The sequence below is a fragment of the Silene latifolia genome, chromosome 8, assembly GCF_048544455.1.
Source record: "Silene latifolia isolate original U9 population chromosome 8, ASM4854445v1, whole genome shotgun sequence".
In the NCBI taxonomy this organism is placed as follows: domain Eukaryota; kingdom Viridiplantae; phylum Streptophyta; class Magnoliopsida; order Caryophyllales; family Caryophyllaceae; genus Silene; species Silene latifolia.
Window position 1 is genome coordinate 101,862,708 of NC_133533.1, and position 72,089 is coordinate 101,934,796.

At 37.5% G+C, this 72,089-nt stretch overlaps 2 protein-coding genes, 1 long non-coding RNA gene and 1 pseudogene across 3 annotated transcripts; 1 reads left to right on the forward strand and 3 right to left on the reverse strand.

Annotated features, from left to right (window-relative positions):
* Positions 1-10,845: 10,845 nt before the first annotated feature.
* Positions 10,846-13,038, forward strand: LOC141595794 (uncharacterized). The gene is made up of 2 exons (XR_012522294.1): positions 10,846-11,014; positions 12,812-13,038. It is a non-coding gene; the product is annotated as an uncharacterized LOC141595794 (long non-coding RNA).
* A 30,366-nt stretch (positions 13,039-43,404) lies between these two features.
* Positions 43,405-59,673, reverse strand: LOC141597146 (uncharacterized). The gene is made up of 16 exons (XM_074417500.1): positions 59,375-59,673; positions 59,231-59,275; positions 55,888-55,928; positions 50,220-50,301; positions 49,823-49,867; positions 48,967-49,023; positions 48,366-48,425; positions 48,133-48,260; positions 47,573-47,840; positions 47,375-47,441; positions 47,077-47,147; positions 46,899-46,988; positions 45,998-46,106; positions 45,194-45,285; positions 44,984-45,089; positions 43,405-43,680 (listed from the first exon to the last, which is right to left on the reverse strand). Exons 1-16 carry the CDS (start codon positions 59,492-59,494, stop codon positions 43,586-43,588), a joined length of 1,476 nt encoding a protein of 491 aa, XP_074273601.1. The 5' UTR covers positions 59,495-59,673; the 3' UTR covers positions 43,405-43,585.
* A 6,069-nt stretch (positions 59,674-65,742) lies between these two features.
* On the reverse strand, positions 65,743-66,644 carry LOC141597147 (uncharacterized). The gene has a single exon (XM_074417501.1). The coding sequence runs from the start codon at positions 66,583-66,585 to the stop codon at positions 65,950-65,952; it is 636 nt and encodes a 211-aa protein (XP_074273602.1). The 5' UTR covers positions 66,586-66,644; the 3' UTR covers positions 65,743-65,949.
* Positions 66,645-67,541: 897 nt separating this feature from the next.
* Positions 67,542-72,089, reverse strand: part of LOC141597148 (long chain base biosynthesis protein 1-like) — a 4,628-nt pseudogene continuing 80 nt past the window's right edge.

A 72,089-nucleotide genomic window follows, 5' to 3' on the forward strand; every position in this document is an offset into this window, starting at 1 on the left:
GAGTAAGTGTTCTCAATAATAGTGGGATCACATTAATAAATCTCATATAAGAATACGTAAGGGATGATTCAATTATATAGTCAACTGATCAACATTAATCGGTAATGATTGGCTAACTAGAGTTTGGCATTACTGTCGTTTGACGGTGGTGATCAGTTGATCTCTTAAGGTCACACCTATATGACAATTCCTTTATTAGATTAATTAATTAATTGTATAACGATACAGATTAATTAATTCCTTAAAATTGAACAATTTATGATAGTGAATGAGAATATATATATATATATATATATATATATATATATATATATATATATATATATATATATATATATAGAGAGAGAGAGAGAGAGAGAGAGAAGAGATCAACTAAGTCCATAAGTCCTAATGTGGGCAGTTGGATCAAGCAAATCAATGGCCAAGATTACGCAGTAAAACCCCACTCAACTAATATTTTTGATTTACCTCTCTCCTCTTACCCACTAACCCATGCATGATACACTGTTATGTCCATCAGTCCATCATCATTTCCCTCCTCATTTTCTAGACAATTCAAAATAACTTGCGGGTAATTTTCCCTCTATTTCCTGTCATTTCGTCTTCCTTTGCTTTCTTCACATTGCTGATAACTCCATTTTCATCACTACCAATTAATTCATCTCAACAGACGCCATTTTCATCACTACAAATTAATTCCAACTCGCCTGCAAACTCGCCTGTCTCCATTTTTTTATAAGGTATTTTTTCCATTCTTTATTTAGTGATTTGTAGTTTGTTTTTTGTTAATTATTGCCTTTGTTGAACTATCATAAAAAGAGGTCATTTGATTTTTCAATCTTCAATTATGGGTTTGCTGATGTTGATTTGTTCAATTTTTAATTATGGTTGTGCAGATCAAATTCGAGGTCATTTGATAATTAACAATGGTTTTTGCCAAGAAAAATGTCAAGAAATCTTCCAAGAAATCTGAATCGAAGGTAAAAAATCTCGTCTTGTTGGTATAACTCTTATAGAATGATGTATAACTTCAATTAAATATCTATATAACTCTAATCCCAATTGTTTGTCATCTACAGATGGATGTTGTAGAAAGTATTGACACGGGACTTGTTATCCAGGTTAAAAGTTTTGATTTTGATTTATACGTTACTAGATGTATAAATCTGGTTACTAGATGTATAACTTTAGTACTCAATATGTATAACTCTGGTTACTTAATGTAAAACTCTGGTTACTAGATGTATAACTTTAGTACGCAATATGTATAACTCTGGTTACTAGATGTATAACTCTGGGTTCTAGATGTATAGCTCTTCTGATTCTGTGACCAACTCCTTTTTCATAATGTCAAACTCTAATTGTTATATGTATAACTATACTTCTAATTAGTTTCCATGCATAGAGTTATACAATATATGCCTACAGTTATACATTTTATACCTGGATTTATACAATATATAGCTAGAGTTATACAATTTATACTTTGGAGTTATACATTAGATGCCTGGAGTTATACCTAGAGTTATACCTGGAGTTATTCCTAGAGTTATACATTATACTGTATATGCTTACAGTTATACATTTTATGGCCAGAGTTATACATTCTATGGCTAGAGTTATACATTATATGGCCAGAGTTATACTTTCTATTGCTAGAGTTATACATTATATGACTTTACTTTTCAGAATGTCTAACTTTTGTTATTATATGTATAATCGTATTGTTATTCGTATAACTAACTTTCCCGATTATCTCTTCTTTTGAATGGTTAAAAGTACCAAGAAATCGACAAGGGTGCTTATTCCAAGGTTAAAAGTTTGACTTTTGTTATAACTCATAGTCATTTGTTTTATAACTCGATTACATGTTGAATAACTTTTGTCATAATGTAAACCGGAGTTATACAATATTTGCCTAGAGTTGTACATTTTATTCCTGAAGTTATACAATATATGCCTAGAGTTATACAGTATATGCCTAGAGTTATACAGTATATACTTGAAGTTATACATTTTAATAATAGAGTTATACATTCATGGTTCGAGTTACACATTATATAACGTTAGTTTCAGATTGTCTCACTTTTGTTATTATATGTATAATCAGAATCGTTATTCTCGTATAACTCTCCGATTATCTCTTCTTTTGTTTGTCACTCTGATTATATGTATATGTATAAGCATCGTTAATCTGAATTCCTATTTATTTGTCAGCTACAGATGGATGATGCACCAAGTACCGAGAAGGAGCCGATTCCCGTGTTCAAAGTTTGACCTTTTTATAACTGTTGTAATTTGTTGTATAACTCTGATTACATTTTGAATAACTTTTGTTGTCAGAATGTATAACTCTTGACATTTTCTGATTAACTCTATTATCAGAATGTATAACTTTACTTATATTTTGTATAACTCTGACTATCTATTGTATAACTCTAATTGCAACTACAGCATGTCTAATTTTGTGTGTTGTCCTTGCTTTTCCCCAGATGGTCGAGGCCAAACCAAGGGTAAAGAGGGTGCATGAAATCACGGTTTCGTGTCGACCTCAAAGACTTGTCTCTCTCATTGAAAAGCTTAATGAGGATCAGGTGTCCGCTGTTAAGAAAATTGGGTTTGGTGGCATTTTGGAGCTTAAGATTAGCAGCTTCCCACTTGCACACGTTCACTTTGTTCTTGGAGTCCTTCTCGATGGGTCATATGTGTTCAGTGGCTTCTCGGAAGAAGGAGTTTATGATCAGTAAGCATGACGTGCATGACTGTTTCTTGATACCTCTTGGACCCAACCGTCTCCCGTTGGTACCTACTGGTTCGCAGAAGGGGTCCAACGATCCCAAAAATAAGGAGCTGAAGGACAAATGGTGGCAAGCTTACGGGGTGGGCAAAGCAAATAGTTCAATAAGTTTAGGGAAAGTTCATAAGCAACTTATGGAGTACGAGGAGGCGGACGATCATTTCTGCCGGCTATTTGTTTTGTTCTCTATGTCTTTATTCCTCGCACCCACCCCAAACAAGGGGATAGATTTGAAGCTGTTAAGGGCTGTAGAAGATCCTAAAGCCATTCCGCATTTTGACTGGTGCTCTTATATTTTGGAAATGATGGTGAAAGCGGGGACAGACTGTAAAAAGGGGGTAATGATGTTGGGTGGATGTATTCCCTTCCTCATGATAAGCTACTTTCAGCGATATGATTACAAGGGTAAGCCTTGCCTCCACGATCTACCTTTGATTAAGCATTGGGATGAAGCCTCGCTTGTAGATAGGGTAAAATTTGAGGTGGCTCAAGGGGGATTGGGTACTTTAACTTTGTCTAAGACCAGGTATCCGAGGTGCCTTCAAGATTCCTCTTATATTAAGAGTTTGGATAGTATCAGCCTCGGCGAGAACCCAAACTACTGTTGTTATCCCCCCCTCTCTCCGCTCAACTTCCGAGAAGAAGTTCATTCAGATTGAACTACCAAAGCAGTGTCGAGGATGACCAGGAATTGAAAGCTAGGGTTTGTCGATGTAAGTTCAAACTATTATATATTTTCCAGATTGATTCTGCTTTCAAATTAACGTGCCATCTATCTATTATAATATAACTAACTTACTGTACTTCTTCAATGCAGCGTACTCACGAGCTTTATCTACAGATGCAAAAGAACGCTATTGTGTTCTATTCATGGTACGCAGATGCAACCGCAAGGATCAAAGCTATAACTAGTGATCCGACGGGCCTAAATCCTAGTCAGGCCTCTCAAGAATTCTTTGAGGGTGAAAAGATTCAAAAGTACGTCGCAAGCGAAGCAGTTGCGAGTAAAGGTCAAGGTTTCTGTTGGTAACGCTCCTGCATTTGGAGAGGTAGTTAGTGAGCCCCCCAAAAACTATGACGGAATTGATGCATCTACGCGGCAAATAAGTGAAGTTCTGTCTAGTCTCTCCAATGATGGGGGTGGCAGGGGTGGTAACCCTCGTGTTGAGCCGCGTCGAGAGTCGGTCAAAGCCGACACGCCAACGAAATCAGTTGCAGTTTCATGGTCAAAGATTATGGAGGAAGTGGGAGGTGATACAATAGTTTCTAATCCGTTGTCGATGCTAGCCTGTGGTTAGAGGATCAAGGTGTGTGCACCCCCGTCCAAACTGTCAGAGAGCTATTGTTGGAGGCGAATTACACCGTGGAGGAAATTGAGCAAGCTTACGGCCGGTCAGAGGACGTTGAAACTCGGCTCGGGGCAGGTGATGAGGTGCATGAGCACGTTCACGGGGAGGGATTGAAAGAAAATGTTGAAAATGTTGAAAGATTGTCAGACATTAACCATGAAAGATTATCAGACATTGTAGACCAAGCTGACGGGCCGTCAGAGGATGCTGAAACTCTGCCCGGGGTAGGTGATGAGGTGCATGAGCAAGTTCATGGGGAGGGTGTGAAAGAAAATGTTGTAAGATTGTCAGACAATCAACCGTTAGATAAGGAGATGGAAAAATCTACGGTCCCATCATTGCCAATGGAGACACAAGAATTGATGGAGTGTATGTTTTCTACTGCTGAAATCAAGGAAGCTTTATGTGGACTTCCAGCATACGGGAGTGGTCCTGATGGCGAGGTAAGTTTGTTAATTTTCGCTAAATAATTTTTATACATTCGTTGTTTTTTTTAAATTGGTCGTGTATAACTCTAAGTTGATAAAGTATAACTTTGTTGGAACTTATGATGAGGCCTTGTAACTGTAGTGCCACTGCAACGGCCGTTTGGTACAACTCTTAACCAGTATATGACTATAGTTATACAGTATATGACTAGAGTTATACAATATATGCTTTGGAGTTATACATTAGATGGCTGAAGTTATACCTAGAGTTATACCTGGAGTTATTCCTGGAGTTATACATTATAGTGTATATGCTTACGTTATACATTTTATGGCCGAGTTATACACTCTATGCTTACAGTTATACATTTTTATGGCCGAGTTATACGTTTGGTACAACTCTTAACCATATGTGTATAACTCTTACTCAAATATGTATAACTCTGATAGCATATTTTTAACACTTCACACGTGTATAACTCTTGCCCTTCTATGTATAACTGTAATTCATTGGGTCTATAACTCTGTGACCCAAATGTCTCACTTTTAGAGTTATACCTATAATTTTTTTGATACAAAAGCATGGTGTTTAATTTTATTATTTTTCATTCGGCCACTGTTCAAAAGGATGTAATTGCGAATGTTGAACAACATTCTAACAATGGGGGTGTAAACGTAGATGTTGTCGAGGGTGCGGAGATCACCCCGGGGAATCTTTCAACGGAATGGAGTGGAAATCAAATCCCTCTGACTTTCATGAGCACGGCAGATGTGAATGAGGCATTTGCCGGAGTTGAGGAGCGAACAATTGGTGCTGCCAAAGAAGGTTTGGTAGTTGAAATCGCTGGTGCTAGGGTTGAGCCGGTTGCACCACTCCCACCCCCTATTTATGTGTCGCGATGTGACATGATCCACCATCCTTTCTTACTGCATTCAACTGCCCCCCTTCAGTGTATGGACATTGTACCTGAGAACCTAGGTTGTTCTCAAGATTGAGGGGCACCCAAACCCGACCAAAGACGTATGCTCACAAAATGTACATTGCGATTTAACAAGGAACGTTTCAGGACGGTGTTCAGGGTGAGGAAAGATGTAATGGATTATGTCTTTGATCAATTCCACGCCCATAATAAAGAGTAAGTAAAAGATAAGTTTTACCTATATTTCAATACGTCAGTCAAACAGGCCATGAATCTTTTCCCTTGCTGCGTGTCTCATTTTTGCTAATCCTTTGTAAGGAACAATTGGTCACATATCCCTGTCCAAACTGCATAACGCGTATTGATCTCCAGTCGTTGATGCCCGGGGCTCAGATTACGGCCAATGTCATCGACTGCTGGTCTGTACTACTCAATCAGCTTACGCACGCGAACACCGCACTGTTTCAAGTTCGCTACTGTTTCTTTGGCCTAGGTCACGCTGTAAGTGTGCTCGAACTCCGCAAGTTATTTTGTGACAAACTGTACGTAACTTGTGATACAAGTCGCCAACCCCGTCTATCATTTTTATAGGACCTAGCAATTGCAATTTGGCAAGGCAGGAAGAAAAACTTGGTTGTTGATAATTCTGAAGGCTTTTGTGCCTCGTGGGACATGTGGCAAGAGTCGTGTTCTAGTCCATTCCCACTGGACTCCAATATGGTGAGCTCAGATATCAATATAGAGACATTTACATACTGAAATTATACATTATTTGCCTAGAGTTTAACAGTATATGCTTAGAGTTGTACAATATATGCTTTGGAGTAATACATTAGAGGCCTGGAGTGGAGTTATACCTAGAGTAATACCTGGAGTTATACACTACATTGTATATGCTTACAGTTATAGATTTTATGGCTGAAGTTATACATTATTTGTCTAGAGTTATACAGTATATGCTTAGAGTTTTGATGAGTGGCTAACTTCACTCCATAACTCTAGGCATATAATGTATAACTTTAACCATAGAATGTATAACTCACTGCACATAAAGTACAACTGTAAGCATATACAAGATAATGTATAACCAGGGCATCTCGCATCGCACATAATGTACAACCGCAAGAATATACTTGTATAACTCTAGAAATTGAATGTACAACTCTAGACATATAATGTATAACTCTAACCATAGAATGTATAATTCCAATTACGCACAATATGTATGCCTCTAATCTGCTAATTATGTTTTATAACTCTTAGATTTTTGGTGCATGTTTGTAGGTTTTCGTCCCGGTAAGCACTGGCGATGAAGATCATTACTCTTGCATTTGCATAAATTTCCTCTCTGAGCAGATCGAGTACCTTGATAATCGTTCTTACGAGGACGATCTTCTGAAATTACCATACGGAGGGATTGCGCAGACATCGTAAGTCTTATAAACCTGGTGACTAGATTAATTATCGGCTCCATTTATTTTGTTAATTGGTCTTCCCCTTTTAAACGCCTTGCCTAACTTCCGCCAGGCCGATGCAATGGGAAAGTATATGGCCTACAAAGGGCTCGACAAAGGCAAGAAAGTTGAAGGGTTTCCTTTTGTCAACATTAAATTCAATGGCAGGGATCGGGACATATCCGTCAATGATCGTGGTCTTTACGTCATGGTTCATATGTTCTTTGCACCGTGGAGAGCCATTCGACCGTACCATAGGGACAAAGGAAAGCAATGACCTCATGCGAGCGGAAATTGCCGCAACCCTTGTCCTCGTGACATTAACTTGGACAGGGAAGCTGTGTTATCCAGGGTAACAGCTTTTAAGGAGCTTAAAGACCGTGAAATGGAGGAGGTGCGTGATAAACAGAGGCTAGTCGGCAACACAAGTGGAAGGAAGAGAGGTGTTGGAATTGCCGGAGAGAACAGTTTTGCTAAATGACCTTGCTCTAAAGTCAGTTCAACCTATCAGACTCCACCTTCCAAAGTAGCCCTGGGTCGGACGCCGTCTAGTCGGGCCCTCTCAGCTGTTAATAGCCGCTCCCGGGGTAAGGGTGATGGCCTTGGTTGCACCACATATTGCGGGGAACCAGACGCCGACCTTACAGTGGTCGCCAAGATGCTGAAGTTGAACAAGGCATTAATTAGGGATATCCCGGTGTATCGCAAACAAGTGGCTGATTACGTTTTCCTTGATGACTACAAATTTCCAAATGAGTAAGCTGTCTAAAATCCTAATGTTTTATCATATTAAGTTTTATCAATATAGAGACATTTCCATACTGGAATTCTACATTATTTTGCGTAGAGTTTTACAGTATATGCTCAGAGTTGTACAATATATACTTTGGAGTTATACATTAGAGGCCTGGAGTTATACCTAGAGTAATACATGGAGTTATATGTTTCATCACTGAAGTTATATATATCGTTAATGGAGTTATACGTTTCATCAGTGAAGTTATGCAGTCATTTTAATAGCAGTTACCTTCCCATTTAGTATACGTTATAGCCTGATTAACACATGCTGTCTGAACTACAGTGAACCACTTGTGAGTTATGGCCGGCACGGAACAATTAATAGGTTGCAAATGTTGTCTATGCTCCCTGAGATGCCAATGGATGAAAAAGTGATTGAGTGTTGGTCCTTGTTGCTTAATCGATTGGAGGCAGAGGAATGCGCGATTTTTCGTTCGTCTTTCTTCGGTATCCGTCATATGGTATGGTCCTAATCAATCCTTTAATATGCTATAAGAGTTTCACATACCCTCTTTAAAACTTTCACAGTGGAAAATAAGTCTAAAGTTATACATACCCTCCATGGACTTAAACATTTTGTTTTGAGAAGTTTTTAACAACCAGTATGAACCTAGGCATTCTTCATTATGCTATAAGAGTTACTGTGCAACTCCAATGCACAACCCCTATAACTCCTCTGGTATCCTCACACATATATTGCTACTTGAACAGGAAACAATCTTGAGCCTTGTACGAAACCCTGTCCATCAAACACCGGACACCGAAAGGTTGTACAATATGTGGGACGTCTTCCGAATCGACTGTGGCAAAGATTTCAGCTTGAAGGCTGATTTAATCTTCGTACCCATTAAGATTGAAGCCGATTATGCATGTGTGTGTATCAACTTTAATTCTAGGGCGATTGATCTTCTGGACAATAAGTACTATTCAAGTCCGGGCCAATCGGAGATATGCAAAGCGTGTCACGTTATTGTAAGTGGAATTAAATTGTAATTATGTTCAACTAAAAAGTGTTGTCGCCACTTTTACAATTTCACTTTTTGACGTTCTTGTCTGTGCCAGGCGAGCCTCATGAGCGACTACGTGGAGTCTAGGGACGACGAGAAGGACAGAGGGAAAGACATACCGGCGTTCCATTTCCGTCAGATCCAGTTTGCCTGGCATAACAAATGATAAACGACACCGAGTCTGGCTTGTTCGCCATGATACACATGTTAATGTACGAGGGTGATAGTTTTGGTCACGTTGATCTCGAGAGGAAGGTGAACCGTCGATATTTGGTGATCCAGTTGGCAGCAACGCTTGTCCTAGCTGACATGAACATCATCGGGGAAGGAGTTCTGTCCAAGGTCAATGGTTTCATTGGCGAGAAATTACAGATCCTGAAGTAAGTAGAAGCCATACGAAAAGCGCAAGTGGAGAGAGATAAAAAAACTGCGAAAAAATAGAATGTATTTCCTTTCATTCTGTATTCTCTTTTTTTGCAACTCTAGTATGTTGTCAAGAAACTCCTTAACAACTTAGACAACTTTTTGGAATAGATTGTTACTATATCATCTTGGTCAGTCATAATTAAAATCCAAGTTTTACAGATAAGTATTAGAGTTATACACTCTGTGAAGTAAAGTTATATAAATTTTGTACAGGAGTTATACAACACATGACTCAGCGATTATGAAAAAAAGGCAAAATTGATTAAACAGCTAAGAGTTATACAAAAAATATCAAGAGTTATACAAACTGTGTACAAGAGTTATACAACTTATGACTGCAGTTATGTAAAAGGCAAATTTTATTAGACAGTTATGAGTTTTACAAAAAATAACAAGAGTTATACAAATTGTGTACAAGAGTTATACACTCTGTGAAGTACATTTATCCATATATGGGTAAGAGTTTTACTTAAAGCCACTGAAATTATAATTCGTTCTTAAAGCCACTTTTAAATATTGGATATTTTGCCATGAACAGAAGTCATCAAAATTGTGTAAAAGAGTTATACAACATTAGTTTGAAATTTCACACACCATATTACTGAAGTTATACAATCTGAAAGGTGCAATCCCCCTTCAAAATAGACAAAAGCTAGCTATTAAATACCCCTTCCGTCTCACCATATTTTTTACCTTTTAAAGAAAAAAAATTGTAAATAATTTGTTGAGACGGAGGTATTTTTCTACTGCCTACTACTACAGCATGTTAAGTTTCTCTATTCTTCTTCGTCGTCGTCTTCTTCTTCTTCTTCTTCTTCTTCTTCTTCCTCTTCTTCTACTCCTTCAGATGCTGGTGAAGACGGTGGATGCTCAGAGAATGGGTTAGGGCAGTTCCGTTTATCGTGGTGTGCCATTTGTTTACAGTTATTACACATGCGCTTTGGCTTACAAGCCAAGGCAATGGCTTTAGCCTTAGCTGACACCATTCTTTTACCGCTGCCTTTGTTTTTCGATTGTTTTGGTGGATGTAACGCCCCGTAATTTCGGACCGTTAATATATTTCGGAAATAATTTATTAATCAAATAAAAGTTGATATTTAAGTATTTAAAGTAAAAATAATTCAAAGAAATATAATTTTATTATATTTTGAAGAAAAATATTTATTTTGATAGTTTCGAGATGTTTAAAAATAGTTTAAACCGTGTAAAACTTTTTATTTCGAAATAAGGGCGTATCGGGGGGAAAATGACAATTCTTATGAACGTTGGGTAAACGAATTTGGAAATGGGTCGTATGAATACTCAATTTTCTTGTAATCTCGTGTTTAAGAACTTTGGTCTTGTCGGAATTTGCATTTGACTTACGGTTTTAATTATTAACGAAACGAGTCAAAACCGACTCGAAAAATCCCGACTCAAACCCGACTCCCTCCTTTCCTTTCTTCCTTTCCCGCGGACCAGCCCCCTTCCCCTTCCATTTTCTGATTTTTCTTTCTTTCTTCTTCCTTAACATTCCAAAACACATTTCAACAAAAATCAAGCCAAAATCGACATAATTTCTTCGTTTCTACTCGGATTTTCGCTAACTTTACATTTCTGGAATCCTCTCGTCGCGATCTACAACTTGGTATAATTTAATTTTAGTTTTCTTGAAGTTGTTTTAAGATGAATTTTCGGTAATTTCGGTTTTATGTGCTTATTATTGTGTTTTAATTGTTTATTTAGGTGAAGAATTGGAGGACGAGTTTGGGGACTCGTATATTATCGAAGATAGCGGCTAGTTGCATATTAGGGTTGGGTTTTTAAGGTGCTAATTGCTCTTTTTCTAGCTTAAGGTAACATATTTCGAGTTACTCGACGAAAGATCGTCACATGCTTTGATTTTTGTATGTTTGGGTGATTTTTAATTGAGTAGAAATTTTCACATGTTTAAATTTGATGCATGCATGGTTAATTCATGTCTTTTGGTTAGTTTAAGTTAGGATATTAGTATGGGAACGATTAATTAATGTTCAGACGGTCTTATAATGAATAAAAATGAAAAAAAAGAGGAGTAATGGTGGCGGCAATGGCCCGGCAGCAACCCGGCAGCCACGGCCGGCTGGTCTGGTCGGTCCGTTGCTTGTTTCGCGATTTTTCGTACAATATTGGTCATTTCGGGTTAATTAGTGTTAAAGTTGTATAAGTCACATATGAGTACACTTTTAAATTGAATCATACTAGTAGTAGAAATTATTCTTATATTGGTAGTTAGCATATGTTAGTATAGGTTATAAAATGTAATGGTATTAAAAAGGCTTAAAATGAATAATGTTAGTAGTAAAGATAATGAGGTTGGTAAAATTTAGCTTATATTGATAATTATCACATGTTAGGATAATTTATAAGTTGAAATTGTAATGATTAGGCTCAAGGTAAATTTTATAGCAATAATTGCCATGTTTTGATGATTGTTAAAACCGAGCCTTAGTCCCTTTGTGATGCGATGTCGATTAATTGAGTGATTGGTCACGCAATTTAACCGTGCACTGTCGCAGGTGGGGTTGCGGGTAAAAATTCGGTTGAATGAATTAGATAATCGGCCTTTTTCTTGCTTTAGGCCATTTATTATATCTCTATTTCACATGTGTAGTTAGTTGAACTTAAGTAGCTTCTTATATTGTAGAAACGGCCCTAGATTCCCTGAAGCCTTTAATATAGTTAATATTGTTAGAATTGAAAATTGGTATTTAATACTTATTGAGGATACTGTTGGATTTGTATGCTGAATAGACATTTATATAGCCTTTCACATGATAGAATGTTAGAATTTATGTTGGTAAGTAGGACTCTTTGCCCTCTTATGGTTAAGTGGGTGTCTTACTTGACTTGTGTGTGAGTCTTGTGTGGTGTGGGCTAAAGTATTCAAGCTGGGACTAGGTCCTAGGTGAGTATTTCGGCCTTCATCATAGATAGGTCTTTATAGTCTTTGACGAGTATATGTTCACTGCTTGATAGCCTTTGTGTTCCTGACTAGTGGATTTATATCCAAGTTGGGGCATGACCTCAGTTACTTATTTTGATAGTAAGTGGTCAGCTTAAGTACTAGCCAACCCTTTGGTGGACTCCTTAGGGTACTCACTTTGTTTTAGAAAAATTGTGGGTCTTGGGTGCGGTGGTGTGTATCCGCATGTCTAGGTCTGCGCAGATTTTAGGCTAGGGTTGTGTTGTCTCTTGGCTATGTTTTATTAATATTAACCGCTGAGCCAAGATACCGGTTCGATTACCTTCCCTACCTCGTGGTATAGACTCGAGTTACAAAGTGACTATTGACCGTACTAAGAACTTATGCCTGTCTTTGATATATTGCCCTTTCTTGTATGGTGATTTTATGAACTGTAATAGGTGAGATGTGAGCCGGTTACAGTTGATAAAGTTTGGATTACTATTTGAATTATATGATTCACATGATAGTTTAGTTTGGTCAGTTTAGGGGTCATAGGTTAGATTTACATGACAATTACATTGTTTATCATATTGTTTACATGTATTACTACATGTTACATTAATTTTGACGATTCGTGGCTGGGAGGACTCGAAGTTACTCCCCACTGAATTGTGGCTTTCGTGTTTGTATAAAATGCGATTGACAGGTTGTTGATGCTTGTTGGGGTCACAGACGAGCTAGTGAGCAAGGAACCTTGGACCTAGTTTTGGCTATTCTAGTAGTAAACCTTTTACCTTTTGGTTTTGTATATAATTTGAAGGGACATATGTCTCCCTTTTCTATTTTTGGTTTGTATCATTCTATTTTCTTATTTAGCTATGGCATGTAAAGTAGTTCATTAGCATTGCAGGTTTTGGCACCCGCTTCTGGGAATGTTGGAAATGTTGTGATTGGTTTAGAAAATTTTTTGAAATTACAGGTTTTTGGCTAGTTGAACCAATTACAAACATATCCTACCAGTTTTTCTGTAGAATTTACGTTATTAGTTAAGGCTAGATTTAAGGGTGTCACAGTGGAAGTACCTCGTCACTGGCGGGGCAACCAAGGATTTGCTCAAATTCCTGCTGCTTTGTTAAATCCTTCTTGTACGGTAAAAGTTTCTCCTTGAACTCTCTAATTAACGAGCTTGAGTTCACAACTTCAGTCACACTCGTGCCATGAAGTAAAACAATGGTTGCATGAACTTCTGACCACAACTTCACCATCGCAACTTCTTTTGCATCAGCGCTACTATTTGTTTCCATTTGTTCACCATCACATTCTGATAATCTGAATTGCAATGCATCCTTTCTCCATCTTGTAGAAACGTAATCAACTGGAATTGTCTTCTTGCCGTTAGCCGACAAAATCCATACTATATGTCGGCACAAAAATCCCATCCTTTAAAACATCATACAGCTGCACCGTGTAGCCTGTGTCCCTGTAATCAAATTAAATTATGTCGTTAGTAGTCTTATACATATAATAATAAGAGTTAAACATTATCAACGTAGAGTTATACATATGGCAACAAGAGTTATACATTCTGAAAGCTAAAGTTATTCAAACTCTAATCGAGTTATACTACAAATAGTCATAGTTCGGTGAAAAATTGAATAAGTTCTAATGTTATTCTGAAAGTAGAGTTATACATATGCCAACAAGAGTTATACATTCTGAAAGCTAAAGTTATTCAAAACGTAATCAGAGTTATACTACAAATGACAACAGTTCAGTGAAAAATTGAATAACTTCTAATGTTATTCTGAAAGTATAGTTATACATATGGAAACAAGAGTTATACATTCTGCAAGTAGATTTATGCATATAATAAGAAGAGTTATACATTCAGAAAACTTAAGTTATTCAAAATGTTGTCAGATTTATACAGCAGATAACTGCAGTTCACTGAACAATTGTATTACTTCTATGCTCAGACAATGTAACTTTGGCACTATATCTAGCAACTCCAGTCAACTACCACATAAAGTTTATGCCAAAATGTTGTTACCTGGGTTGTACTCTACGTTGAAACTTTTCTGTCTGATTGAATCCTTTACGACAGTCACTTCAACTCCATCGACTTCAGCATAGCCCCCGGTCTTACATGTATCGATTGAGCAAATGACCTCTAGTTGGAATTCCTTGAAAACCTCACGGGTATAAACATTTGGCGTATATTCCTCTATGGGTAAATGCGTCCCCGTTGCTGGTGTTGAGTGTCAGTTTTCATGGTCAAGTCTCTTCTGCGTATGCCGTTGATGGTCCATAGCGCTTTTAAAACGCATCCAAAACTCCACTAACGTACCTGAGTTCTGCTCGAACTTCTTAAAAAAACTATTACTGCTCTCTGATCTCTGGGTTGTCCTCATTACACCACCCATGTTCAAGTCCCTGCAATGTACCATCACCCATTGGCTCCTTTTATCGTACGCTTCAGTAAACCACTCTTCGTTCACAAGACCATGCGCTTCCATTATTTTCGCCCACCTACGGTCAAAGGCGTCGCTTCTAGGTTGTCGTCCCATATAATGTTGTTCAATTTCTCAATGAATTCCTTATAATCCTCCCTTGTCACCCCGAACTTCGATGGCACCTTGTTCATTATATGCCACATGCAAAATCGGTGTCGTGCAGTCTTGAAGGCAAGGGGTACGGCCTTATAATGCCCGCATCCTGATCTGTGATAATGTACTTGGGTTCCTTTCCACCCATAGCATTCAAAAACCTGTTGAAAACCCACTGGAAGGATTCATGGTCTTCATGGGCAATCAATGCCCCTGTAATGTCACCGACCGCTTATGGTGATCTATGCCGTGAATGGCGTGAAAATCATATCGTACTTATTTGTTGAGTATGTTGGGTCATACGACACTGCATCTCCAAAAACGGAGTAGTTCCTTCTAGCGGTTACGATGACCCATATTGCCCTTCAAGGGTCGTTATCCTTGTTAAATTCATAATCAAAATAAAACCCCTGCCTATTTTGTGTCATATTCTTGAACCGGTCAATGAACAATTGACCGTCCCGTTTATGGATGAAGTACTTCACATCTCGGTGGAAGTTCTTAAAATAAGTTAAGGATGCACCAATGTTCTCGAACCCGTTTACGAACTCCTTACACATGTTGTACGTCCTAGTTGCTCCTATCCTCAACTGCAGTGGACAACAAATCCTGATCAATGCTGATTAATAACCAAGAATTCCTCAACTATAACTCTTTCAGGTTGTCTTATAACTTCATGAAACATATGCATAACTCCATTCATTGATTGTGCAACTTCTTATTATTTATAACTCTTAGGTTTACATAACTCTATCATCTCGGTGTATAACTTTAGAAGTTTGCCATTCAATTAGTGGAGATTTGATTAATAGTAAACTAACCCTTGAGTTGTACATTATCAAGTACTTGTGAAAATCTTGTATGTTCCGCGACATCTTTTGAAACTGACGATCCTCACTCGATACAAGCTCGTGATTATGCCCCATGTGGAATCGGTCAATTACTAGTACTCCATTCTTCATAAATAGCCTGACATGTGCTTTACACCCTACCCTCTTGACTGTATATTTCCTCTGGTTCGCAGTTCTTTTTCCCCATTGCATTTCTTCTTCCCTAATCCCGGTCTCATTTTTTTTAATTACTGCCTCTCCTTTTGGGACATATGTGAATCCCTCTCTGTTGCAAACCAGCAACTTCGACTTGATTTCACCGTCGTGCCATTTTTTCGTCGTGTACTTCCGAACATCAAACCCGGACGCCAATGCATAAATTTTATAGAATGTCACTGCCTCGTCGATTTCAAAAAATTGTTGCCCTACACAAGGTGTAAACTCCGCTGCCAAATGCTTACAATACTCAGTTTCCGCTGCCTTACGACCATCTGAGCATAATCAAACATCCATGAAATGATTAAGAAATATACTGTATAACTCTATGCACAGACTGTATAACTCTGGGCACAGACTGTATAACTTTAGGTATATAATGTATAACTCTTACCATATCATGTATAACTATAGTCACACTCTGTATAACTCTAGTACTTCGATGTATAACTCTAGGTAGATACTGTATAACTCTAGTCATACAATGTATAACTCTATGCACAAACTGTATAACTCTAGTCACAGTCTGTATAACTCTAGTCATACAATGTATAACTCTAGTCACAGTCTGTATAACTCTAGTCATATAATGTATAACTCTAGTGACAGTTTGTATAACTCTTAGCATATAATGTATAACTCTAGTCATACAATGTATAACTCTAGGCATATAATGTATAACTCTAGACACAGTCTGTATATGCTAAGAGTTATACATTATATGACTAGAGTTATACAGTGTAGACTGTATAACTTTAGTTTCAGAATGTATAACTCTAGTCATACAATGTATGACCCTTACCCATGTATGGATGACTGTACTTCACAGAGTGTACAACTCTTGTACACAATTTGTATAACTCTTGTTATTTTTTGTTAAACTCATAACTGTCTAATAAATTTTGCCTTTTTCATAACTGCAGTCATGTGTTGTATAACTCTTGTACACAATTTGTATAACTCTTGATATTGTTTGTATAACTCATAGCTGCTTACTAAATTTTGCCTCTTTTCATAATCGAGTCATGTGGTGTTTAACTTCTGTACAAAATTTGTATAACTCTGGTCAGACAACGTATAACTCTAGTCATATAATGTATAACTCTAGGCACAGACTGTATGACTCTAGGCATATAATGTGTAACCCTCCACATCCTATAACTTCACTTAATGAATGTATAACTTAAGCAATTACATGAATAACTATATCAAAATTGGTTGTTTAGTAAGAGTTTTTACGCAAAAAATCCGGTTAGAATTACTCTGTTACCTGAAGCAAAGCAAATTGTCAAAGAGTTTTACAAAAAATCAGTGGAGTTATAACACGATGAATATAAACACTGCATGAGTACACTGTATTATTGAAGTTATACATATACGTGTCACAGTTTTACATAAACCCACTGAAGTTTGCCATCATTTTTTACCATGAACAAAATGAAAAAACAAATCTAATGAACAATGATGAACACAAATGAAACAACTGCAAACTACAATAATGAACATCAATCCAAAATTACATATAGCGAACATCAAGTATTCTTGAACATCAAGCTACAATAATAACGTAGACACAAATACGAAAGCAAACAACTCACCATCCACGGCAACTTCAATCTGCATATGATCCATTTCACAAAGACTCACCGTCATTTTGATCGTCTTTTCTCGATGAACAATAACAATATTTTGATCTTCAACAAAGCGAATGAATTTTAACGGATGAACAATGAAGTACTTTATTTGATAACAATTTATTTATCTAATGATCAAAGAAGTAGTTTTACAGTTGGAATGAAATTTCTCTTCCTTTTTTAATGATTTATATTGGATTTTACAGGATTTAGGTGAATTTGTATGGTGATTTTTATGGGTTTTGCTTGTGTGAGAGGTTTTGAATGGTGAATGAAGAGGGAAAGCACGCAAACCGATATATTTGTGTTTGTTTAATCCTTTTGTACGTGGGATTTGTACCAAAACAAGGATGAAAAAAAGTGGGCAGTGGCCCCTCTTTCATACAACAACCATTTCCTTTTTTTTTTTTTGCTCTAAAAAATGCCCCCCTCTCTCCTTATCTCATCCCTTCAATCCCTTCATCCAAGGGTTTTTATAAGGACTTAGGGCCTTATATGGTATCAAGGACTTATAAGAACCCTTCTCTCTCTCTCTCTCTCTCTCTCTCTCTCTCTCTCTCTCTCTCTCTCTCTCTCTCTCTCTCTATCTATATATATATATATATATATATATATATATATATATATATATATATATATATATATATAAGAAGGGTTCTTATAAGGCCTTCATACCATATAAGGCCCTAAGTCCTTATAAGAGCCTTTGGATGAAGGAAATGGAGGGATGAGATTACATCTCAAACAAGGTTCATAAATCTCCCTCCCTAATCACCCTCTCTAATCTTGTATAACTCCATCTAATCTTGTATAACTCCTTCCCCATTCTAATCTCCCTACTCACTCACTCACTCATTATCCATTTCATTCATTCACCCTCTTCAATCATTCACTCCCCCTCTCTTCATTCATTCTCTCCCAACAAAAAAAAAACCAACAAAAAACCCAAAAAACAATAACACAATAAAAACCCAATAACAAAAAAACTACTACTTACTGGAAAAAAACAACAAGAACAACAAAGAAAAAAAAACCACCCAACCATTCCCACAACCACCCACACGCGGCCCACCACGAACTGTACAACATCACATTTCTTCTCCCTCTTATCTCGGATCTGCTCCGACGCCTCCACGACAACACGGCTACCACCCGACTTGGTCTACTCTGACGCTGCCACCACTCCACCAATAAACGTGATTGTTGTTGGTTGTTTCTGGCGGTGGACGGATCTCGGACCGTTGTTCCTCAACCACCAACATTATATAGATCCACCACCTACCCTTCCTCTGAACACAGTTGACAGCTGCCCTCCACTTCTCCCTCTTTTTTCGTCCTTTACAAGTTTAGATACAGCCTCCACCTATCCTTCCTCTTTTCTTTCTCTTTCGTCTTTTTACATGTGGTGTGGTGGTCCACAATTTTTTCACATCTCTTGTTTACTGGTGTTTGTTGTATTCTTTTTGTTTTTCCTGTCCATTTTTTCAGATTTTTCCTTCAAGCATTATTGATTAGTATAAAGTGCAAGTTTATTGGTTTTTGTTATTTTGCTTTTGTTATTTTGTTTTTTTTGTGTTTTTTGGTTTTTGTTTTTTTTGTGTTTTTCCTGTCCTCTTTTCTTTCTCTTTCGTCTTTTTTTTGTGTTTTTTGGTTTTTCTTTTTTTTTTTTTTTTTGTTTTTTTTTTGTTTTTTAGTTAAGGGTTGTTTTTTTTATTTTGGTTAATTTTTGACTTGTTTTTGTTTTGTTATTGTTATTATTGTTATTTGGTTTTTATTATTGTTATTCAAGTTTTTTTATTTGTTTGATTTTATGATTTGTGTTATGTTTTGATTTTATTTTTTTTATTGTTTGATTTTTTTACTATTTACGGCTAAAGTTATACATTTTATGACTAAAGTTATACATTTTATGACCAAAGTTATACAAAAAAAGACTAAAGTTATACAAAAATTGGACTAAAGTTATACAAAAAATTGGACTAAAATTATACAAAAATGAACCAAAGTTATACAAAAATGGACCAGAGTTATACAAAAATTGACAGAGTTATACAAAAAATTGGACTAAAGTTATACAAAAAATGAACCAAAGTTATACAAAAATGAACCAAAGTTATACAAAAATTAACCAAAGTTATTCAAAAATCGACCAGAGTTATACAAAAATGCACCAAAGTTATACAAAAATTGGACTAAAGTCATACAACAATGGACTAAAGTTATACAAAAATTGGACTAAAGTTATACAAAAATGAACCAAAGTTATACAAAAATGAACCAAAGTTATACAAAAATGGACGAGTTATACAAAAATGCACTGAGTTATACAAAAAATTGGACTAAAGTTATACAAAAAATGAACCAAAGTTATACAAAAATGAACCAAAGTTATACAAAAATGGACCAGAGTTATACAAAAATGCACCAGAGTTATACAAAAATGCACCAGAGTTATACAAAAGTTAGTCCATTTTTGTATAACTTTAGTCCATTTTTGTATAACTTTGGTTCATTTTTGTATAACTCTGGTTCATTTTTGTATAACTTTGGTTCATTTTTGTATAACTTTAGTCCATTTTTTGTATAACTTTGGTGCATTTTTGTATAACTCTGGTCGATTTTTGTATAACTTTTGTTCATTTTTTGTATAACTTTGGTTCATTTTTGTATAACTTTGGTTCATTTTTGTATAACTTTGGTTCATTTTTTGTATAACTTTAGTCCAATTTTTTGTATAACTTTAGTCTTTTTTTGTATAACTTTGGTCTATTTTTGTTTAACTTTGGTTCATTTTTGTATAACTCTGGTGCATTTTTGTATAACTTTGGTTCATTTTTGTATAACTTTGTTGCATTTTTGTATAACTCTGGTGCATTTTTGTATAACTCTGGTGCATTTTTGTATAACTCTGGTCCATTTTTGTATAACTTTGGTTCATTTTTGTATAACTTTGGTTCATTTTTTGTATAACTTTAGTCCAATTTTTTGTATAACTCTGGTGCATTTTTGTATAACTCTGGTCCATTTTTGTATAACTTTGGTTCATTTTTGTATAACTTTGGTTCATTTTTGTATAACTTTAGTCCATTATTGTCTTAGATGAAAAAAATATCTCACAAAAAAAAAACGAGATTTAAAACACGAAAAAAAAAAAAAAAAAAAAAAAAAAAGTGACGAAATAAACCGAGACGCAAAATCTGGAAAAAAAAAAAAAAAAAAAAAAACGAGTTTATATAATTACCGACGGCGGTGGTGGAGGTGGCGGTGGATGTGGGCGGTGGGTGGTGTCGGTTGGGATAGTGGTGGGTGGTGGTGAATGAGGAAGAGAGAAATGAATGATTTATTTGGTTTTTTGATTTATTTGGATTTTTTGATTTATTTGGATTTTTTGGGTTTTTTTATTTATTTGGATTTTTTGGGTTTTTTTATTTATTTGGATTTTTTGGGTTTTTTATTTATTTGGATTTTTTGGGTTTTTTTTTTTGAGGTTTTGAGAGAAGAGAAGAGTGAAATGTGTGAGATGAGAGAGAAATGGGTGGGTAGAAAACAAATATATCGTAAATTAGTGGTTAATTAGGGTGGATTAGTAAAGTGTGTTAATTTGCTTGTATAATGACTTTTGGTGGGTTCATCTCATCCCTCCATCTCCCTCCATCCAATGGCTCACAAAAGACCTTATGGACTCAATATATATCATGGCCTTATCATGGCCTTACATGATCTCTTCTCTCTCTCTCTCTCTCTCTCTCTCTATATATATATATATATATATATATATATATATATATATATAAATATATATATATATATATATATATATATCTTATTGTAATTTGATTAAATAAGACTCTTTTTAGTAATTAAAATATTTTTTTATTACTAAAATTGATTATTGTTTATGAAACAATTGAGATAAGAATGAATAGTTAATTATAATTACAAAATGTTGTGAATTATGTTAACTTGACCAATTTTATACACAAGTAATTATGAATTACTAGTAAATTTGTTATTTGTAATTTAATTAATTTGTATAATGATATTTAATTGTTAAATATGCATTAAATTGATTAATAACATGTTACATGGGCGCTACATGTGACATATTGTATGACAATATTACAATTGACAAACATAAATTGGATGTCTATTTTATGGGTGGACCGAAATTGGAGAGTTTTGGGTTAGTGGGTGTTTTTATTTTAATTGTTAAATAAAGACACAATCATAACCTAAAATTACTAATTTTACACACCTATTATTTTGAGAAGAGAAAAAGAAAAAGTGGAAGCCTTGCATTGGCTTTGGGACACCTCCTCATCCGGCTCCCCCTCTCTATAATGAGAAAAATGTTCTCATTTTTCCTCTTATGGAATATTAACATTCTTACATTATTCTCTCATCTCTCTAAAATTATTTTAGACAAAATTTGTTCTTTCTAATATTACATAAAAGATTACTAGTGTAGTAAAATAATAATATTAGGTATAATCTAGTTAATTATATTAGTAGTTTTAAGGGTTTGTTTTGGGTGCAACATTGAGGAGGATCTCTACACTTGAGATTTGTTGGAGGATCATCCACTTGCATTATAGCTTAAGAACAAGTTAAGGAAGGAGTCCTTGCTTGTGCCCAAAAATTTCGAACCATCACAATGTAAGGAACATTGTTTTTCTTTCTTTATTTCATTATTTGTTATGCATGCACTAGATCTTTTATGACTAAGTTAAAATGTTAATTAGATCACTATTAGAAATGTCTAATAATAGGTATATGAACCTAACACCTCTGACTCGCCTTTGACCACCATAGGGGCTGTCGTTGACCATCCATATGGGGTTTGACCGAGTAGGAAAAAAAGGGTTTTGCGGGGGGTTTTGTGTCGCGAGTTAAGGCTGCATTTTTTAGAGGGTTTTGGGTCACATTGGGTCTTGTTCTGGGCAGACCTAGGTTAAGGGAAGAGAGGGGAGTAGTGTGGTGGTTGTGGGTGGTCGTGAGGGTGGCCGGAGGTGGCGGTTTCAGAGGAATGAAGGAGGGATGTCAGGTTTGTTGTTATTGTTGTATGTTGTTGTTGTGTCGGCTCTTATTGGGCTGGATGTCGTGTTGTGGGATGGTGGTTGGGTCCACCGTGGTCAAGGGGAGACCATGGTGGTGGCTAGTGTCGGCCGTGGTGATTGGTGGTGGCAAAGGGGGAGGTTGTGCGTGGTGGTGTGTTGTTGCGGGTTGTTGTTATTGTTGTTGTTGTCGTTTGTTATTGCTATTGTTGCGGTTGTGGTGGCTGCCGGCCGTGGCCCGCCGTGGCTGGTGGTGGGGGTCACGGTGGCAGCAGTAGGTGGTGGTGGTGGTTGAGTTTGAGTTGGGTTTTGGGTAGTGTATAAGACGGGTATAATTAGCCGTATTTGTATAAATAGAATAGTATATTTATATGTATTTGTTATGTATTAGATCGGTATATTTATACGTATTTGTATTATTATCGTATTTTAGGAAATGGGTTTATTGAGGCAGTTTTACGAGATGGGCTTAGCTTGTGTGTGATTACTTATGCGGATTTCTTTGTGAGGTGGGTTTATCCTACTCATTTTCATTGTCGTATTTATTTATTTATTAAATGAGTCTTTTGGTCATTTAATTGCATCGAGTGAGTCGTATTGCATGTTGTTGGTTGATGCGGTCGTTCTACACCAAAAATAAATACCTAAGTTACTGCTAACAGAAGTCAGCGGCAAGTAGGGTCGATCTCCACAGGGAGGCTAAGTTGCTATCTATCTGTCTAATTCGGCCCTGTCAGGGTGTCACGAAATGGGGGTTTTGATTTGATTTAACTAACTAGAGACTAAAGCGAGGGAAATAAATAAGAGAAGTTAACAAAGAAGAGAGAAGGGAGTATGCTAGAGTCGGTCCACCGTGGCAGCTATCGATCTTATACTATCAGGAATACTAAGGCGATTAGACTATTGATAAGAAGAGCTATGGTCGTCACCTTTCGGTCCTTAAACCGCCCTAGAGCGTAAACAGATTAACTTTCGCCCTCACTGCAATACCCTATTGTAATTAAGCAAGCCTTCCCTTCCAATCTTTCGATCTAGGTCGGGGTTAACTAAATTTATTGGTCTCCTGCATGCATTCATTCGACCGGATAACAGTTAAATTGCCTAATACAATTCCTATCGCAAGACTAATCTATTTAATACAATTAAAGCATCGCTACCACGGCTTCCCTAATCCTAACATACTAAGGGGAATTAGCTATGCATAATTAAAGGGGAAGCAAGAAATAAAAGAAGAACAATAATAAACATTAAGTAATTAAAGAGAAGAGGGGAGAGAAATTACTGTAAATAAATGATCCGGAAATGAAAGAACAAAAGTAACAGTAGAAGGAGTAGCAGTGTATTCGAACCAGAGAGACAGGGAGAGTATAGAGTGTGAGAGAGAGTTTATAATAACATACTGACTCCCTATTTATAAGAAAATAGGATTAGCTAAACCTAATGACGGAATTAAACCTAAAAAGCCCAGCCCGTCAGCTAAATCCACTCGATCGAGTAAGGAAACCACTCGATCGAGCAACTCAGGCTCAAAACTGCTCGATCGAGGAAGGACACTGGTCGATCGAGTAAAGGCATACAAGGAACTGGTCGATCGACTTAGAATAGAGCTCGATCGACTGATTATTGACTCCTAAACCACTCGATCGACTAGAATAGCACTCGATCGAGTGGATCTTGACTTCAGCAGCTTGTAATTCTCGTTAGTTTGACATTGACTTGTCCTTTTAGCTCCCGAAACACCTTCACGCATCCCAAGACAGCAGTAAATCCGCTCCAAGTCTACTCTTCTCCAAATGCATGCTAAACGAGCGGTAAATGGCTTGATTTCACCACTTTTGGGTCCATACCTGCAAATAAGACATAATAACCCAAAGTAGCATATTCGGGGCATTTCGTAGCATAAAACCACGATAAAAGCATATAAATACGTGCATAAAATAGGCCAATAAGACTATATAAAATGCACGTATCAAATCTCCCCAAACCAAACCTTTACTCGTCCCCGAGTAAACTAAAATGCAACTAAAGGAACGGAAAAAGATAACTCAGAGCTAGCTACAAATGCCCACTTAAACCAATTTAATGCAAGCAAACTAAACACTTATAGCAAGACAGTCAAATGCAAACGAGTTATAGGATGTTTATAAATAAAGCTGAACCGTCGACCTTGCAAAACCTTTAAAAATGGACTCTCACGGGTCACTCTTTCTCTCATGAAGCAAAGGGTGAACATATATATGTAAGAGAGAAAGGAAAATAGTCGCTCACCTAAACTACGACCCACATAAGCATGCATGCAACTAATATGATAGACAATTCTAGCTACCGTACACACATTCCAACCAAACGAGGTCCGTCACAGCCGAGGGCTTACAAAAATATGGTAAAGTGAGGCAATGGGTAAGAAAAGGCAAAACATTTATGGGAATGTGGAGGTATAGGCGGCCAAGCTAGTACCTAAACAAAACCATATATCAACATCCGATTCTTAAGCAATTATGGGATTAAGCACATGCCCTTCAATTGGCATAAAATCTCACCAAACCGAACCAAACATACTCCTCAAATGATATAAGATAGAACATAGGAGCAGAAACCGTCAACCATTTTTCTCTTTTTTTTCTTTTCTTTTTCTATTTCTTTCGGTTTCTTTCTTTCTTTTTCGAATTTTTCTCCTTTTTTTTTTTTTTGAATTCTTTTTTTTCTTCTTTTTCACGTCTCTTTTCATCATCCTCCTCTCCTTCATAGATTACCAACTCCAATTCAATAGAATATGCGCCAATATTTGATACAATGAAATATATACCGCAAAACAACAATCTAAACTAGCTTGACAAGGCAGGCTAAATTTGGATGTAGCTAAAGGGTCAACTGGCAAATTTGGCTAATGTGGAGTTAAATGGGTAAAAATGAAAGAAAGGGAAAATGTAAGCACCTCCCTGCATGTGACACCAACAACTAACCCGAATGTATGACAGCAAAAAGCAATTGAATTTCATATATGTGCAAATTGATGAACATGTCATGCAAGGAGTATACTACTCACAATCCTACATGAAACTGGTCACAAATGACACCAGTTTATACGGCTCTAATTCCTTAGAATTTATAAGTAGGTTGCCAAAATCTCAGGTCAAGTCTATATGTTCAGCTAAATTAAACATTAACTCGTAGATTATGCAATAAGACAATGCTAAAAGATAACAGTTTAATGCAAGGCTTAAGCAAAAAGACAGATATAGTGCAATTTCATCACGGAAATCGACCGTTCCGACTCAACCTATATGCAAAAATAAACATGAATTTTTTTGAATTTTTAACAATTTTCTGATTTTTAGGGAATTTTTGAATTTTTTAACAAAAATAAACAACAATGCAAACAAAAATTAAACGTGATAGCTGAAATGCAATGAAAACAAAATGCAGACACAGATATGGATGCATAACCTCCCCAAACCAAACTGTACAATGCCCCCATTGTACCAAAACATGGAAAGGGAATGCAAACTGAAGGAGAAGGAGAGTAAAAGCGGAAAAACTCACAAGATAGCGCGAATAAGGGGACCTCCCCAAACCGACCATGAAATGGGAGGTTGCTAAAGGCCCGGAAAACCGTCTCAGGAAGCTAATCCAAATCAATAGCACTCGATCAAGAGGAATAGTAGCTGATCGAGTTAACTGGGCGTCTATAACTGCTCGATCGAGGAAGGTACCAGTCGATCGATTAGTTTTCTTTCTGCAGGTGGTCGATCGAGTGATTAATCACTCGATCGAGTGAATCCCTTAGCTACAGTGCTCGATTGAGTAGGCAAAACCACTCGATCGAGTGATGCTCGATGAATTCCTGCAAAATGAAATTAAAACAGCCCGCAAACCAACAAAAACAAGCTTAACTGAGACCGTCTATGGTATAAAACCATTTATTACAACTTAAATGAAATAAAATGCAGAATAAAATTGCCGGGTTGCCTCCCGGGTAGCGCTAGCTTCAGTCAGGTCCCAGCTCGACCTTCTTTTCTTCGAGGCTCTATAATTAATCACGATCAAAACAGCTCAAAGCGCGCAGCAACCTGTCAAATAGCTGCGCATGTGCTACACAACAGCATAAGTAGCACCAAAGTGGAATACAGAAATAGGAAATAAAAATGTTTAACTTTTTAAGCCGAACAAATTTCCTATGGGCGCTCCTAAATTTATCCACAAAATATAGGAGCGCGGGAGCAATTGTCAATATATGGGGGTATCTTTTCAGATTAACGAACTTGAAATGATAAGGACGGTGAAAATTCGTTAAATTATGCGTCCACATATGAGAGGGTGTAGCATTAAAAGAAGGAGCACAAATTAAACGAGGCAATATACTGTTAAAACAAACAATAATGAAATTATAAACACTACCTCGGGTTGGTCGCTCTCAACGACGGAATCACTGACAAAGGAATGGATTACCTCATCCGTGCTAGGAGCAATTACCGTCTCAGCTGCTTCTTCATCAACCTCCTCAGTGGAATCCATCCCGTAAATCGCAGCTTCAAGTGTATCCGACTAGAAATTTGTGAATAAGGGAGGTTCACCGTAACCTTCATCATCGTCAAACTCGTCATCCAAAATGAACCCAAGTGACGAATTAAAGCTCCCAATGGCCAAATCAGTCGATCGAGCAAAATACTCACTCGATCGACCAACTTCCTCCCGCATCTCACTCGATCGAGTAACAAAATCACTCGATCGAGCACTTCCCTCATGCATGTCACTCGATCGAGAAGAGATATTACTCGATCGAGGACTTTCTTCCTGTACAGCGCTGATATCCTTGCATACACTCTGGAAATACGATAGGAAGTCCTCATCCGAAATATAGAAATCATTTTCAGCATTGGGCAACGCGGGTTCTTCATGGGAAAAACCGCTCTTGGTCAAGTACACCTCTTCTGGTTGCCGATCATTCAACCCAGCTGTTAACCGAGCAATTTCAGACTGCAGCTCAGTGACTTGAGCATCCATATGTCTATCATATTCTAGAACTAAGGATCTCAGCTCCGCGATTTCTTTTTTCTGTATATCACGAGGATCTTGTTGCGGTGGCCATTGATGGGGTAGATGTGGCGGCACAACTACAGCTTCATTGTGCTCAGCAGCACCACATCCCCAAGATTTCTTCCTTTCCCAACTAGCAGGTTTCTCAGCTTGGGCTTCAAACTGAGCAATTAGTCGGGAGACAGATGTCATCTTGGCAAGAGGGATCGAAGGTACTCAAGCCTTCCCTTCGATAATCTCCCTCAGTAGCCTGTTTAACAAACCTGTAGGCCTATCAAAACAACACTAAAAGAGAAAGATAAGAACAGCCTCAAGGTACTTAGTCTTCCCTTGAGGTGAAAGGACAAACAAAATAAAACAGATAAAAAGCGTCGCCTCCCCGGCAACGGCGCCAAAATTTGATGCGGTCGTTCTACACCAAAAATAAATACCTAAGTTACTGCTAACAGAAGTCAGCGGCAAGTAGGGTCGATCTCCACAGGGAGGCTAAGTTGCTATCTATCTGTCTAATTCGGTCTGTCAGGGTGTCACAGAAATGGGGGTTTTGATTTGATTTAACTAACTAGAGACTAAAGCGAGGGAAATAAATAAGAGAAGTTAACAGCAAGAGAGAAGGGAGTATGCTAGGAGTCGGTCCACCGTGGCAGCTATCAGATCTTATACTATCAGGAATACTAAGGCGATTAGACTATTGATAAGAAGAGCTATGGTCGTCACCTTTCGGTCCTTAAACCGCCCTAGAGCGTAAACAGCTTAACTTTCGCCCTCACTGCAATACCCTATTGTAATTAAGCAAGCCTTCCCTTCCAATCTTTCGATCTAGGTCGGGGTTAACTAAATTTATTGGTCTCCTGCATGCATTCATTCGACCGGATAACAGTTAAATTGCCTAATACAATTCCTATCGCAAGACTAATCTATTTAATACAATTAAAGCATCGCTACCACGGCTTCCCTAATCCTAACATACTAAGGGGAATTAGCTATGCATAATTAAAGAGGAAGCAAGAAATAAAAGAAGAACAATAATAAACATTAAGTAATTAAAGAGAAGAGGGGAGAGAAATTACTGTAAATAAATGATCCGGAAATGAAAGAACAAAAGTAACAGTAGAAGGAGTAGCAGTGTATTCGAACCAGAGAGAAAGGGAGAGTATAGAGTGTGAGAGAGAGTTTATAATAACATACTGACTCCCTATTTATAAGAAAATAGGATTAGCTAAACCTAATGACGGAATTAAACCTAAAAAGCCCAGCCCGTCACCTAAATCCACTCGATCGAGTAAGGAAACCACTCGATCGAGCAACTAAGGCTCAAAACTGCTCGATCGAGGAAGGACACTGGTCGATCGAGTAAAGGCATACAAGGAACTGGTCGATCGACTTAGAATAGAGCTCGATCGACTGATTATTGACTCCTAAACCACTCGATCGACTAGAATAGCACTCGATCGAGTGGATCTTGACTTCAGCAGCTTGTAATTCTCGTTAGTTTGACATTGACTTGTCCTTTTAGCTCCCGAAACACCTTCACGCATCCCAAGACAGAAGTAAATCCCGCTCCAAGTCTACTCTTCTCTAAATGCATGCTAAACGAGCGGTAAATGGCTTGATTTCACCACTTTTGGGTCCATACCTGCAAATAAGACATAATAACCCAAAGTAGCATATTCGGGGCATTTCGTAGCATAAAACCACGATAAAAGCATATAAATACGTGCATAAAATAGGCCAATAAGACTATATAAAATACACGTATCATTGGTCATGACGACTCAACGAGTCGAGATTTGAGGAATTGGTATCTATAGCATGTTTGGCATCTCATGGTATATATATATATATATATATATATATATTTATATATATATATATATATATATATATATATATATATATATATATATATATATATATATATATATATATATTATTGTCTGTCATGCGTTTCATATTGTGACGGTTGTGATTGTATATGTTGGAGGATTTGTGTTGTTGTTTTGGAGACGTAAGACGGTTGGGAGACCGTCTTACGCTTAAGTCGCCTCTTGGAGCTTCCCACCCCAAGCGGTATGTGCACATTAATGGCTTGAGTTACAGAGGGACTCGTGTGGTTGAGAGACGACGTCCGCGGGGATCCGGTTGGCCTCGGATCCGACGTCGGGCGTGTCCGGCACCTTTTTTGGTCATCGGTATGTCTGGGCATGTCCTGGTACCAGTGTGGTTGTCGGTATGTCTGAGCGTGTCCCGGTAGTGTGGTGGTGGTTGTTGATGGTGGTTCATTCATATCATAGTCATGTTGTATGTTCACATACTCGAGTCGAGTCACACTTTATTTATTTAATGAAACTGACACTTTGTTGTGTCTGTGTAATTATCACCTATCTCTTTTGGGGTGGCATGTGTCGATCCATATGATATCCTTTGGTCATATGGGGAGCAGGTTAAGTACAGGTTGTTTGGATAACACATGGGAGACGGGACGAGCTTAATGAGTCACGAGACGAGACTAGTTGATTAGAAGAGTATAGTTGTCATGAGTTGTACTTTTATTCATTTGTTTATGTTGATGTAAATCATTAAACTTTACATTAATAAAATGTTCTTTGATTGAAGTTTTGAAACCCTACCTCGGGAAACCGAGATGGTAACGCTCCAATTATCTTGGCTGGATAGTTGGGGTGTTACAGTAACCACCACTGTTGTTGCTTTGGTCTCCTTGGTTATTCCATGTCCCACCCATACGATTACTTTCCACACTCTGAGTCGGAGCCTGGTAAGGATTTCCTTGGTATTGTCGCTAGTATCCTCCTCCATAGCTCCTACACTCGAACCACTTATGGCCAGACCTACCACAATTGTAGCACTGCAACCCGGTGTTATCACCCACACTCTGGCTGTCTCTCCCTCCATAGCACGATCCTCCTCCATAACTGTAATACTACGATTTTCTATGTCTATGGGTGCTGTATCGAGTAGAGCTTACTCTGTCGAGTAAGTATATTTTTACGCAAAACAGTAGGATACCTGATGGGTACTCGATCGAGTATGTGTGACACTCGATAGAGTAAGGGGCACTCGATCGAGTAAGTCACTTACTCGATCGAGTAAGTCGGCCTTACGGGTTATTTTAGCCGAGTTTTGTTAATAACGCGTGATTAGTATAAAAGGATTCCGTCATCTTTACTAATCAGTTTTTCTCCGTTCTAAAACCTTTCAAAATAAAAAGAAGTTACGTAGTTCTCTTTCATCGCGTTATTAGCAAATCCCAAGAGCTAGGATCCTCGGATTGTCTTGTTCTTTATGCCGTTGAGTTCGTCGTGTCAAGGGTAAACTTCTTGTATAATTTTTATAATGTTCCGTTAAGTTTGTTTAAAACCCTGATTGGATAGATTTGGGGGTTTTGGGTGTATGATGTTGATTAGGTGATAATTATATGAATATGTGTTATAGGAGGAGGATTCGTAGAGGAACATTACTGATTAGCTGCTGTGACGGCCTTGTGGTTGCTTATTCCAGGTAGGGTTTCCCTACTCGGTTATCGTTTACATACTATGGTTGATTATTGTTGTTGATTAATATCATGTTGGAATCGGTAATTGGTAGTTAATGTTGTATAATGTGGTTGGTTGTGATTGCTTGTCTGTGGTTTGCGAGGTGCGTAATCGGCTGAGTGGAGTCACTTGCGGGAGTGGCTTGAGTTATTGAGCAGGTATGAGATGATGCACATGGGATAGCTGGGTTGAGTTGCCACGAGATTTCTAGAAGTCTTCCGCTGTGTCATAAACATTCTTTTACACTATTTCAGTTGGTTTGACAGTTTTGAGAAACAGTTGTATTTACTTTATCAGTTTTGGGATTTGGACTTGTATCACTTTAAACTCATTTAATAAAGTATGTTTCTTTATTGTCTATTTGATATACATTGCCTCAGCCCTCGGATAACCGAGATGGTAGCATTCCCATGCCTTAAGTGGTCCTAGTAAGGCACTTGGAGTATGGGGGTGTTACAATAACTAGCTCCCCTGGAGTAAGATTTAGCTTTGTTGTAGTTATCTCACTTGTAATTCGAGTGACTACCACAATCACTATCAGCTTTACGCTTCTCACTCACTTTCTCCTTAGCCTCCTTAGCCATATTTGCTAATCGTTCGGTGTGCCCAACCCTCTCATAAACCTCATTTAGTTCGGTAAGCACCCCGCCTGGTAACCTCTCCATGATCCTTAATGTCAACCCGTTCTCGAACCAGAGAGCTAGGACCTGCTAACTCAGTTGCATATCTTTGACATAGCAAGCTAGCTCTTTGAACTTTATGTAGTACTCGGCGACTGGCATGCTATCAGTCATGATGAATGAATCAAACTCAGCCCTCAGCTGACTCCGGACATGCTCCGGACGAACTCATGCCTCAACTCAGCTCGAAAATCCTCCTAAGGAATTGTTGTTTCCCCTTAATTCTTGTATAACTCACGCATAGATACCCTCTCCCGGTACCACCACACCCCAGCTTGGATCCTCAAATAAAAAGCGGTCGGCCTGATTCACCTTCATGTCCTCTGGGCAGTTAACCATCTCGAATATATTTTCCATTTCGCGAATCCAGTTGTCGAGCAGATTCGGTGCACTTGGGCCCTCATATATCATAGGATGATGGCGAGAAATAGCGGTGCTTATGGCGGATGCATCAACTATTAGCTCATGTTCCTTTCCTACGTTCTTTAAGGCCTCAGTGAGCGCGTCGTTCTGCTCAATTAGCCTTGTTATCTCATCCATAGTCCTGTTAGCAGCCCTTGCGGCAACAGCAGATCTCTTTGGCAGCATTTTGATCTTCAATGACAAAATAAACATAAGCAGATAGCCTACTGCAAATTGAAACATCACCCGCCAAAAGAGGTAGTCGGTCGAGTACCAGAAGCCACTCGGCCGAGTAACTCCCACTCGGTCGAGTACTCACTCTAGTTGGTTGAGTGTCCACACTCCAGTAGCTGACCTCAAAATCACAAAAACCTCACTCGGTCGAGTGCCACAAGTAGCCCTTACTCGATCGAGTCCCCTCCCCCACTCGTCCGAGTCATGCAAAACAGGCCTCCCATCACATATCCCCACCCAATATACCATACCAATCCTATTTCGCATGTTCCTACACTTATGACTCGTAAATAAATCAACACTCCAACGCATGCTTCATATTATAAACACTCCACTCCCATTCCACATTCGCCAATTTCGCAAATAAATCATCCATTCATGCTATTACACATTACACAAATGTAAACAACGCATCATAATTCACACATTTCATCTCATATCCCACATACCCGTAGTTACCGACTCGAGATTGTAAGGGCCATAGTGCGATTTTGGGACGTCTCCCAAACCTTTGTGGTAGCTCCTAACAATATCTCCCCAAGTTCATTTTATTAGACATCGTATATTCATTTAGTTCATTGGTTTTAGGTTCCAAAATCCTCGCTCTGATACCACTTTGTAACACCCTCATTCACCAAAGTGCCTTACCAAGGTGTAACACCCCCATACTCCAAGTGCCTTACCAGGACCACCCAGGTATAAAGATGTTACCATCTCGGTTACCCAAGGTAATGATACTCATAGGACAATAACGAAACAATGTTTAAATAGAATAAAGTTAAGTGAAAGGTTACAATCCGGAAACCAAACTGAAAAAATATGAATACATGTTCTCCAAAACCAAATGTCTAAAAGCTAAACACAATGTCTGACAATAGCGGAAGACTCTTCTAACTGCAGCGATGACTCATCCCAGCTAGCCCATGTATCTCTACTCATACCTACTCAACAACTGCTCACCATCCCTGCATGGATCACCACAGTTTTTAAAACAATAAACGGGGTCAGTACTAATCACACAATTTATATAATCTAACAACACAACAAACAACACAACTTAATTGTCACGGATATAATCCGAACTCCATCACCAACTCCACAATACTGACTACACACTAAAGTGTGTAGCCCTGCCAGAGTGCCCATCGCAACAGGTCACTCCACGCCGCCAGTGGGGGACCGCAGCCGTTCCCACCTAATCCCCGCTCATCTCCGTCGAGCGATAAACCTAAATCCATTAATGTGCACATCCCTTCTGTGGCGGGTTCCACAGAAGGCGAATAATGGGCGTGAAGCCACTCCCACAAGTGACTCCACTCAGCCAGGGACGTGCCCCGAAGAACACAGACAGATACAAACATTCACAACTACTAAACAGCAATCAAAACCAACAACCGTCACAATACTCGTATGATAACAATCAACAATCACAAATCACCACCAACACATTATGGGACTAATACTGAGTAGGGAAAACCCTACCTGGAATGCAATACAGTCAGACGATCTCAACAGCTAATATCAAAAGGCATCTTCTACGAATCCTCCTCCTAACATATGATCATACAATTACTACCAATCAAGAAAAGCAACAAAACCCCCAGATCCCCAAATTAGGGTTTAACCAACTTAACCAAAATACTATAAAAACAGTACGTAGATCTTACCCTCGACGCAAGGATCACAAAGATGTAAAGAAAAGTGAAATCCGACCTTCCAAGCTCCGGGATTTGCCAATAATGCGATTGATGCGAAGAACGTAGATTGTTTTCTCTTTTGAAAGTGATTAGGTTTGTAAAAGTGTATTATGAAAGTGACGGAAGTGATTATATATTAAATCGCATTATTAACAAAACCCGACAAATCATCCCCCCGTAAACCGGCTACTCGATCGAGTAGCTGACATACTCGATCGAGTGCCGCCTACTCGATCGAGTACCAAGGCTACTCGATCGAGTACCCAACAGGTCAGAAACTATTTTAAATCGCAAAACACCCTTACTCGACAGAGTATGGCCCACTCGATAGAGTACCCAGAGACTCATAAAACCGTAGTATTACAGTCTTCCCTCCTTAAAAAGAACTTCGTCCCCGAAGTTCAAACCACGACAAACAAAGACATACTACTACACTCCCGACACGACAACCAAAACAAAACTCAACATAAAAACATGCTACTAACCAAACTCCACCCGACACAAACCATTACTAACCATACCGACACAACACCAAAAAGATATAAAAACTCTTAAAAACTCTTTGTGATCATCTTCTGCCCCCCTAAAAGAAACAAGGTTACGTCTCCGTAACCATACATACCTGATCAAAAAGGAAAGGGTAACGCTCTCTCATAGCCTCCTCTGCCTCCCATGTAGCTTCCTCAATCTCGTGGTTAGACCAAAGGATTTTGAGCAAAACTGTCTCACCACTCCTAGTCTTCCTAACCTTCCGGTCAAAAATCTGCTTAGGCACCTCAAGGTATGTCAAGGACTCATCTACCTCTAAGCTCTCTGCTTCTAACACATGTGATGGATCACTCACATACTTCCTCAGCTGAGATACATAAAACACATTATGCACCCTCTTTAACGCCACTGGTAAAGCCAAACGATAAGCAACCTCTCCAACCCGTTCTAAGATCTCATAAGGCCCTATAAACTTCTGACTCAGCTTGCCTTTCTTCCCAAATCTCATAACCCCACGCATAGGAGACACTTTCAGAAGAACCTTGTCCCCAACCTGAAACTCTATATCCCGGCGATGTAGATCTGCATAACTCTTTTGCCTATCCTGAGCCGCTCTCATCCTTTCCTTGATCATCTTAATCTGCTCAACCATCTCATGTACCATCTCTGGTCCGAGAACCACTGCCTCAGCACTGTCGTCCCAAAAAATCGGACTCCTAAATCTCCTCCCATATAAGGCCTCAAACGATGCCATGCCAATACTAGTGTGATAACTGTTGTTGTAGGAAAACTCTATCAAATCCAACCTCTGTTCCCAGCTACCACCAAAGTCCATCACACAAGCTCGTAACATATCCTCAAGAGTCTTGATCGTTCTCTCAGTCTGACCGTCTGTCGCAGGATGAAATGTTGTACTCATCTTTAAAGTCGTTCCCAAAGATTCCTGCAACTCTTTCCAAAACCTTGAGATAAATCTCGCATCTCTGTCAGATACTATGTCCTTAGGGAGTCCATGCAACTTCAGCACATTCTTCCGATAAGCCATAGCTAATTGTGCCTTAGTCCATGTATCTTTCATTGGCACAAAGTGAGCTAACTTGGTCAGTCGATCTACTATTACCCATATCATGTTGTTACCCTGTTGGCTCTTCGGCAAACCCACGATAAAATTCATAGAAATGGACTCCCACTAGTTCCACTCAGGTACCTCTAAAGACTGAATCTTACCCTATGGTTGTCGTTGTTCCCCCTTAACTCTCTGACATGTCAAACAGCGGGCCACAAACTCAGCTGTTTCTTTCTTCATCCCAGGCCACCAAAACGTGTTCTTTAAATCCTTGTATAGCTTGTCACCACCTGGATGTATTGAATATGGTGTACAATGTGCCTCTGTCATGATTGTCTTTTTCAGCTCCTCATCATTAGGGACACACCACCTACCATCAAACCTCAAACTACCATCTGTATGAATAGAGAATCGAGACACTGTCCCTTTCTCTACTCCAGCTCTCCACTCTACCATCCTAGGATCCAACACCTGTTTACCTCGAATATCATCATAAAGATCAGGCTGGACCGTCAAATCTCCCATGGCATCACCCCTCTGCATCATATGTATCCCAAACTTCCCCACCTCATCTCTCAACCTCATCAAAGACAAAGCTGTACACAACGAATGTACACTCTTCCTACTCAAAGCATCTGCAACAACATTAACTTTCCCTTCATGGTAGATAATATCCATGTCATAATCGCCAATCAGCTTCATCCACCTCCTCTGTCTCATGTTCAACTCCTTTTGAGTGAAGATGTACTTGAGACTCTTGTGATCAGAAAATACCTTAAAGGTCGCCCCATAAAGGTAATGTCTCCAAATCCTGAGAGCAAACACCACAACACCCAACTTTAGATCGTGTGTAGGATAGTTCTCCTCATAAGGCTTCAATTGCCTAGAAGCATAGGCAATTACTTTACCGTTCTGCATCAACATACATCCCAACCCATTCTTTGAGGCATCTGTATAAACCTCAAAGTTCTCAATCCCTTTAGGTAATGCTAAGATAGGAGCTGTGGTCAAACGCTCCTTTAATGTTTGGAACGCCGTCTTACAACTCTCATCCCAACGAAACCTGTTCTCTTTCCTCATCAAAGTTGTCATAGGTCTAGCAATCTTGGAGAAATCCTTCACGAACCGTCTGTAATATCCAGCTAAGCCCAAGAAACTCCTGATCTCAGCAACATTCTTAGGTGCTTCCCACCTTGTCACTACCTCAATCTTTGCCGGATCCACAGCTACTCCATCCTTAGAGATCACATGCCTCAGAAAAGCAACTCTCTCTAACCAGAACTCACACTTAGACAGCTTAGCATATAACTCATGCTCCCTTAAGGTCTGCAACACAATCCTCAGATGCTCCTCATACTCCTCCTTAGTCTTGGAGTAGACTAAGATGTCATCGATAAACACCACCACAAACTTGTCCAAAAACTGTCTGAAGATTCTGTTCATCAAATCCATAAACACAGCCGGTGCATTAGATAACCCAAAAGGCATCACCACATACTCATAATGGCCATACCTCAACGTGAAAGCTGTCTTTGGTATGTGCACCTCTCTAATCTTCACCTGATGGTACCCCGACCTCAAATCAATCTTGGAAAATACGGATGCACCACTCAACTGATAAAACATGTCATCTATCCTTGGCAAAGGATACTTTTTTTCATTGTCACTCGGTTGGCTCACCTCCCGTAATCTATACACAACCTCAAGCTCCCATCTTTCTTCTTCACAAAAAGAATTGGTGCTCCCAACGATGATACACTAGGTCTAATGTATCCCTTCTCTATCGATCATCTAACTGTTTCTCGAGCTCCTCCATCTCTTTAGGACCCATCCAGCACGGTGCCTTAGAGATTGGCCCCGTCCCCGATTTCAACTCAACCGTGAAATCTATCTCCCTCTTCGGTGGTAACCCCGGAATCTCCTCTACGAAAAGACATCTCGCAAACTCATCCACCACCAGATCGATCAATCGTCGGACTCTCTATCCGGTCATCTCTCACATGGCACAAGATCAAAGGGCATCCCTTCCTCGGATAGGACTTCAAGGTCATAGCTGCAATTAACTTAACTTTGGGTTTGACCATAAACCCACGATAAGACACACTAACGCCCTTAGGACCTCTCAAAGACACTTTCTTTTGATGACAGTCTATCTTAGCTTTGTACTTTCCCAACCAGTCCATCCCGACTATCATCTCAAAACCATCAAAAGGAAACTCTAGCAAATCTACTGGTAGGTCAACTTGACCAACTATCATAGATACATCCCTAAACAACCTCCCACATGATACAGACTCTCCCGAAGGTATAAAAACTTTCTCACTTACAGACTCATATACCCTCAAACCCAACCGTTTAACATGACTCAAAGATACAAACGACTGAGACGCCCCCGAATCAAACAAAACAAAGGTATGAATACCATTAACAAGAAAGGTACCAGTGATAACATGTGCATCGTCCTCAGCTGTTTTCGTGTCCATCATAAACAGCTTTTCACTGGTCTTCTGTCCACCTCCCTGGACAGTACTGGCTGAAGTGGTCGGTTTAGCACCCGACCCCTGATTGTTGTTGTTGTTCGTAGCTGGTTTCTGATAAGAATTACCGCCATTGCGGTTACCTCCACCCTGGTTGCTCTGACCTCCCCGGTTAGACCATGACCCAGCTGGTCTGTTACTCGCATAACTCTATACCGGTCCCTGAGAATAGCTCCCCTGAGCCGGTCTCTGAAAAGCTCCAGGTACACTCGTGCACTCATGTCTCTTGTGGCCCACACCACCACAGCCATAGCAGGTCATCCCCCAACTGCCACTACCACTCACACGGCCACGCCCAAAGGAATCCCCAGCACTGAACCCTGAACCAGAAGAAAACGCTCTAGCCTGACTGTGGTTGTCTTTCTTATAATTAGATTGGCCACCACCTTCACTCTCAGTTTTTATTTTCTCACTACCTCTCTCCCGAGCCATCTCCACCAACCTCTCAGCTCTCCCAGCCCTCTCATAAGCTTCCTTAACATCAGTAAGGACTCCCACGGGTAACTTGTCCATGATCCTGGGGGTCAACCCCCTCTCAAATCTCAGCGCTAGGTTCTCCTCACTCAAACCCATGTCCTCAGCATATCTAGACTTCTCATTAAACTGCTTGTAGTACTCAACAACTGACATATCAGATGTCATCCTAAACCCATCAAATAAACTCCTCCCTTAGCTTACTCCTCACATGCTCAGGTACAAACTCTTTCCTCATAGCCCTCCGGAACTCTACTCAAGGTATAGCAGGTAAGCCCTGCTTCTCATACATCTCTCTAGCACACTCACTTTCACTTTGTCCCACCACTCACCAGCCGCCTCCCTCAAGTAGAACGCAGCTTGTTCTACTTTCATCTCATCAGGACAGTGTACCAGGTCCAGTATGTTCTCCATCTCACGATGCCAATTGTCAAGAAGGATTGGCTCCCCGGTCCCCTTATACTCTTTCGGATTAAACCTCGCTATATAAAGACTGATCTTAAAGTGATCCACATCCTTATCCTTTCCCACTCTCTTTAGGGCCTCCGTAAGAGCATCTTGATGCTCCAACATCTTAACTATATCATCTATGTTCATGTTCTCAGCTCTCGCATACAAAGCGTTTTTCTTGGGCGGCATCTTGAAACTATATAAGAAAGGGTAGATATAAACATACGCACTATAACCCCAAAACACGAAAACAGACCGCCCAGAACACACTCGATCGAGTGCCTAAACCTACTCGATCGAGTAGAGGCTACTTGATCGAGTGCCCAACATACTCGATCGAGTGCCCCGACTTGCACTCCAAAAGCGGACCTTCGATCTCTAACATACTCGACCGAGTAGCGTAGCCACTCAATCGAGTGACCCCCTACTCGATCGAGTGCCCCGATGTACTCGATCGAGTACCCAAAAACACGCTTCTGATCATAAAAACGTCAAAATTCCCACTCAATCGAGCCAGACCCACTTGACCGAGTACCTTACCTACTCGATCGAGTCATGCTGACTCGTACATACTACCCACATGTTATTTCTCATAACCCAACTATGCAACTTTATAAACTCAACATTATAATATAACTAAGCATGCAATTCTACGCAACTCCTCATGTGATCAATAAATTACATTACTTCATGTTATCAAACGCCACATAGTAAACATCCATCATGCTTCTTTATGCAACTAACATACAAACGCCCCACCAAATTTTTCATTCATGTTTTCAATCTCTACTTCCAACATCCAACAAGTCTCAACATATATCGTTACATTCACATACAAGCTAACAAACACCACATACGACTTTGACATACACCCCCCCATGTGACCGGTTCAAAATTGTAGGGTGAGTTCGCGACTTTAGGACGTCTCCCAAGCCTTTGCATTAGCTCCTACAACCTTTACCCCGGGTTCATTTTAATTGACTCCCTAAATTCATTAAGTTCATTGGTTACAGGTTTTAGGATCGTCGCTCTGATACCATTTTGTAACACCCCCATACTCCAAGTGCCTTATACCAGTACCACTCAGGTATAAAGATGTTACCATCTCGGTTACCCGAGGTAATGATACTCATAAGACAATAACGAAACAACGTTTAAATAGAATAAAGTTAAGTGAAAGGTTACAATCCGGAAACCAAACTGATAAAATATGAATACATGTTCTCCAAAACCAAATGTCTAAAAGCTAAACACAATGTCCGACAACAATGGAAGACTCTTCTAATCGCTAGTGATGACTCATCCCGGCTAGCCCATGTATCTCTACTCATACTGCCAACAACCGCTCACCATCCCCGCATGGATCACCACGATTTTAAAACAATAAACGGAGTCGTACTAATCACACAATTTATATAATCCAACAACACAACAAACAACACAACTCAATCATCACGGATATACTCCGAACTCCATCACCAACTCCACAATACCGACTACACACTAAAGTGTGTAGCCCTGCCAGAGTGCCCATCGCAACAGGTCACTCCACGCCGCCAGTGGGGGACCGCAGTCGTTCCCACCTAATCCCCGCCCATCTCCGTCGAGCGATAAACCCAGATCCAATAATGTGCACATCCCTTCTGTGGCGGGTTCCACAGAAGGCGAATAATGGGTGTGAAGCTACTCCCGCAAGTGACTCCACTCAGCCAGGGACGCGCCCCGAAGAACACAGACAGATACAAATAATCACAACTACTAAACAGAAATCAAAACCAACAATCGTCACAATACTCGTATGATAACAATCAACAATCACAAATCACCACCAACACATTATGGGACTAATACTGAGTAGGGGAAACCCTACCTGGAATGCAATACAGTCAGACAATCTCAACAGCTGATATCAAAAGGCCTCTTCTACGAATCCTCCTCCTAATATATGATCATACAATTACTACCAATCAAGAAAGGCAACAAAACCCCCAGATCCCCAAATTAGGGTTTAACCAACTTAACCAAAATACTATAAAAACAGTACGTAGATCTTACCCTCGACGCAAGGATCACAAAGATGTAAAGAAAGGTGAAATCCGACCTTCCAAGCTCCGGGATTTGCCAATAATGCGATTGATGCGAAGAACGTAGATTGTTTTCTCTTTTGAAAGTGATTAGGTTTGTAAAAGTGTATTATGAAAGTGACGGAAGTGATTATATATTAAATCGCATTATTAACAAAACCCGACAAATCATCCCCCCGTAAACCGGCTACTCGATCGAGTAGCTGACATACTCGATCGAGTGTCGCCTACTCGATCGAGTACCAAGGCTACTCGATCGAGTACCCAATAGGTCAGAAACTATTTTAAATCGCAAAACACCCTTACTCGACAGAGTAAGGCCCACTCGATAGAGTACCCAGAGACTCATAAAACCGTAGTATTACACAAGGCCTACCTTAGAAAATAAGAGCATCACCGTCTCGGTTACCCGAGGTAGTACGCATCAAATAGACCATAAAGAAACTTTTATTAAGACTAGGCAGAGTTTAATCAATTACATGTTCTAAATACCAAAGTAAAGTACAACTCAAAACCAAAAGAATAATGTCTAATGACTTAGCGGAAGCTATGAAATGAAAATGAATCGCCGATGTCCCATCTAACCCCGCATGCAAGCTCAAACATCAAAACCTGCTAAACTCACCGCTCCCCATTTGCCGAAAATATCAAATGGTTCACCATAATTTTGAAAACATATGAAGGTCAGTACAATTATACAATTAATCACAAGAATAGCACAATGAAACATAACTCAATACTCAACCAACCACACCATCACCTCCGAACTCCAATGTAACATGTGTCTGAACCGCAACACAGACACCAATTTCCCATCGCAACAGGTAACCAACCCATGTCGATGCCAGACCGCAACACCGGTAATCAAAATCTCCGCTCATTGCAACGAGCGAACCTAGATCATTAATGTGCACATACCTCTAATGACGGGAGTTACAAGAGGCGTTACATAGGGGTGAAACCATCTCCCGACATGGCTCCACAATCTCAACCACAACTCTAATACCAACAATAACTCCCCAATAATCAGAGTAAAATAAATCATACAATTATAACCATGTTTATCTCACAATCAACCATATAATCATACTGAGTAGGAAAACCCTACCTTGCTAGCAATCCAGGATCAACAACAATCAACTAGAATTGCTCCTCAACGAAGTCGTCATCTATATGAACAATATACTACCATTACTACACTAATCCCATAAAAACGCTATCAAAATTCCCCAATCAATCAAAATTAGGGTTTAACAAAACATAAATTAAATAACGAACGAGGATCGAGACTTACTACGCAAATGAAACGAAATGTCAAATCCTTGCTTAGATGGTGATTAGGGTAATTAGAGTGTTTAGAAATGTAATTAGGTTTGTAAATGGCGCTTAGGAAACTGATAAATGATTTTATAACTTCTCTAATCATCGTAATCAAACTGCGCAAAAACATATCCTCGATCAGACACTCAGTCGAGTGCCACAACACACTCAACCAAGTAGCACCTACTGACCGAGTGCATCACCAACTCGACCGAGTACATCCTCTAGAAATCACATACTCTAGAAATCACATACTCAATCGAGTGACCCTAAAACAGAAACCTTACAAAACCATCAAAAGTACTCAGTCAACCTACTCGGCCGAGTATAGCCCACTCGGTCGAGTTCTTCCCCCTCCTCGACCAAGTAACAGAACCTAAAAATACGTAGTATTATAGTCTTCCCTCTTTAAAAATGAGCTTCGCCCTCGAAGTTCACACTCAAACCTGGACAACATAAACCATCTCCATCACGTCTCGTTCTGAGACGGAATATTCTGGAAATCGTCAAAATATTTTTTGTTAGTATTAGAGTTCAAGACCTATACCCGAACTCTTATCTAATAAGATAAACATTCATCCTTTCTCCTCGGAATCCGCAACTACGCACTTTCTTGGGTGGGAAGGAAGCCCCAAATAAAGTGACGCACCAATTTTTTGGTTAGCAAAGAGAAAACGTTCAAAAGCATTGATCTTGCGCATCTTGTCCAAGGGGAGCTTAGGACAGATACCAATTAGATTAAGAAATTATTGTAGAGCTGCAGAGTAAAATAGAAATCATGGCTTCTTATTTGAAGCGCTAGTAATTTCTAGGAATCAGTTGGACGGCATGGTTTTACTAGAACTTTGACATTCTTACCCAGTACTTGTTATGGGTGATATTCAATTTGCTTTGCTAGAACGCGTAAATGTATGTTCAAACCGGAAATCGTCTAGTTTGTTTAGGATTTGTAGACGAATTACGATGATTCTTCAGAGAAGGACAAGCAAAAATACAGCACGACCAGAAAAATATTTAACTGGCAATTGTAATCCATAATGATTTAAAGTTTACTAAAGCAAGATCTCAAAGATACAACATGATTAGACGAACTTTTGGTCACATTTAATTATACGGCTAATTTGCATTGTAAGCCGCATCTGCTGAAGAAGTGTCCATATCATTTAGGCCGAACTCTTCGTTTTGCTCCCAACTTCTCTCATATTCTTCGGCTGCACAAGGCAACCCAAGCGTAGTGGTATTAGGACAATAGTCAAATACATGAACTATGACGTATCGTGCAGATAATGCATGAATATGGTGAAGACGTCACCAATGATTCTAATACAAAGACCAGCAGAAAGTTATGTCCATAATTTCAAATATCAGGGGAAATAAAAGTTGATACTTATCTCTGATTTTCCAAAATTTCAAAGGGGGAAGGGGAAGCTTGGTCAGTAAACTCTCTTGAAAAGATAATAGACATTCAAGGAGGATACTTGTTCAGTTATTTGTATTCCTAAATTATTATGTGTGTTCCCAAAATTTGAAGGAATAAAAAGGGCCTAACAAGTAAAGTGGACTCTAGAAAAAATTCAGGGCTTCACAATCTTATAAACAAATGCTAAACCAAAAGCGGATACTCTTTAGCATAAGCCATATTCTTCTAGACAACAGCATCTCCTAACAAAACAATACTCAACTGGATTCTCTCGTCGTACAAATTTTTCAGTTTCTCCTAAGGGGTGACTGTTTCATCAAATATAGGTATGAGGTATGTGTTAGGAATGAGCCCCCAACCCACACCAAGAGTTTGTTCGACAAAAATGTGATTTTCATACCCGGTAACCTCAAACTTACTATGAGTCTATGAGATATGGGTTTCTCAATACCAAAGGATGGAAGTGGGTTTGAGATTGATACTAATGGGTATCAATTAAAAAAGCAAATAAGTAAAATAAAAAAAAACTTAATATGGATTACTGAAAATGAAACCTTTCATAAGCTGTCGTGTGACCGTGTTGCATGTCTGACATGACATGACACTTTGACACTTGATTTTAGACCAAAAAATTGAAGATCTCGCACAAGATAGCTGGTATAGGACACTCCGACACGTGTCAGACATGACACCGTGTCGAAGAGTTCTAACCTCATACAGTCATACTATCTAGACTTGAAACAAACGCATGGTATAAAAAAACCAAGTTCAAACCCCATATCAAGGGTGAAAAAAAACGCCCCCTCATAGAATTTAAAAGCTGGTAAGCAAATCAGAGAACAAAGGGAGTGAGGGACTATTGTTTCTCCGCTGAGCACCAGGTACAAACAGGAGCTGAAGTAGTGTTTGACAGATAGGGGTTCAATAAATAAGAGTCTATTAGTTTGCAACGCACAGTCGCACATTAATGACAGTACTTCAAACCTAGGACAAAAAAGAACTGATGGACGTTCGTAATTCTCAAATTACGATGTTAAATGCAATGCAAATCTTTGCAATGTGACTCAAAACATAGAAGGTGGAGGACAACTCACATGTTAGCTGGGTGTCATCCTTGATATCATCAGTAATTGGTGAAACAAAAGAATTGGCAAGTGCATCATCAATTATTAGTGTCCAGGGTTCTTCCACTTCCAGTAGCTGCAAATTTTCAATGTAAACTTCAATCAAATGAACACAAACAAAAATATAGAACTAGTATCAAACTTCCACTATGTGGGTGGATTCGAGTTCTAATGTTTTACCTTGTTCATTCTTCTACTAAAATCTTGCCATTTCCCTTTCCTGCCCTCTTCTAGGCCATCTCCAAAGGTAAATCCATGTATTCTCTCCAGAGCTGCCACAAAGTATTTTACAATCTTATTCATAGTTACGTGATGTTTAGCATGAGAATTACACATAACTAAATTACAATTACGACGTTGACTTGCAAGGGTTGCATGGCAGCAAGGCGACAACATTCACAATAACAGGAAATATTTAACCGCAAGAATCTAAATCAGTAGACAAAAAAGTTAAGAAGATCCAGCGGGAGAATTAAAAGACCAATGAAGCAGTCATATAAACAAGTCCAAATAATTGAAATTATTTGGCAGGTCACCAACTTTATGCAAAACAGATTCTATAATTGAAACTTAAGATGGTGAGACAATATGTTTAGATAACATCAGATGATTATACTCACTGCCAAATAAAATCAAAATTTATTCCCCGGTGTCGTGGCTATAAAATATGGTTAGAGCCTTCTCTAAATAACATAACACTGGAAATTGCTTTAACGCAGTAAACCAAGCATTCTGACAAACAGCACGACCAATATTTATCACTTTGTAGCTTTAGACAACAGAAATCAATCATAGAAAATCCCAGCGAAGATAGTTACTGCAAGAAAAGCCAGGTAATTTTGTTGTTCTATTAAGGTAACAAATAGAAACCACATCACCTTTCATAGAAGCACAATGTCTATTGAAAATCTCAGTAAGACAAGATATACTGCACATGAAATGAAGCTGAAATAGATACTAGAATACAAGTCCATAAACACTCACTTTCACGAATTTTAGTCACCAAACCCTCGATGGTCGTAACCATGCCTCCCAAAGTGCCACTTGCCAGCTCTAACTCAACTTCTGGAATATTGACACATGCACTATCTGACTGTAGGCATATCAGTCAGTGCATACAAGAAAAAGAAGTCAGCTTAAGAGTCACATAGAATGAGTAGTACTTAATTCACAAAGAGCCTATTGAAAAAGGTTAATCAGTAAATAATTCACAAAGAGCAAAGGAAGCAAGACTCATATACAGGTGCTCCCAATTTTTATGTCTCCGCGACGATCCTGTGGTATTCATGTTGCTTCCGTTCTTGAGTAACTTAGTTCTAAATAGCACTAGGGGAACTAAGGTGGTGAGGGGCCATATACAAAAGACATAACTCACATAAGGAGTGAGACAGATGCGCACATGCACGAGGAAGTAAAAGCTAAGGATAATAGAGCAAGGGAAGAGTAAAATAAAAGACATAGACGTAAAAAAATATTGAAATTGTATAGTAGTGCTCCTAGTTGGTTGAGTCTTATGTACAAGGCAAACCCAAGGCACTATAGCTTTTTAACAAACATTTTATTGAACACACCTATTGAGCCTTGCGCCTAGTCGTTCTTGAGGACAGCCTTTTAAAACTATGTTATTTACAAATAGATACCAAGATTCTTAAAGGGGCTATTAACCAATGCAAATAGTCAATAGCATTATTGGATATATAGGTGTCTCTTCAACTTGGCTAGTAATGGATCAAAGTGTTGGTTACTTACTCCTCCACGAAGAGCACATACCTTTCACATGTAATGACAGATGATTTTTACATACTTCCAACACAAAAGAAAAAAAACAAGGTAACTAAACAGAAGATAAAACTAGTATATCTAACAAACAGAAGCGGTAACATACCTTTATTACATCTCGGTTCAGATCTTCAACATTCTTCACATGAACTATGATGCGCTTTGCTTTATCAGAAGTACTGCCCCCTGGCTTCAGCTGCAATTACAATTTAATACTCAGAAACATAAAATCTCCTGTAATACCAACAAATGGATAAACAAAGAGAACTGAGCACAAGGGAAACCTCCGAATTACGGTAACCACAAGAGTCGCAACTTGATGCCATAACAATTACTTCTTTGAAGTATGGGATGTCTATCTTTCATTAAGGAAGGCCATCAATAGATAAAAAACTCTTATTAACAACTAAGAAATGCACAATCTGGCAGCTTCAAAACTTGCACCCAAACATCCTTCAACAAACAACACCAACAATCTCTGAACTCTGAACATGGGGAACAAGAAACAGTAGCTAAAGAAGTATATCAGCACATTTGTGCAGAAAACAGAAAAACAATAAACTATAACAGTCAATAGGATACTGGTGACGAACATTCTCGTCTCACATTTAGCTGCACAAGTTCCACATGTAGACGGGAAAGTCATGACCTGTTGAATAACCAGGACTAAGAGGTGAAAACAGAAAGAGACTTAAGCTTCCTCAAATTTATCTTCTTTTTCGTTTTTAAACTTTTGCAAGGGGAAAAGGGAAGGAAGGGGTGTGTGAAGGGAATGCTAACCTCCTCTGGAGAAGTATAACGACATAGAGCTTCAGCAATTTGATCAGTACTTCCCTGAGCAATAGCTCTGCGTCCCGCCGTTGCCCCAACTGATCCATGAGGTTCTACAGAAACCCCATCAGAAACTAAATTCACTGTTCCATTAGGAACCTCTTCCTGAAACTCACCCTCTTGAGACGAGCCAACAACATAGCCCAATGCTTCTTGCTGCTCTGGAGTCCGCTCATAGAATTTTAGAGACAGCCAAGGATCAGGAGATGGTGCATGCCTGTTTTATGAACCAACATTCCGGCATACAGCCATAATTCATATAAACAACAGGAATATTTATCAGAAGCTATACGGGTAGAAAGCGGGAAAAAAAATTATAAGTATCACACCCATTCATGGCGAAGGAAGGGAAAGAACGTGTAGGAGGTTTAGAAATAAGCATTTGTTTAAGATTGTCAAATTGAGTAATAGACAAATATGACAATAATCATCCCCATGAGATGAAGCACCATGGATTACAACTTTACAAGGGAAAAGGAAAATTGCATTAGGTATCAACAATTACTTACGGATTCTCAATAAAGCTATTGCCAGCCGGGTCATCCACAATAAAAGTAAAAGAGGAACTTCCAGTTGCACAAGCTCTCAACTTCTCGAGAAACTGGTCCAGAGCTTCAGCGGTTTTCGGGTCCACTTTCTACATGGACTATAGATGTCAGATAACAAATTGCGGAAAAATGAAGAAAGAAAGAAAGAAAAAGAAAAGAATACAAAGTTATGATATATAAAACGAGAAACACACCCTACGCTCATCTTGAAGTACCTCCAACCCATCAGCTGCTCTCGACAATATACCTTCTATCTGAAACACATCAAAACGCTCAACTAGAGGCAGAATGACTCAAAAATAAGTTGAAAAAGAACTTAAAAAACAAGCATGCAGCACTGACATAAAAACGATACAACATCCATGTAGTCAAGACTAATTTACAAGGCCTTGCACTAACACAAGTCATAGGAAGACCAGGTAATCAGACTTCTTCAATAGGATGCTAGTAGTTCATTGAAATTGCACTAAATGGTTGAAAGTAAAGTTTCTAAGCTAGTTTAACACTAGGGCTATAAAGAAGAGTTAACTGAAAGAAGAGCTAAGCATATGCAACACACCAATTCAATTTTGTCATGCTGAAAATAGCATTTTTGAAGAAGAAATTATGACACAAGAGAACACCTGGTAGGTGCATCAGAAATGGTAAAATAACTACCTCTTAGACCTTGTTCACAATATTTTAACCCAATGGATTCCTCAGAAAAAACTAAAAGAATCGAGGAAGATAGACCATACAAATAAGAAGTCGGTTCAATAGAGAAAATAGCAACGGATAAGTGAAAAAAAAACTTACAGTTGAAAGGCTACCACGTTGAGCCTCTGGGGGAATCTCAAAATCCAGTTCGGGAACCTACAAATAAAACATCATTCTATTAGGAAAGTTCTGACCAGCTGTAATGTTGCCTAGTCCATGGAAGGAAAAGCATAGCGAATCACGGTCATATACAGGAAGCAGAAAGAGGATAATCAATAAAGAATAAGCATAGCACCAAAAGCATCCACAGTACCCTGTTGTTGGACGATTGAGGCACACCAAAATAAGTCTTAATTAGAAAGGTAATTTTCTCAGTTCAGAGCAATGACAAGTTTATGAGTTAAGTAGTCTTCCATTTAGAAGCTTCTTAGCAACTTGACAACGGTTAGTTAGTTAAGTACTAAGGTACGAAGAAGCCTAGAAGTCCTACATAAGCACTTATGCAGCTGACATGCAAATTGACCAATCATTAGGAGACGAAAATACTCAAACTCTGTTCTGGATTATGATGGACTAAATCAAAATGACTCACTAAAGTGGCTACGCTTCTTGCTCTTGTGAAATAATGGTCTTCCGATGCAGTTTTCGACGCAATTTTCATATTGGGTCATTCGGAAACAACCTCTTTAGTCTTTATGTTGCCAACACAAGGGTAAGGCTGCGTACATCCCCCTCTCTCCCCCAAATTTGCGGGAGATATTGATGCACCGGGGTAATGTTAATTGGGAGAAGTAAATACAACAAATATGCTAATCAGTAAGACTGTCTACTCCTCACTTCATACACACTGAAGCTTAACAATGCCATGATGAAGAACTACCCCAGCACGAGTAGAGCAGCGATAATCAACACTAGGTCCAAGTGGACAAGTGGTATCAGTCTAGATAGGAAGTACCTTTATGGTTGCAGATTCAGATTTCACAACTTGACGGTTAAGCACCTGCAATTCGTAACTGTGAGTCAGACAGATAAGGGCATCTACCATAGAGAAAGAACAAGAGAGCCTTAATCCCAAACTGTTATAGGGTTTTGGCTAACATAGATCATCATTTTAAACCGTCAATAAAAACTAAGTAAATAAAGCTTAAACAAATTGTAAAAAGGAAAAAAAGTAGTCAATTTTTAAATAAAACTAAGTCAGTAATGAATGCATCTAAGGAAATTAATCTAAGCACCAAGATGAACAAGTCCCATCTCTGGTTACTATAATATGATTTCTCGACCAACTACAGCTAACCAATGATTTCAAAAAAAATGACCAGTATTATAAGAATATAAGTCAAGTGCAATACCTGTGGGTCACCAGCAGGGACCTTCAGTGTGTAACAACACCCGCGTGGCTGTAGCTCACCTGCAAATTGAACTTCGTTGTTCCTGAAGAAAAAATTGGGGTAAAAGGATTACTGAATTCCACACTTTCTGGTTCTTCAAGCACATGGTTTAAGCAACCAGAAACCTATTCCATACTGCTCCAAAACCTAAACTAACTTTTTTCAAGTAACGTAAGTCGTACGAGTATTCCGTATTTTACAACTTATCTAACAAATGAAACTCACATACTAATAAATTATTTCTTGCCAAACAGTGGCAAAACCAGTATTTGTAGTTAAGAGGGTGAAAATTATAATCGAACGATTTTAGCTGCAAATTTCAAAATTTTCATTGCTTGGGGGACAACTGGTCCGACTAGCCTCCTGTAATTCCACTACTATTGCCAAATTACACAGATACTAGTTGGAAACCCCGTGCGATGCACGAGCCTCCCATTAGGATTATTTTTAAAAATGTATTTTAAGTTAATAAAAAAAAAAAGTAATACTATATTGTCATTGATGAAAAAAAAAATCGTTATTGCTTTTAGCATAAAAGTTTTGTCATCGATTAGTATAACATCAAGTAACATAGTTATAGTAATTAGTACTCCGTATGTAGCTAGCTTTTTCATTGTTACATACACAATCGGTTTTTAATTAAATACAAAACGCTTTCTCTATAAACACGGTGGAGCTCACCAATATGAACCCTTAATAACGGAGACATGTTTTCAAATTATTTTACAACTACATAAAACTGAATGATGTTACAAAAAACAGCATGTATCATAATTATATATATTTAGTGCGTTAACAGAAAATGTTAGATATCTTACAACATAATTTTAACTTGACTTTATACAATTAATAGTATTTGCTCCGTATAAACATCTCGCAAAATCAAATCCAAACTGAATTCCAATAGAATTAGTAATCTTTAAACACAATCAAAATATCTCTGATTCTATCACATAGAATGCACGGGCACCTAGTTGAATCATATGTGACAACATCAGTTAGTAGTTTATGTCATTTTTTTTAAATAGTCGGGTTACCAAGTTAGTATAATAATGTCAGTTCGTAGTATATATATTTTATGGCACCGTTGAAAACATTATTTTACGTTTCCATGGTCTCGTAATAGAAAACTATTAAATTTAACAAAAAGTCAAACTATGTTAACAATAGGAGCAAACAAAATTTCGAGGGTTGATTTAGATGAGGACAGATTAATCATCAGTTCCTATAACGAAAACGCAACTAAAGTGTTGTGGCATTTGGTATTTAACTATATCAGTTGTATACTAACATTCAGAGATATAGTTGGATTATAGTGTTACCGTTCTTATTGTCTAAGCACCATCAGTTTTTAACCGAAATAGTCTCTGACTACTTATCCTTAAGAACTTCATGCAAAATATATAATACAACATCTTAATTTGGCAAATTGTGAAAACTTCTTTATAAACAATGTCCTTCTTGTGGCCTTGATACATTTGGTCTCTATCATCGATGTAGAACCAAAACTGTTGGGAAAGTAACCCCAACATTGATATATCTTAAGTTATTCTATTGAGCATTAAGAGTCATAAGTTGTTTTATGTTACTAGTATTTACACCTTTAATGTTAGATGTTATAAGATGTAAATAGTAGGAGTTAGTAGTTAGGTATTAAAACTCTTAATGTTACTAGATAAGTTAGGACTTAGGACCTTATATAAATAAGGGTCTTAGTCATTGTTGGAAAGTGAGTGTATGCTTAATATCCCGAGTTAAGCATAGTTAGAAATCTTAGCTAGTAGCTAAGTGTTGGAAGATTGAGATTGTATTATTGTTAAGGTTTAAGAATAATAATACAAGTTGGGTTGTGGTTAAGTCCATAACAAAAATATTGTGTCTTTACCTTTATATTATTTGTACCAAAAACCCCAACAAGTGGTATCAGAGCTACGGCTCGATGGAGAAAAGTTTTGGTACAAAGTTTGAGATGGAGTTGTTCAATGGCAAGAACAATTTCTCGTTATGGCAAAGCATGATAAAGGATGTTCTCATACAACAGGGGTTGTATGCGACTCTTGAAGACAAGAAGCCCGATGATGTTCAAGTTCTCAAATGGGAGGACATGAAGTTGCGCGCGGTTAGTACAATTCGTTTAGCCCTTGCACCAGAAATCAAGTATAGTGTGTTAGAGGAGACAAATCCTAAGGAGTTGTGGACCAAGTTATGTAGCATTTATAATGCGAAGTCCTTGGCTAACAAACTATTTTTGAAGAAGGATCTATTCGAGCTCGAGATGGTAGATGACGGCGATTTGAGGGACCATCTAAACAAGTTTAATGGCTTGATCACCCAATTGGCGAGTTTGGATGAGACATTCAAAGAAGAAGATAAAGCAATAATGTTGTTGGCATCTCTTCCCAAAAAGTATAACACGGTTATTACTAGTTTACTTGTGGGGAAGACAACATTGGCCTTAGATGAGACCGTTGTGGTTTTGCTCGAGTCCGAAAAGTTGATGAAGCAAGGAAGTGGTGGCTCTTCAAGTGAGGGAGGAGCTTTTGTGGGTGAATATCGTGGCAAGAAGAAGGCCGGTTGGAAAAAGCACAATCCTAATATCAAGTGCTTCTACTGCGATGAGTTAGGCCATATACAAACTGTATGTCCTAAAGCAAAAGAAGATTTGAAAGAGTTGAAAAAGACTCGTGCTAGTGGGGTTGCAGCTATGGCAGAAGTTGATGATGGTGAGCTCTTAATGGTTCATGGTGAAAAGGAACCTAGTGAGAGCTGGGTATTAGATTCGGGAACTTCCTATCACATATGTGGAAGAAGAGAGTGGTTTTCTTCTTATGAAGAATGTGAAGGAAAGATGATTAGTTTGCCAAATGGTGATAAGGCAAAGATTGAAGGGATTGGTGAAGTTAAGGTAAGACTTCATGATGGCCAAGTTAGAAGGTTTGGTGATGTGAGATACATACCAAACATTAGTAGAAATTTAATCTCATTGGGTAGATTAGATGGATTGGGTTGTACCATTCATGTTAACAATGGTGTTTTGGAGGTCACTAAAAAGGGTAAGGTGATTCTCAAAGGTAGCAAAGGTAAAACTAACTTATTCACATTTGATGGAAGATGTGTTGAAGATGGGTTAGTTCAAGGGGAGGTACTCTCAAGTGAAGGGGAGGTGCTTCCAAGTAAAGGTTGGGTCGCTCCGCTCGATGATTGACAAGTCCAAAGTAATGTTGGGCTTAAGGGGAGGTTTGTTGGGAAAGTAACCCCAACATTGATATATCTTAAGTTATTCTATTGAGCATTAAGAGTCATAAGTTGTTTTATGTTACTAGTATTTACACCTTTAATGTTAGATGTTATAAGATGTAAATAGTAGGAGTTAGTAGTTAGGTATTAAAACTCTTAATGTTACTAGATAAGTTAGGACTTAGGACCTTATATAAATAAGGGTCTTAGTCATTGTTGGAAAGTGAGTGTATGCTTAATATCCCGAGTTAAGCATAGTTAGAAATCTTAGCTAGTAGCTAAGTGTTGGAAGATTGAGATTGTATTATTGTTAAGGTTTAAGAATAATAATACAAGTTGGGTTGTGGTTAAGTCCATAACAAAAATATTGTGTCTTTACCTTTATATTATTTGTACCAAAAACCCCAACAAAAACTATACTTACACTTTCCAAATATTGACATGAAACAAAACTACGACATGAAACAAAACTACGACACGAAATTAAGGGGTTAGGGTTAAGGCTTGATGACCCATTAATGTAACTGGATCGACACGAACACGGCAAGAGAGTTAATTGGGTCGAGTTTTTGTTGAAGAGTTTATGATCCATTTAAATGTGACACCTGAATCCGACACGACCAGATTTGTTTGTCACGTCTATGTAGCATGGCCTCGACGTATATTGTCTCAGCTTAAGAATGAAAGGAATATTTGTATCCGAGGAAGTCACTACTATCCTCGGGTTTAGTACCTTTTGCCGACTTTGGAATCCGTAAGTATATTCGCATCTACTATGAATTTTCCAAGGCGATTGATAATAAGACAGATCCCGTTAGATAATCCTCTTACGGAGTTAATGTTTCTCAACAACATAATCGGCATACCACACTTGCTAGAGCATACCATTATGAGTTATATTAAAAAAATTCATCATGTATACTCCCTTCCCTTCTTAAACATCTTCCAACTTGTTTCTTAGAGGTCAAACTTTTATAACTTTGACCGTTAATATGTCGAAAATCATGGTCAAACTTCCGTTTTGACGATTGTGTAGAAGCAATGAGGATGAAGTACATTTAGTGTGAAATTCCTAAAAGATAATGAATCTTACTCCCAAAGTCTACACCAACTAAAACACTCTACCAAATCCCGTATAATGAAAACAAAAAACGACTCCTAAAAGCAAGGATGACATATGGGGGATAAGGCATGACAGATGTAGGTCTTCTCGTTGTCGCAAGTAAAAATTTTCAAAACCATAACCGCTTCAACTTGGAGAGATCTTAAAATAGTTTTGTTCCATTTAAATGTCATATACTCTTATATTTCTACAGCTTTCTCAAACAATTCTGATATTATTCTACCCATATATAACACCTATGGTTGGCATGATTTAAAATTCAATTTGAGCGTAAAGATTTATTTATATTCGCTACATCCAAGACAAATATTTTTTCTTATTGCAGAGTTAACGATAATTTTTTGTTCTGTTCTTCATGATTTTGGAGTATATATGTACCTTGTGTTACAATGCCTAATTGTTAATATTTATTCTGAACCAATAGCTATAATGGAGATTATAAAATTAAAAAAGGAACTTGAGATTAACTCCTAACAATAGGGTCAAAAATAAGTAAACATTGGCAGAAAAAAAAAAAAAAAAAAAAAAACAAGAACTAATTAATTAGATATGAGGAAAGTCGGGAGATTATGAAAAATCTCATATTTAGGCTTTGTTTCAAAGAAATAAGCTTTTGACCAAAATTTCATTTATCTTAATTTTTTTTTGTAATACTTGATAGATAAATTACTTGCCAAAATAAGAGTAGCAGTGAGAAATAAGTAACTTGTGTTTTTATTCCTCCAATTTAAAATATTAAATATAGAGAACTTATTATGTACTTTTGGAGTATCATTTTACCAAAAAAAAAAAAAACAGCTATTTTTTGTTAGTTTGACAAACATTTTTTACTTAATCAGTTAAATTATCATTCTTAATTTTCAGTTACCTTTTAAGCTATTTTTTTAGGTTTAAGTTAACTTATCAGTTAGTATGACTAATGAAATTTAAGATATAGTATAAGAATAATGTTTATGTTATTAATATACCATATAATTAGTTACATTGTGTATTTTGAGTATCACCTACTCATATTGGAATAATTTTATTAAAATATTAAGAAATCTACTTTTATTAGGATAATTTTATTATTATTTTTTTTCGAAATTTACTCTTGTTAGGAATTCTAAAAAAGTTGGACTCTCTAATATCGCTCGAAAAGTTTCTACTTTATATATATGTATTTATTTATTGATTATAGGCATTTACAGCAAAGTCATACATATCTTCAAGCAAAACTTAATATGAAGTGCAAACAGTAAAATCGAAGAGAAACTGCAGGGAGTGTACCTCTCACCACAATGCGGGCACTCAAAAGCTGAGAGCAAGATCTGCAATATTAAAACTTAAGTCACTCCAATAGTTTCTACAAATCAATACAAATTAGATAACTAACACTGATTCAACATACAAGAATTACAACATTAACATTTTTTTTTGTTTCACAAGCTATGTTGCTCATACTCATTTAGAACTATCCAACACGGGTGCATTTCAACGTGTCATATTTGGCTATTTCTATGGAAAATGGTGATATTTTGGCTCAAAATGAGGTATCTAAGTGTCATAACTATGTCCAAGTTGTGGGATACGGTACTCGAAGGAATAAGAAGATTGAGAGTATATAGCAACGGTAGTGCTAAGCGAATACCTGCATTGATTCACTTCAGCAGGAAGAAAACCTCCTGATGACATGATCCAAATCATCATAGGTATCTGACCATCAGATAATGACAGTCGTCTTCTAACATTACCTATAACCGTTTCAGTTGGTGGGGAATTTTATAAAAGAAACTCACTCTTTGTACTCATTTACCCAATCACAAGGAGACTGATTGTTTTGACTTATCGCGCATATAACTATACTTACTCGCTACCCGCTCACTGAATACATAAAAATAAAGAGTTGAGCTAGATATATATGATTTGCGTATAAGATTTAACAAATGGTAGCAGATAGGTTCGCTACTCGCTCCTGGTGGACTGGTTCGCTACATACTTTATCAATCTCATTTTAGTCAGGAGAAAGAGTCCTGTTTTATCTTGATACTAAATAGGTTGAAGTAGATCTTCATTTTCTTGTTTGACAAAGTAGTGTTAGCTAATAAAAAATACCCTTTCAATATATGTCATCCACGCTATATAGCTATGCTGGTAAATTGCTATGTTATCAATTACCATAGTAAACCTTATTTTAAGTTTATAACGCTTATACTCATTTATGTGACTATTATAGGATACTTATAGGAGCAGGTTATCAAATAAGGAAGGAAAGTTGCTAGGGAAGTAAGCTTTCGACTAAGAGTTAGTTCAGTCTGTCGGGTCTGCCACTCAGTTGAAAGCTATGACACAAGTCTGCGGGAGTCCAAAAGTTTGAGCCAATATATTATTAGGCGAGAAAGAGGATAATAGATAAGCCAAGTAGAATACGCTTTTGTAGCAGCCCATAATTCTGTTGTTATAAGGCTACCAGCTTATATTGGAACTAGATATATATGAGACAAGCATATAGGAATTATGTATCCTATATGCTTTCTTACTCGTCGGCTCAGTCATCCACGCAAAGGGTTTTTATGACATTACCAATTCTACCTTTAGAACTCAGAATGGCTACTCATACAGTTGTTAAACTCTTTGGGTTCTTTACCAATCCTTGTCATGATTTCATTCGAGGTGCTGGTTCAAATCCAGCTCGTGACAAGGCCTGTTTGGTCATATTCGTTGGTCTTGATAGGGATTAGATATCATTTTACGATCTTAAAAATGGGACGCAGAGATAACAAGAGGCCATGTGTTATAAGATATTGGTTATCCGTTCTGCGCTTGCTAACTACCTGATTACCGATAAGTGCTTGCCTATCTTCCGTTCTGCGTGCGTGGGAACAGTTCAAACAAAGAAAAGTCTGGTCTGAATTCAGGCACGGCCCGCCCGTCTGCTGCTAGGTCTATGAATGTTACTCCAGATAGCATATCATAAGAATTGACTATATTCTGAGTGTTAGATGCTTTAGTTTATAATCCATATAGCTGAGACTGAAAACCCGTATAATAGTTCCATGTTTTTGCGGTTGTACCTATTCTGAGTCATTTCCCGTCTACTGACTAAAATAATTAAACAGTGCACCAGGAGAGGGTAGCGAACCAATCCGCTACCATTTGATAAATCTTATACGCAAATCATATAATCTAGCTCGTCTCTTTATGTATTCAGTGAGTGGGTAGCGAATAGGTACAGTTATATGCGCGATATGTCACAAGATTCACAACAATCAGTCTCCATGAGATTGGGTAAAAAGAGTACAAAGAGTGGGTAATGTTAGAAGACGACTGTCGTAAATAAGGGAAAGAAGACCCATAGATAGCAAAGCCTCTTGGGGCTTGGGCTAAGAGAACTAAACCAACGTGTGCAACAGAACTGTGGGCAGCTTGTTGGAGTGTGTGCTATTCATTTCCCGTGGATAATGAACAACATTAGCTGATGATCTCCACGAATGTATATTAAATAGAATGATTGAATAGCGAAAGGGATAAGGAGACCCATAGATAGCATAATCTCTTGGGCTAAGAGAATTAAACCAATCCGTACAACAAAACTGTAGGCAGGTTGTTGGAATCTATGCAATTGAGGGACTAAGAGTAGGTTATAAGAGAAGAAAGGAATACGAGTGGTCTAATACTACTCGAGCATACGACCATTTCCTAGACATATCACCAAAAAGCTCCTTACTGAATCTAGGAAATATCTCTAGACACTGCTCCCTAGATAGCATAACCAGACATATACAACAACAACATCAGAGCCTTAATCCCAAAATGATTTGGGGTCGGCTGACATGAATCATCCTTTCGAACCGTCCATGAGAACGGCATAACCAGACATATATTTTAATATTTAGATATACACGGTTACGCTTATCCCAAACTGCGAACGGCATTCTATAGTATGCACAACCTCTTAACATTACACCGAATCCTCACGCAAACTGCGATCTGGGTGTGTCTACTGTTGCTATTGATCCAATCCCCTCTAGTACCCTAATAAGCTGATAGCTAGAACTATCAGGCTATCAGCTTATCCTAACTATTGACTACTAGAATAGAAAAGGAATATGGTGCTTATGTTCAGGTTATCGCCAGAGATTAGAGTTCCTAATCTTAAATATGTTATAGAATATGTATAGCTATCGGTAATAAGGGATAGCTTATCTTAAATATAATGAGGTCTGGCTAAGGGAAAAGGCATTAACTCGATCGTATCAGTATATACATCTTCCTGACTCAGAATCCCTGACATAAATAGCTGCCTTACTTCCTTCTTTTTTTTTTCTAGGATTGTAGCATCAACTGAAAGACCCTTCGCTTCCTTTTCGATTAACTGTTCAAGTAGTTTGAGCTATACGCGTATCTCTCAATTTCTACTAACTTTTCTATAAGCATCAAAGGAACGGTGCTACTAACACTCATACTCATTTAGAAGTATCCGACACAGGTACATGTCCAAATATCATTCTCGGCTATATTTATGAAAAGTCCGCATATTTTGACTTAAAATGAGGTGTACAGGTGTGAAACAAGAAGAGTCAGAGTAACATAGCTTGCAACAACAAAATAAATAAGGTAAAAACTGAATTACCTTTCTAAAATGAGGTATTAGAGTAAGCATAAGCCTGGTAACACCCTGTCAAAACACAATTAACAATTTGATACAGTAAAAAATCAGTAATAAAAATATAAACAAAAAACAATATGAAATTTAATATATAAATGAAAAAGATACATTTTCATGGCAGCGCATACAGAGGCTTTCGACTTCGTAAATTGGAACTTCGTCGTCCTCAGCAGAAACTGCTTCTACAACTGATCGTACGTCGACTATTTGCTCCTTCTTAGCCTCCATTAATGCAATTGATTGATTCAATTTGCTGTGTTCCAATTGAAGATTGATTTATTTATGAATAGGTTTTTGGGAGGATTTTGTTTAGAGTTTGAGAGTTGTGTCTAGAAATATGAAGAAGCTGCTCTCTCTGCAATTTGGTAATTTGGTATAGCGAAATAGTAGCGACGCCCCGCCCTTCTGCTGTTAAAATGTTTAAACCTGTTTTCTTTCTTGTAACTAAAATTTGTTGGGTTGAGGACTTTAGGCCTGTGGGGTTGGTCTCAATTGAGGTCATAAAAAAGTTGAAAAACTGAAACCGATTCGGATCGGGCCAGAGCCGGACCAGACTAAGTTGGGCTTCCTAAAGTCTGGTCCGACTCTGGCCAACTAGATAAAATGGTTTTTTTTTTTTTTTTTTTACTTCTTACGTACCGAACGACTAGGGTGAATGGGTGACATGTGTGGCCTCGTGTCGGCTCGGGTGAGGAGCAGGATAGATTGGATTCGAGTATATTCGACCTATCGGCTGACAAGCTTAGTTTATTGGGTCGTGTTAAAGATGATCGATACTTTTACCAATTATCGTTGACAATTAACACATATTTTCAATATCGTCCCCCATTAACCCCCCCCCCCCCCTCCCCTTGTCTCTCTCTAAGGCCCTGTTCTTTTGGACTTAATTTCAGTTCTAATAAGTTGATTCGGTTCAACTCTATTAAGTTCGATTCGATTGATTCACTCCATTGATTGATTAGTTGATTCGATTTGATTCGATTGATTAGTTTATTTCAACATTAATATTATTATTATTATTATTTTATAATATATTCATATTGTTATCATTATTATTATTATTATATTAATTTATTTAATATTTTTATTTTTATTATTATATTTAAATTTATTTTTATTATTTATTATATTATTATTATTTTAGTTATATTTATTTATTATTTTATTATTATGATTAATGGCAATATTATTAGTATTAATACTTAATATTATTATTATTATTAATATATTTATTTTTATTAATAATTTTTTATTATTATTATTATATTAATAAATTATTATATTTTATCTATTATTAATATTATTATTATTATTATTTATATTAATTATTAGTATTTATAATATTTATATTACACTTATCATATTTGTCTTTTAGTTATTATTATTAACATATTATATTATTTAATATATTATAATATTACTAATAATATTATCATTTATATTACTAATATATTATTACAATATTTATTATTATATTACTATTTTATTTTTTATATTACTTATTATATTATTATATTAATAATAATTATAATAATGAATAATATTATTATAATATTTATTATTGGTATTATTTTTATTATACAATTTATTGGCATTCTTATTCTTATTCTTCTTCTTCTTCTTATTATTATTATTATTATTATTATTATTATCTTTTTATTTTTGTTTCAGTTCAGTTCAGTTCAGTTCAGCTCTATTAAGTTCAGTTCAGCTTCATTAAGTTCAGTTCAGTTCAGTTCAGTCAAAAAGAACATGTCCTAATCTTTCTAAAACAAAAAAGATGGTTTTTTGGAAAAAAAAATCGTAATTTAATTTACGAACTTTTCAATTAAAACGGTTTTAAACATATCGACTCAACGATCAAGATAGTAACGATGTTCAAGAGATATGTTTACGTTTCAAGCTTATGATTTGACGAACGGATTAGCGATTATCGATCCACGCACCCAAAACTAATTTAAGACGGAAATTAATATTTTTTAAAAAAAAAATATGTTGAAAAAGAGCCTGGATGAAGAATTTGTTTGTCCAGACGTAGGTCTAGACGAAAAAAAAATAAAATTTCTTCGTCCAAACGAAATTGTTTTTCGTCCGGGAGAATTTTTTTTTGATTCCGGACGAACATATTTTTTCTTCTGGACGAAAAATATTTTTGTCTGGACCTAGGTCTGGACGAAAAATTTCTTTGTCCGAACCTTGGTTTGGACGAAAATGTTTTTCGTCTGGAAAAAAAAATTTGAAAAAAAAAAATCATTTTCTAACTTAGATTAATTTTTGGTGCGGTAATCGATAATCGATAATCCGTTTTAACAATAACGATTCTATTCTAAACTACCTAAATCTACTAACTAATTACAATTTTTTTAAAAATTAAACTAGTTTAGATTACTTGTCGTCGATTTCTTGAATTTGCTGACGGAATTGAAGCGGTGGTGACGGAAATGTCGTACTTGAAAAAAAATGTTAATATATGGGAGCTTTAGAGTGAGCGGTATGATGAGTCATAATTATATACATATTTATGCCTCCCCTTAGTTACTTTTGATACGGTTTTCCTGCCAGTTTATATCATTTACATGCCTTTTATGTTAGAATGTCGATACTTCCGCCTTTTGATGTTTAATGCAGGAATGATGCATTTGAGGAGCAAATGAATGAAATGGGCATCGCGGAGTGGACATGAAGGGATACACGAAGCATGGCACGAGAATCCATAAGAATGAAGGAAGAGAAGTTAAAAAGAAAACACGAAGAAAAGAGCTTCTTATTACAAGTGCCTACTTTGAAGAGCCATATATCGAGTTCTACAACTAATTTTCAAGTTATTCCAACTGGAGGTGAAAGCTTATCTTCTTAGCTTTCCAACACCGCGAAAATCGCTTGTTTCTGACAAGTAACGAAGAAATGGCGACCGTTTGAAATTCAGTGCGCGAAGCAGGAAATTGGTGCCTCGATCGAGTACAGTGAGACTCGATCGAGGAACTTCATGCTCGATCGAGTACACCTTGGGCTCGATCGAGGAACCAACCTAATCAATAAACTTTGCAATGTCGAGAGTTGGGGTATCTGGGAATTGGTGCCTCGATCGAGTGCACCTAGGCTCGATCGAGGAACCACTTGTTTTCATAATATTCCGCAAATTTCCTTAAGTTGGTTATGACTACTATAAATACCAAAACTCGTACTCTAGGTTATTTTATGCTTTATTTTCGGTAGGTTTAGTATAGCTACCTTAGAAAACTCTCTCAAATACTTAGTTTAGTTTAATTATTGTTCGAATCTATTGCCTTTAATTACGGTATTGTTCTAATCTTTCTTCAATTATTATTTCAATTACTTGTTCATCGTTATTATTGTTCATCATGTTTTTCATTACTATTATTGTTGTTCTTACCTTTAATATGAGAATCTAAGCCTTTAATCTAGGGTGAAAGGGGATCTAGGTTGTTAGAAAAGGGATTATTATGAATTGATTGTTAAATTGCTCTTAATTGTTGTTTGATTATCGTATTACTTCTAATTAGTTAATTACTGATCAGAATTGATTAATTAGTCTTGCATAAACTAGGATTATCATCGACCGAGTTAAGACTAGTATAGGCCACGATAATTGAATAGAGATAATTTAATGATAGCGATCACATGTTAAATTAGATCTAAAAGAAATATTGAATCGACTGATCATATGACTTTCAACAATATAAATTGCTCAATCAATGAATTAAATTCTACCCTTTGATGACAACCTAGTGAACCCTATCCCTAGACTCTTTAATATTATTGTTATTCGTCCTTATTTATTTGCAATTAGTTGATTAGCATACAAACAATCAAAGCCCCACAATTGGTTACTTTAAGACAGATTTAAATATAAACAAACTAGATAATCACCGCCTCCCTGTGGATTCGACCCTGACTTACCGCTAGCTATTTTGTTAGTACTAAGCAAGGATTTATTTTGATTAAGGCAAACGACTGAAAATAACCTTATCAAATCGGTAGATTAGGAAAGTCGTTACAAATTGTCGACGATAATTAGCAATGTGTCGACGATCTTTAGCAGGCAGGTAGTTTTTCTGGCACATAAGATTGTCAGGCCCGCACTTTTGCCCAGCTCTAGTTGTAGTTAAGCATCTTTCCCTTAATTTCCCTTCACTTTGTCCTTAGATGTCATTTTATGGTCCAAATAATGGGATTAATTTATTTTTTAGTGGGTTAAATGGCTAATTCTATCTTAATATGGGGTGTTTAGGCTCGGTGCAACTATCAATCGAACAATAACCAAAATAGTTGAAAGGGTGCTTTCTAGGGGTTGTTTGGTTGATCAAGGAACTTAATTTTCCTAGGAAAATACAATTCATGGAAATTAAGTTCCCTCATCCAATTCGGGTGAATTTCGGAAAAGTGTTTGGTTGCTCACGTGGGAATTAAATTCCACAGGAACTTCCAATGACCAAGGGGGGGAGTAGGTAAGCAACTTCCACATCATGTAGGCATTGAAAATTTCTGGGAAGTGCTAATTCCTATATTTTCTAAAATTTATGGCAACCAAACAACCCATGTTTTTCAAAATCATGGGATTTTCCAATGCATATGTTTTTAAGTAGCAACCAAACGACCCCCTAGTTTGATGTAAGCGTCCCTCCTACCATTAATGAACTTGCACATTTAGAGTCAAGATGTGTCTGATCTGTGATCCGACTCGTAAATAGGTAAATTTGTATATAAAGCAAATAAACTAATATAGAATATAGAATAATAAATCGGATTTAGTTTAAACTTTCAAAATTTTAAAACATGCTTAATTTTGTTGTAAACACATGATTGATTACTCAAATAATTATAATATAAATATACTCACTACCTGTCAATTACTGTATCACGTACGTGTAACAAACTAACAACTGATTCATCCAATATGTCGTATATCATTGCGATATTGAATATGATTTTGAAAGTAATTGGTTTGTTCTTCAAATACTCAATCCATTCGACCAAAACATTTAGTTTGATAACTAATATTTTGAACTTCAAAACTTACATTTTTTATTTTAAAATTTCATATGATTTTGATGAAAATATGGTCTTTATTTTTTCTGTTCTTTATGTTTTGAAAAGTATACTTTTTAGTTGAAGGATTAATAAATTTAGTTTGATAACATAGTGTTTTAAATTGTACTCTATTTGTACAAAGTATGATTTTTAGTTTAAAGACTAGTAATTTCTCTTTGATAACTTAGTATTTTAAAATTCTCTATTTTTGTATAAAGTATGGAGTTTTTTTAGTTTGATAACTTAGTATTTTAGGTTGGATACGCAAATACGCAGTATCTTTTTTAGGTTAATATTTGCGAGGATTATGCGGTTTGCAATCGCTGTTCACGGCAAGCCGAACGGTTATGATACTGAATGATTATAGGGTGGACTTCTGGCCTTGCCATGATTTTATGGAGAGCTGGGTGGAAGGGAAATGAAATTTAGAGAAGGTGAGAGAGGTGGTTAAAGTGAAGTTGGGCTACTAATTGGGCCTGTCTCAGAATAATCTGTATTTTTTTTTTGTTTTGAAATTAAGTTTTTTTTTGACCTTTTAGTTAATGGGCTGGTCTCATAGTATGAGATCGCCTTATATAACAATTTGTGTAAATCCAAACTCGTATAAACTCGATCCACATAAATCCAACATAGACTCATCAACCTTATTTTACCCGATTCGGGAATGTATGAATCAGTAAACCGGCCGTTTGACCCGAGGTCAACTTGTATAACTCATTATGTACCACTAAGTAGACCTGACAAAGCTGACCCGACCCGATAAGGCTGACCCAGACCCGAAAGTGACCTGAACTTGCTTGACCCGAATATGACCCGACCCGTCCCAGACCCGATCCGACCCAGACCCGACCCTCGATTGACCCAATGTTGACCCGACCCGACCCGACCCGAAAAGACCCGACCCATAAGTGACCCGATTCAAAATGACTTAACGTGACCCAAAATGACCCGAAACGACAAATACCAAGTCATATTAATATTATATGCATCACAAATCACAATAGAGTTTTATTTATTACAACAATTCTTAATAAATAGTTAATTTGCAAAATAATATTTCTTAATCAATATAGTACTAACTAAAGCGTTTTAATCATTGACTCGAAAACGACCCGACCCAAAATGACCCATACCCGAAAGTGACCCGACCCGAAATGACCCGACAACAGGTCACCCGAAAGTGACCCGAAACCCGAAATGACCCGACCCGACCCAAACCGACCCGAAATGTATGACAGACCCGAAATGACCCGATCCAAACTGACCCATTTGCCACATAGATTCACAGAAGACCAAGTGAAATACAAAATTAACAACTATTCTATCCCTTGTACAGTTGTACAACAAGTTTAGCATATCACCACAACATTGCAAGAATTCAACATAAATCAAATCCTGATGACCCTAACCAAGCTCTTAGAATAGAAAAGGCAAAGGCAAAATGTTTGATTTAGAACTTGATTATTAACAAACAAGTGGAAGTTCTTTCCGATTGAAATTGATCACAAACAGCCAATGGCCACCATTAGTGAGCCAAATGCCTAAAATACATAGCACAGAATAACGAATAACGATTTGTAATAAAAAGTCGATGATAGTTAGTAATTTGTCGACCACTAGACCCAAATTAACTAACTTTCAACATCATTTTTAACCCATTGTCCACCATACTTGATCTTCATCTTCTCTTCCAACTCCTTAGCTTTACCCTCGTTAATTTTACCCACATTAATCATAGACTCCTCATGAATTTCCGCCATTTTTCGACTCCTTTTCTTAGCCATAGCCTCTCTTTCACCCTCCAAACTCTCATACTCCCTAACCCAACAACTATGCACAACACAAGTCATAACCAAAACCACAACCTGCAACAAAAACATAGCCATCAATATCCCACATTCCAACCTAACCAACAACTTAGCCTCCCTAGGGTCCCGTGTCGAAGCAAGCATTGACAAACTCGACTTCTCCTTCAGAAACAATGCTAACAGGCACAAAGCCTGGCTAGCGAGGGAGGCTAAGAGGAATGACATGTGGGTTACGAAACAGAAATGCGCAAGCCGGGCATAAAACCCGAGAAATGAAGTGAATAGGGAGATGGCGGACGAGATTAAGAGTGCCCATCCAAGGGATGTTGGGGGTGTTTTAATTAGGATTATTGGTGCGAACGAGGCCGAGGCAAGTATGAAGAGGGTGAAATTTAAGCATGATAGGAAGAGATTTGGGAAAGAGAATGAACTTCTTAGTTTGTTAGATGAAGTTGCCATTTTGATTGTTGATGATTGTTTTTTTGTTGAAGATTTGAGAAGTGTGTTTGATTAGAATTTAGAAGTGTTTCCTTTTATAGGAAGGTGAAATTGTAACGGTTATGTCGATAGGGAGACAATGTATGTGTATCATCATTTTAGCAACGGTTATTCCCTCTTCTTTTTTGTACTTTTGAATGGCTGGAGGCGCGGATGTAATTATGTGGCAAGTGTAATAACATTCGCACTTTCCAAAACTTAGACAAAAAACAGTAATAATAACGGTTATTCCCTCTTCTTTCTACTTTTTGAAAAAAAAAAAAAAAAAACTCTTCTCTTTACTTTTGATCATGTGTTATTAGTTGAGTTAATGTTGTTGTGTAAGACGGTTTCCCCTATTATATAGTTGTAAAATGGATTCAAATATAACCATGTTATGAAAAAAAAATGGTTATAAAAAGACTATGTTTTACGATAAATTTGTGTGAAACTGGCTTACTTATACAAATATTTGTGTTGTTAGTTACTTCAGTATAAAAGTCGAGAATTAACCGTAATTATGTGGTAACTTTTAATTTTTCTTAATTTAACATCGTCTACAGTGACTTTGTTATTATATTAGGTTAAAGGATTTTAAATACGACTAACCTTGTGTTGACTAAAACTTGCCAAATGTTATTTTACATGTAAACTGGTTTTAGGCGCACTATGTATTTTGTAAAGATTAAGTAGGATATTTGTAAAAATGAATAATAATTTTGAATTCAGAGTTCTTGTACTGTACTTGCCTTCCTTTTGCAAATAACAAAATTAATGACTACCCCAAATTTTCTGCTTTTGTTTTTCTTATTTTTATTTTTATTTTCAAATTTTCATTTACATCATTTAAGAAGGGAGAAGAAAAGAAAAATGAGCAATATTGAAATACATCAAGTCACTTCTACTCTCTAGTATTGACTTCATAACCTTAATTATTTAACATAATTGTCTCAGAAATAAGTATTTTGAATAACTTAACAAAATTTACCCAATATAATATGGGTTAAAAATCCACATTTTCTGCATCCTTACTCTCTTGAGAAATTACATGTTTTTCTGACTACGCTCATGAATCATGATGATCAATGATGTTGTCGGTATCGTTCACCTTAATCTTTTGAAAAAACCATGGCATCAAATGAATACGTGATCAAATTTTTAAAAGCCATGATACATTGAAGAAAGTAATTCAACTAAAACTTGTTAATAAACTTAAGGCACACAATCTTCAATGAATAATAGAGTTTGGTGAGGTCTGATTTAGAGTGGCCAGCAGATACACACAATCTGATTCCAATGGGCAACGGACACGTGTCAATTGGCGACCTCTTAGATACCGCCACATAAACTCCATGCTCTTTCAATACCTGCATTACATTATTTTAGTTATTAGTTTTATAATGCACCATTTAAATACAACACTAAACCAATACTAGTATTTGCAGGTTTTGAACTGCATGCTGGCCAAACTATGCCAGATAGGCTAATAACTTAAAATTGTATTGTGCAGCATAACCAATCTAGTTTAAAAAATTCAAGCAATTTCACAGCATTTTCAACAAACAGAAACCTCAAAACTGATAACACCTTTGTTTGGATGGGGTGTTTTATAAAAGAAGGGAGAAGCCTAGAAGAGAGAAAGGGGTGAGAACATAAAAGGTTCTCTCTATTTCCCTATAGCAAGCTAAATTTAAAATGTCTCCAATATAGGAAAAATATGGAAGAAAGAAAAGGCTTGCTTCTCCTCCCTCCTACTTTTGTAACCAAACAACGCCTACATGATATGGGTGCGACACATGACAGTACAGAGTTGCACACAACAATTTGCAGTTAAGAAATAGAGAGGGCACTCAGCATGTACCTGATCAGCAATATCTTGGAGCAACTGGAAGTCAGTCTCGGTAGCACCCCGTGGACTGAGTTAGCTTCAAGAAAACTATGGGTGAATCTGGACTGCTCACTAATTCAAGTCCTTCTATACTCGACAAACCTGATACAAGTAGCATTATTTTTAGGCCTTGGTATTCAAGATTGCATCAGAATACTCACAATATATTCTCAACAAATTAAAGGAGGCAAGAAGATTATGCACCAGCCCTTAAGAAGGTGATGTTCTCATTTAACTGTTGTATTAGATTAGGATGTTCTTCAAGCACTCTGAGAGCTGATGTTGCAACACTTGCTAAGTACGGTGGCAGAGAAGCAGAAAAGACATAACCTTTGCTATCTAGACGCTGCAAACCAACGCATAGGTTGTACTGAGTCTCATGCTAAATCGAGCCAATAACAAAGTTATAGAGAATCACAAAGAGGAGCGTCATAAATAATACAGTACTGATTTTACAATTATTTAACTTTGCTTAGCTTCCTTACATGGTCTTGGACAAATCCTGAATTATCGCAAAATGATCCTGTGCAAAACCCCCCTTCAGAAGCCATAGCATGTCCCATTGTAGCTGCAATCACATCAATCTTCCCAATCTGCGTATTTGACAATAACAAAAATGACATGAAAATCTTAGTTCTGCAGCTATTTGGAGTCTGCATATTTGACAGTGAACGGAAATATTAGGCCTCAATTTGTATCAATCACACACCGGTATTCCATAGTATTCAGGGAGACCTCTTCCTGAGTGACCGAAAACACCAAATGAATTGCTCTTATCCATCATCACCCTGCACCTATACTTATCCTTCAGTCTAATTATTTCATCCAGTGGAGCAATTTGACCTGAATTCTGCCAGGTTATATAAAAAATCTAGATAAAATATTTTCTGCTTCACTTGTGACATTTAATTATAACAAAATCAGCAAAAAAATGTATATTGAGGGCAAAAACGGGCGATACAAAATTTCAGCAAAACTTCACGCATAAAACAGTTGTTTAAAACATAAGAAAAATGACGAACACAAGTGATAAACATCGGTTAAATTCACTTTAGTCATTTAGTGTATTATATAACTCCAAAAAACAGCTGAATACAATCCTTGTTAACTTTGAGGATATAAGACAAATATATATGCAAGATACCCAATGAACTGAAAAGTACCTGATACACTGCCTCGATAACAATGAAACACTTCTTAGTTCGCTTACGTTTAAGTATATTGTCAATTAAAACATTTTCCAAGGATGTCATGTCATTGTGTTTGAAATACACGATAGTTTTTTTCCTTGTTAAGAGAAGTCCATTTTGAATGCCCCAGTGAACTCCTTCGTCCCTGGAAGGTACACAACAAACATCATATACTCGTATTATGTACAAAGACAACTTACCTTATATGAGACCGGGTTACATTTAAACGCAACTATTTTAAGATCCCAAAGGTAGTTACGGAGTGTTCAGGTTACAAAGCATACTTACACGACAATGATGTTGGTTTTGCTGCAGTGAAATGGAAGGATACTGAACATGGTAGAAAGTCCATGTGTATAAAGTATTGAATCTGAAGTTCCCATAAACCTAGCAATTCTAGCCTCACAATCTAGATGAACATCTGCAATAATAATACAACAATGAGAAACGATCAGTGTAACAATGACTCTTGAGCCGTATATATACCAATTTGATATTTCTTTTTGGTGTTAAGGGGCATAAAGATAATACTATCGCTGATGATCGCTGCCATTAGACCTGACAATTAAATCTCAGGTCGAAGCAGTTCATGTAGGTCATTTAGGATATATATGGACTTGGAGCTGGTGTATGACACGGGACCCCAACACCTCATTTTAGTCCAAAGAAGGAAAAAAATATAAACAACCATTGTGTCAGACGCTAAAAATCATTTCGTATTAGACACTTATAGCCAAGTATGAGGCATGGCCGCATGGGTCCTAGGTCGTATCATCTCAAAACCATGTCATGCTAGAGTCATGTAGCCAAGTATGAGGATCATGGCTCAGGACGTACCATCTCAAAAGTCAAAACCATGACGTGTTTGACACTTTGTATCCACGACTAAGGTATCCATTTCAGATCAAGTCAACATCGGGTCCAGCCAAGTTCAGGTGGCAGCATTGCCACTAATGCAAAAACCCTGGTTTTGACTACCTTCCGCAACAGGCCAACAACCTAACTTACGATCTAGTTAACACCCAACATCATTATTTCATCTTTGTACTAAATATCGCACTGCTAAATCTTACCCAAAGTCCCATAAAATCCACGAGGGCCACAAGACCCTGCACCATATTTCTCCACAGCCGATGTACACGAATCCTGCGATAAAAGAAAAGTTACTAAAACTGTTCTTAAGCTCAATTTGTTTAGACAGAAAAATTCCTAAGAATTTCCTGAATAGAACATGCAAGCAAGCATAACGTTTCTTACGACTAATTTTTCATGTCCAAGTAATCCTAAATAGTTTGCTGAAGCAAAATTCACTGCTGATTTTCCAATGATCACTGTGTGAGGCCCTGCAGCACTGCATTAAAGCATTTGATTAACGACATATTAATGAAAATGAAACTGATCCAACATTGGATCTATATTTGGAAATTTTGGTCACCACAAATCTGGGTCGAATTGAATCTAACAGAAGAATTAGGATATTATTACATTGCTTGACCTTAACCATCACCTTCGTTTAAGATGATCTTTTCACATGGTATTAGAGCTAGTGTGACCAAAATGTCACGGGTTCTAAGGGATCCTGTTAGGTGGTCACAATAGTTTTTTTTTCATTATAATCACAACATCAGAGGAGGCAATTGTCCAACCTTTCTAACACTTGAGGTGCGCGTTGCGTATACTCCATGAGAGCTGGAACAAGTGACTTAGGAGTCCATTCATCACACATTTGATCAGTTTCCTACCGCGTACCAAACAACCCTAAATCAGTTCAGTAAACGTCAAAGAAGTTAAGCAAAAATACAATATACAGTAGTAATCAAATCCTGGTTTAAACAGAGTTTAGCTTAAATAAAGGTCAACTGTCTTCATTAACGTTCAACTACGTACCATATAAAGAGTGGACTGAAGAGACCATAATAGTGAATTCGCGAGGCACACTTGTTCAGAACCATGGCATCCAAAATTCCAAACCAGGCACGCTTGAAAGAGTAATTCATAAAGACTGGAAACTACACTGAAATAAAATAATTGACAAAATATAGATTCTAACCTCCTTTATCAAAATTTCAACTATTTTCTTTGGCGGAGGCTCACGTTTTTTATCCGTATGAGATATGAGATAAACAAGAGCAACGAGAAGAAGATGGGCTGCTTCCTCATAACGTTGAGCTGTAGCCTTCACGAAAACTTGCGACACTGGATGAATGTACATAAAAAAAAGACCTGACAGAATGTCTTGAATCTGTTGTTTGGAAAGCGTAGCTAATCCCAGTTGTCTGGAAAGCGTCACAAATCCCAGTGACATCAAATAACATGTAAATTGCGACATATTTCCCGTACCTGCCTTTTGTCCCCTGGAATCTACTTGTAACAAAGGAGGTGGAGAAATAACACATATATGTGCCCAA

Bases quoted from the DNA above. Each gene is read 5' to 3' on its own strand.
- LOC141597147 (XM_074417501.1), bottom strand. From the start codon at position 66,585: ATGGCAACTTCATCTAACAAACTAAGAAGTTCATTCTCTTTCCCAAAT.
- LOC141597146 (XM_074417500.1), bottom strand. From the start codon at position 59,494: ATGGAGGCTAAGAAGGAGCAAATAGTCGACGTACGATCAGTTGTAGAA. The intron at 49,868-50,219 runs GTATTGCACTTG...TACGAATTGCAG, and splicing joins TCCCTGCTGGTGACCCACAG to GTGCTTAACCGTCAAGTTGT. The intron at 48,261-48,365 runs GTGTGTTTCTCG...TAGTCCATGTAG, and splicing joins TACTTCAAGATGAGCGTAGG to AAAGTGGACCCGAAAACCGC.